General features: G+C 39.2%; 1 protein-coding gene across 5 annotated transcripts; it reads left to right on the top strand.

Moving 5' to 3' along the window:
* Positions 1-17,114: 17,114 nt before the first annotated feature.
* On the top strand, positions 17,115-42,632 carry LOC133804281 (uncharacterized). 5 transcript variants are annotated; one of them, XM_062242434.1, is made up of 21 exons: positions 17,116-17,332; positions 17,474-17,542; positions 17,670-17,705; positions 17,937-18,033; positions 18,160-18,387; positions 18,682-18,768; positions 18,863-18,952; positions 19,077-19,203; positions 19,717-19,817; positions 20,431-20,599; positions 20,736-20,857; positions 30,433-30,561; positions 30,685-30,783; positions 30,899-30,956; positions 31,036-31,111; positions 31,189-31,318; positions 31,793-31,950; positions 39,479-39,551; positions 39,668-39,862; positions 40,573-40,666; positions 41,537-42,632. In XM_062242434.1, the coding sequence occupies exons 4-21, from the start codon at positions 17,959-17,961 to the stop codon at positions 42,442-42,444; spliced, it is 2,919 nt and encodes a 972-aa protein (XP_062098418.1). In that variant the 5' UTR covers positions 17,116-17,332; positions 17,474-17,542; positions 17,670-17,705; positions 17,937-17,958; the 3' UTR covers positions 42,445-42,632. The 5 variants fall into 5 exon arrangements, with proteins under 5 accessions (XP_062098421.1, XP_062098418.1, XP_062098419.1 ...); XM_062242435.1 differs by lacking the exon at positions 17,474-17,542; XM_062242433.1 differs by having other exon boundaries at positions 17,474-17,705.
* The last annotated feature ends 29,457 nt before the right edge of the window (positions 42,633-72,089 follow it).

Here is a 72,089-nt window from a genome sequence, read left to right as displayed (position 1 = left end):
GCAAGTTGCTGAGCTGCTTCGAGGGCCACATTACCCTCTCTATGGCATCAATCAAACTCTTGCTGTCAGGCCTCCAAGTTTCTGCGTTGCTTCTCGAGCTTTGCTTCCTGTTTAGCAACTCTTTTAGCTATAGTTGCTTGATTGGCATGAATATTCACCAATATATCCTGCATAACTCCCACGACCTCACGCATTTGCTCGACCTCTTATTAAGCACCTTCTCCTAGGTCTACCCTCAACTCCTCTAATGGAATGACATTTTAGGGGATAGATTGTTGGTGTTGTTGATTCTTCTTAGGAGGCATGATACAATTGGATAGTATCAAACAATAATTGGTTCTTGAGTTCACCTCTCAATGAAAAGCATAAAAATGTTGACCACAAAAATGGCCAACAACTATTTGAATAAACAACGACAATAATTTAAGAACTATAAATCCCAAGAACAGAAATTATAAAATGAAACAAATGAGTTTTACTTAGTTTGACCCCAGATATTGGTAATAACCTACGTCCATAATATAGTTTTATTAAATAATCTCTAAAACCTAAGATCAGATGAAATAGAATCAATTGAGTTTCTTAAGCTAGAATACTGTTTACAATTTGGCAGAGATTTTGTGTATAAAAGTGTGTATGAAACATAAACTGTGCACTAAGTCCTTTATTTATAGGCGCACTAGTGCTACAATCTTAATAATGGGCCCTAAAAGTGTGCCAGGTCTTTGTATTTAGAAAATATGCTCTTAAATAACATAAAATAAATGTCAAACAACTAAATTCAAAATATGCTCCAATACTACACATTAAGCTTTTGCCACGACCAACATCATACATCAATTAGGGTGAGGTTCTTGACCAGCTTCATTTGAGTACTTTGGCTTGACTTTTTATAAAACCTCACTCCATTTAATGTATCAACCAGATCATTCACTATCTTTGCTTTTCCTTGACACACGTCTTTAATTTCTGTCACATCATGCTGAAAATTGGGGATAATAATTAGTAGTGGTGATATACTCATGTTGACCAATTCGGGGGTCAACATTTTGGTGCTTTCATTGTGGTTTGATTGCTTATCTCTTTGATTAATACCAACAACTTTTTTATTTTTTTTCTTTTCTGATCGTAGGGGATTCTAACCGTGAGCACCGATTGGCGTCGCTCGGAGGAGATGGTCGCCAAGCATGCTGAAGAAATCAAGGCGGTTGAGGGAAGGCTCGCCGAGCAACACAAGGTGGTCAAGGCCAAGCATGCTAAGGAGTTGTGAGCAGCTAAGGCTAAGATCGCCAAGCTCGAGGAGGAACTAAAGAAGGAGGAGGACTCTGTGGTCAAAATTACTGCCTCCAAGGAGAGGTATAAGGAGGCCTCGCTGATAAACTACCGAGAAGCCAACAAACTTCAAGCGAAGTTGGAAATCAGCCGCAAAGAGATTGTCGACCTCGAGGAGACCAACGCCCGCAACCTGGAGAAGTATGAGGGAGCAGCATTCCAATGCTTTTATATGTTCTAGAACAGCAACCCCAAGGCGGACTTTACCTATCTACCAGACCCTATAAGGGAGGCTGAGCTGGCGAAGTGTGTCGCTCGCCTGGAAGAGGAGGAGAGGGCTCAGGGATCCCCTGAGATATCTTTGGAAACAGGCATTGAGGGCGTTAATGAAGATGTTGGGGCCACAGTTGACCGGCAACCACAAGAGCCTCAGTAGGATCCTCCTGCTACCTCATAAATTTTTACCTGTACTTATTTTAATTTGTAACTTGGGACACACGAACCTTGGTTCAAGATGTCAAGACAATTTACTTTTTTGTTGCACGGGCAGCTTTTTCTTTTAATTAACAATTTCATCCGAGTAGAAACTGCTCACGGTGAAAAGGATTTTACTTTTGACATTATAATATTTGCACTTTATTATAACATATGTTCGCATGACTGAACTTATCATAGCACTCTGTTTTGATTTAACAAAATTTCAACAAAATTTTGAAAAATACTCTAAGTACCGTAGCATGCTTTCCCTTATTTTGCTCGTGTGTGTACATGTACTTATTGATATGCTTTGCTTACTTGGTACCTTATATGCCCCCCCCCCCCCCAAGTGATTGAGGAGCTTAAGGTCCTCGGTCACTTGCCTTGACCAAGACCCGTTCGAACATTACTGCTCGGAATAAATACTTATAGAAATGACAATAGAGCAAAACAACACACGTAATGAGCAAATACTTGTAATAAATACAATAATTGGCAAGAATAACTGGCTACGCATAGTTCCTTTTAATTCTCGTAATAAATGGACAATCGTGTCTATACGAGTGATCAAAAATTTGATCTTACACTTATAAGCGACCATTCATATGATTGACTAACCCTTGTTCATAAACTTGTAAAAAGTGAAATTAAAACAAGCCAATTCTTTAAAAAGAATTGTTTATTGATAATACTTGCGCAGGTGCTCTCCATTCCAATAATAAGGAACGAGATCTCCATTTAAGTGAGCAAGTTTATAACTGCTTGGATTTAGGACTTCTTCGATTTGTTATGGCCCTTCCCAGTTAGGTCCAAGCACTCCAGCAACTTGATCGCGGGTGTTGAGGAAAACTCTTCTAAGTACCAAATCTCCCACATTAAATTTTCTTTCGTGTACTTTAGAGTTGAAATACCGAGCGACCTTTTGCTAGTAAGCTGCTACTCGGAGTTGAGATTGCTCGTGCCTTTCATCGACCAAATCCAGAGAATCCATCAATAACTGACTATTAACGTCTTGATCGTATACCAACCTTCGGTGCGATGGCGGATCTAATTCAATAGGCAACATAGCTTCATACCCATAGGCCAAGGAAAATGGAGTATGGCCTGTTGCTGTTCGGTGGTATGTTCTATACAACCAAAGGACTTCAAGTAACTGTTCTGGCCATGCCCTCTTCACTTCTTCAAGCCTTTTCTTCAGAGTATCCTTCAATGTCTTGTTGACAGCTTCAACCTGTCTATTTGCCTGTGGATGAGCTACTGAAGAAAAACTCTTGATAATCCCATGCCTTTCGCAAAAATCGGTGAACAGATCACTATTGAACTATGTGCCATTATCTGAAACAATCTTCCTTGGCAACCCATAGCGACACACGATGTTCTTGACCACAAAATCGAGAACTTTCTTTGTCGTTATTGTTGCAAGTGGCTCAGCTTCAACCCACTTTGTGAAGTAGTCAACAACAATTACAGCATACTTGACATTGCCTTTTCCCATGGGCAAAGACCCAATCAAGTCTATTCCCCACACTGCGAATGGCCATGGGCTTTGCATCTGTTTTAGCTCATTAGGGGATGCTCGTGGTATCTTGGAAAATTTTTGGCACTTGTCGCACTTTCGAACAAAATCCACAGAGTCTTCATTCATTGTTGGCCAGAAGTATCCTTGCCTTAGGATCTTTTTGGATAAACTCTACCCCCCAGCATGATCTCCGCAGAAACCTTCATGGACTTCTCACATTAATTCTTTAGCCTTTTCTTTTGAAACACACCTTAGGAGGGGCATTGAGTACCCTCTTCTGTATAACACTCCGTCGACCAGGACGAACCGAGCCGATTGCCTTCGGAGGGCTCTGGCTTTATTTCTGTCCGACGGTAATACTCCACGTTCCAAGTATTCAATGAAAGGTGTCATCCATGTGTCTACTGCTTGGATTACCAGGGAGGTTTCTTCTGTTTGGATGCTTGGTGCGGAAAAACATTCAACAGACACTATATTTAAGGTGTCAGCATCCTTTGCACTTGCTAATTTGGCCAAAGCATCAGCGTTTGAGTTGTAGTCGCGAGGTACTTGCTGGAGAGTATATTTTTCAAATTGTGCCAACAAATCCTTTGCTTTGTTTAAATAAGCAACCATCTTTAGACCCCTAGCTTGATATTCTCTGGTAATTTGATTTACCACTAACTGGGAGTCACTATAGATTTCAAGCGACTTTATGTTCATGTCCTTGGCTAATCTTTTTTTTTTAACAAGAGAAGAACTTTTATTCAAAAACCAAGCAAGATACAAAGCAAAGAAAGAAGCAACAGCTTTTACACAACCAAACCGCAGCCTGCAACAGCAGCAATTGCACTCAAAAAACAACTACCAACCCTCTACAACATTGAGCAAATACCTGTCCCTTTTGCTAAGTTTATGAGGACCCAGACCCAAAACTCTACATTTAACAACCTTCCTAATTTCCAAGCTAATACTTCTAGCCGTACTACAAACAGATTCAAAGACACATTTGTTCCGATTTTCCCAAATAAAATACATAGTTGCAGATAATACAGCATTTATAATTTGGTTCTTCAGATCACTAACAGCTTTCAAACACCATTACTGAAGCTCCAAGAAGGAATTCGGCCACTGAAAAAAGCCTAGCCAGCTGCTAATTTCCCCAAATATTTTCCTGGAGAAAATACATTTCATGAATAGGTGGCTGTGAGTTTCATTTTCAGTGTCACAAACAGGGCATAGAGCAGTTGGGATAGGCATGAAACGACTCAAATGATCTCTGGTGAGCAGATGAGAGTTAAAAACCTGCCAATAGATAAATCTATGCTTGGGCACTAGGAGTTTATTCCACACAGTTTCAGCATACACAACTTTTTGAGCAACAACAAGAGAGGTATAAAATTGTTTAACTCGAAATTTACCTCCCTTTTCAGCTTGCCTCAAAGAAGCTTCATCAGTAACTTGTCTAAGCCTCAGCAGCTTCTTAAAATACCAGCTCATTTCTTGCTTGATAGGAATACTCCAAATGTTTTTCTCCTTAAGATAGATGGAGTTGATCCATCTTACCCAAAGGCAGTCTTGTTTGCTAGATATCGCCCATAAAAACTTCGCCATCAAAGCCATGTTCCATTTCTTGCCTTCGCGAAAACCAATACCACCCAACTTTTTTGGGAGGCAAACCTTCTCCCAAGAAGGGAGATGAAGCTTACTCCTATTCCCTTTAGAACCCCAGAGGAAGTCACGACAGCTTTTATCTATGGCAGCTGTAATTTTATAAGGAAGAATGAATATACTCATCCAGAAGTTTCTGATACCAAGCAAAACCGAGTGAATTAGTTGAGCATGACCAACAAAAGACATATTCCTACTCACCCAACAATTGAGATTCTTGTTCAGCTTGTCCAAGATCACCCCACAATCTGAAGCTTTCCATTTAGTAGGACGAAGATGAACCCCCAAGTATTTCAAAGGAAAAGAGCCTTCTTCCATTTGCATCAAGTCAAGAATCTTAACTTTAATGTCTTCTTTAACTCCTCCAAAGAAGATATGAGATTTCGTTTTGTTCGCAGAAAGACCTGTAGAATCACAGAACTTCTTGAAAGCTTCTTGAATACCTCTCACTGAACTGACGTTGCCTTTACAAAAGATTATCAAGTCATCTGCAAAGCATAGGTTAGTTAACCTAAGTTGTTTACACATAGGATGAAATCCAAACCCTTTTTTACCAGAACATTGGGCCAATAATCTGGTTAGATACTCCATTATCAGCACAAACAGGAGGGGAGACATGGGGTCTCCTTGACGAAGACCTTTTTCCCCTTTGAAAGTACCCTGAATTCTCCCATTCATGAGGAGATTGGAGCTCGTTCCTTTCAAACAGACCAGAATCCAATCAATAAATCTCGAGGGGAAACAAAGATGCTTAAGCAGCTCCTCCACAAAGTGCCAATCAACTGTATCATAGGCTTTGCTAAGATCGATCTTCATTATACATCTCGCTGAAATATTCTTCCTAGTATACCCTTTGAGGAGATCTTGGAAGATCATAATATTATGAGCAAGAAGTCTATTCTTTATGAAAGCCCCTTGGTTGCCATGAACAAGAAAGGGAAGCACTTCCGAAAGCCTTGTACAGAGCATCTTCGAGATACACTTATAAAGTGTATTACAACAAGCTATAGGCCTGTAATCACTAGCAGTTTTCGGGTCTGTAACCTTAGGAATGAGGGAAATCACCGTTTCATTCAGCGACTTCGGCAAAAACCCATCATGGAAAAACTCTATCACAGAATGAGAGATTTCATCTCCAATGTTTTCCCATAACCCTTTGAAAAAACCTGATTCGAAGCCATCCAACCCAGGACTTTTAGAAGAGTGAATGCTAAAAAGCGCCTTCTTCACATCACTCTTACTAAAAGGCCTTAATAAACTGACTTGCTGCTCCAAAGTCAGTCTATTACCCTGGTTCAAACAATCTATGTCAATCTCCTTGGTAGCCAAACTTCTCCTCCCCATAAAGTTCTCAAAATGGGTGAGAAAGTGCTCAACTACTTTCGAATAATCATCTTCTATTTTGTCACCAATAATGAAAGTTGTGATTCTGTTTTCCATTCTTCTTTTCCTCATAACAGCATGGAAGTACCTCGAGTTTTCATCACTGAAATTTACCCAATTAACTTTACTCTGCTGCTTGAGAAAGCTAGAGTACCGGTTCAGCATATCAGAAAATTTCTGCTGAACTTGAATAACAGTTTGATGCAGAGTAGAGTCAGAGGGATTAGAAGCCAAGGCCTCCTGAGCTTTACTGAATTCCTCCTTTGCCAACTTGTAATCCAAGACTACATCACCAACCTCTTCCCTGTTAAATCTTTTTAGAACATGTTTAACTCTAAAGAGTTTCTGCACAATCTTATTTAGGCCTCCTCCCGAACCTGAATTAGAGTTCCAGCTATTCAAAACAGTCTCTTTGTAACCTCGATAATGCAACCAGTGATTACAATATCTAAAGGGTTTGAATCCCACCTTGTTCAACTCCTGGCTCTTAATCACACAGTAGCTATGGTCTGAAACACAGTCCCATTTGAAGCAAGCTTCAGTTTTAGGGAAAGTGTCCAGCCAATTGTCATTAGTGAATACTCGATCTAGCTTGGAAAAAATCCGGTCTCCTACATCATGCTTGTTGGACCAAGTAAAGTGCGCTCCAGAGCACTTGAATTCTTCCACTTGGCCTAAAGCCAGCCAGTCTTGAGCATCAACAATATCTTTTGCTAAGATTTGTCTCCCACCATTCCTGTCCTGGAAGCTAAACATTGCATTAAAATCCCCGAAAATAATCCAAGGATTATTCAGTTGACCAATACTAGCCAACTTGTCCCATAACTTTTTTCTCTCCCCCATAGAGTTACTACCATAAACCACCGTGGCAAAGAAAATCTCCTGCTGGCCACACACTTTTATCTTGCAGTGAACAAGTTGAGGATCCTCGAGCAAAATTTCGACCTTCACAAACTTAGCTTGCCAAATAACCAAAATCCTACCAGAGGTGATAGAACTAGAAAAGTATTCCCAATTAGGGAAATTATTCTCAAAGACATCTTGTATCTTCTCATGTTTCACCTTAGTCTCAAAAAGAGCTCCAAAACCAACCTTATTCTCCTTACAAACATCTAGAATAGCTTTTTGCTTTTCTTTTTTATTCATACCCCTCACATTCCACCCTACCATATTACAAACTTCCATCAATTAATTGGGTTAGAATTGGTGACCAAAAGCCCATCCCCAGTTTCTTGTAAAACCGCATATCCATTACTCGTACTAGCCTTGATTGGAGCTACAACTGCCTTGTTAGGAGCTGCCACTGCCTGTCTTGGCCCTCGCCTTTTGGGAGTAATCCAATTGCCAGAGTTTTCATCACTGCCTATTTCATCTTGCTGAGAAGAGTTTGGAATACCCTGTTCTTCATTACTCTCCTTTGAATCAAAGCCCCTATCCGAGCTCTTTTTCCTCTCATCTGCAACAACACTTGTAGAATTATTCACTCTTTTTTCTGGTATAGCAGTCCCAGATGGCTGCTATTGTTCAATCTCTGTACCATTTTGCTTCTTTTCAAGTTTATCTCCTTTCTCAACATTGGTCTTCTTCTTCCAAACCACTCCTTTTTCCTTGTTACAATTAGCCACTATATGACCTAATTGAGCACACGCAGCACACTTAGAGGGGAGCCATTCATACTCAACCAATTGTTCGACTAATTGTTCCCGTTCATTGATGTAAGCTATAGTTTTTGGAGGGTGGTCCGAAATCTCCATATCCACCAAAACCCTTGCATATTTCACCATCGATCTACTCTAAGTCACCTTGTCCACCATTATCGGCTTGCCAATAGTACTCACCAGAGCACTGAGACTATTTTTTCCCCAATATTGCAATCCCAAACCATTCAACCTAATCCACACCGGAACAGATTTTACCATTCTCACAGAATCCATGTCTGTTGTCCAAGGACGAAGGACAACTGGTTTTTTGTCAAAATGAATGACTCCTGTTTCCAATATCAGGTCCCGAGTAACTTCATCCCTGAAATTAACTAAAGTGAAACTCGAGTGCATTCTCACAATTTTATCAACACCTAGGTTTGGGAGCACAGCTTAATACTCGGCATAATTTTGTCCTTGGCTAATCTTAATCCTGCGAGCATAGCTTCATACTCGGCTTCGTTATTAGACGCTGTGAAGTCGAATCTGATTGCGCAGTGGAATCGATGTCCTTCAGGTGTGACTAAAATCACACCTACTCCAACGTTGTGCTCGTTAGAAGAGCCATCTACGAACAACTTCCAAGAGGGAGTTTGGCTTTGAGGTTCAAGCACTTCTGTCGGCTCAATGTCGTGGAGCCCCGTAAATTCTGCAACAAAATCTGCTAGAGCTTGTCCCTTTACTACTGCTCGTGGCAAATAAGAAATATCGAACTGCCGAAGTTCAACTACCCATTTCAATAATCGACCAGTGGCTTCTGGTTTCTGCAGGACTTGCTGTAGTGGCTGGTCGATGAGTACTACGATGGGGTGAGCTTGGAAGTATGGTCGCAGCTTTGTGGAGGCTAAGATCAAGCAGTAGGCTAATTTCTCAATGGGCGGATATCGCAGTTCTACTCCTATTATCCTTTTGCTTATATAATACACAACTTCTTGCACATGTTCCTCCTCTCTTACTAGGATATCACTAGCAGCATATTCTGTGACCGCTAAATAGATGAACAAAGTTTCCTTTTCAACTGACTTAGATAAAATCGGTGGCTGCGACATATGAGATTTTAGAGCCTGGAAGGGTTGCTCGCATTCTTCCGTCCATTCGAATTTCTTATTTCCCCTAAGTAGATTAAAAAATGGGACGCACTTGTCCATAGATTTGGAAATAAATCTACTTAAGGCGGCAATCCTTCCGGTTGAACTTTGAACATATTTTATCTTTGTTGGCGAGTTCATCTCGATCAGGGCCTTGATCTTTTCAGGATTAGCTTCAATACCTCGTTAGTTCATTATAAATCCCAAAAATTTCCCTGATCTAACTCCGAAGGAACACTTAAGGGGATTCAGCTTCATCTTATATTTGTTTAAGACGTTGAAGCACTTTTGCAGGTCCCCGATGTGTTCTTCTGCCTTCTTTGACTTAACCAGCATGTCATCAACATAGACTTCCATGTTTACACCGATTAGCTCTTTGAACATGTGATTGACTAATTGCTGGTAAGTCGCATCAACGTTTTTCAAACTGAAAGGCATTACTTTGTAACAGTAAAGCCTTATATCGGTCTGAAAGCTAGTGTGATCCTCATCAGATGGGTGCATACTGATTTGATTGTACCTAGAGTATGCATCCATGAATGACAGGATCTCGTGCCCTAAAGTGGCATCTACCAGCTGGTCAATCCTTGGGAGTGGGAAACAATCCTTCGGGCAGGCTTTATTAAGGTCTGTGAAATCCACACATGTTCTCCACTTGCCATTTGGCTTGGGAACTAGTACGGGATTAGAGACCCATGATGGATAAAACGCTACCCTGATGAATCTATTCTCCTTCAGATTCTCGACTTCTTCTTTTAGTGCTTTCGATCTATCTTTGTCGAGCAACCTTCTTTTTTGTTGTACTGGTGGAAATTTTTTATTTATGTTCAAGACATGGTTGATAACTGCTGGGTCAATCCCAACCATATCTTTGTGCGACTAGGCAAAGACCTCCTAGTTCTTCTTCAAAAATTCCACCATTTTTTGTTTTGTTATTGTCTCTAAGTTTTTACTGACTTTCACAACCCTGATCGGATCTGACTCATCGAGTTGGACCTCCTCGAGGTCCTCGACTGGTCCTACATCTTCCTCAAAATCCCCAAAGTGAGGATCTAAATCCCTATCCTCACTTTGGGCAACACCCTATTTGGCGACGTGCTCACCTGATTGGGCTTGTATCTCATTGGCCAATTGCAACCCTTTTCCAGCTCCTTCCCTTGATCCACCCTTTTTCGCTTGAGTAATCGAGGAATTGTAGCATTCCCTCACTTCTCGTTGGTTTCCCAACACACATCCTATCCCTGCGTCAGTTGGAAACTTCATGGCGAGGTCCCAGACCGAGGTTATGGCTCGTAGGTCGACTAGAATATGCCTTCCAATAACAACATTATATGCAGAAGGACAATCAACTACTATAAAAGTAGCGAGTAATGTCTTGTTCGCAGGTGCAATTCCTGTTGTGATTGGAAGCCTAATCGACCCTGTTGGCGCGAGCCCTTCGCCAGAAAACCATAAATGGTTTGGTTGCATGGCTCCAAATCCTTCACTGACAACTTCATCCTTTCTAGCGAAGACTTGTATAGAATATTTACTGAGCTCCCTATGTCCACTAACACCCGCTTAACCATCATATTGGCAATTTGGACACCCACGACCAGAGGGTCCGAATGAGGGAACCAGATGTGCTGAGTGTCAAGCTTCGAGAAAGTTATCAGTTCTTCCTCTATTCGAGCTTTCTTGGGAGTTCGCTCCTCCACATTCAGCATTTCAATGTCTTGGTCATGGCGTAAGGTTCAGGTGTATCGCTCCCTTGCCCTCCCACTATCTCTTGCTAGGTGTGGTCCGCCACAGATGGTTAGCAACGTACCCGACACGGGAGCTAGCTGTAAAGGGGGCGAGCGTTGGCGTACAGGTGCATGCTCGTTGCCTCCTTGAGCCTCTCGCTGAGAACCTCCAATGGCTCGTACGTATCTCCTCGGGTGTCCTTGTCTAATAAGGAACTCAATTTCATCTTTCAGCTGGTTGCACTCATTGGTGTCATGACCATAGTCGTTGTGAAAATGACAAAACTTGGTTGTATCTCTCTTGGAGATATCTTTCCTTATTGGAGCTGGTCGCTTGTAAGGGACATTGGTGCTGGTTGCCTGGTACACCTTCGCCCTGCTTTCGACTAGGGCCGTGTAGTTGGTGAATCTTGGCTTGTATCTGTTACCCTTAGGGCGCTTATTCTCAGACGTCCATGGCTCGTTGTTTACCCTTTATCCACCATTTTTCCCATTGTTTTTGTCGTTGTCGTGGGTTTATCTGACCCATTGGTGGCTTTGGCGGGATCTTCCTTTGGCCCCTTGTCTCTTGCAGGTGACTTCCCTTCATTAGTAATCACCTCTTCGAGCTTGATGTACCGGTCTGCTCGATCCAGGAATTCTTGGGTACTCTTCACCCCATTCTTCCTTAAACTGTTCCAGAAGGGTGAGTGGCACCCCACTCCAGCAGTAAGTGCCATCATTTTCCTCTCATCGCCAACCGTCTTAGCTCCAGCTACCGCTCACATAAAATGCTGGACATATTCCTTTAAGGATTCTCCCTCATTTTGGCGTATCTCAACCAGCTGGTTGGCTTCATTCGGATGTACTCGACCAGCGTAGAATTTCCCATGGAACTCCTTTACGAACATCTCCCATGACACTATGCTAGCAGGAGGGAATTTGAAAAACCATTCCTAAGCAGTATTGGATAAGGTGGCTGGAAAGATTCTGCAGCGAGCATCATCTGACACCTTTTGGATGTCCATCTGTATCTTAAATTTATTCACATGAGATATTGGGTCCCCATATCCATCGAAGTTGGGCAATACTGGCATCTTAAATTTGCTTGGGGTTTCTGCCATTGCTATTATTTTTATGAATGGAGTGCATCTTCTCCGATCATACTTGATGTGGGATGTTTAGCTCCCCACTAGCTGTTGTACGGCCTGATTCAGCGCATCAATCTGAGCTTGTATTGCGTCTGGTATCACTGGGGCGACCGGTGCTGGAGGAGTGTACTCATCGTGCCTTTCTTGCCTATCCTTGAGCACATCCCTCAAGTCGTCATCTTTACGCCTTTGCTCGCTAGCGCCCAATCGGTCAAAGACGTTAGGTTGCCTAGGCTGCCCCCCAGCGTTTTGGCTCGCAGGCCTATTTTCTCTTGGTGGGGGGGTTCCTTTCTCCACCTTTCTTTCCTTGCCCTCGACCAGCATTTCCCCTGCCAGAATCAACTTCATTGTAATCATGACCGTCCCTAAAACGTGATTGGCTATGGCACGACCTGCTGGTCGCTCTATTCCCTCCTCTTGCTGGTACCTCTCGAGCGTCAAGGGGAGGCTTCCGTTGGTCGGTGGGTCCCCGGGCATTATTATGTCGTGGGGGGCCCCTAACCGCAGAGCCAGACTCGGCATGCCTTCTGTTAGCAGAAGGATGCTGTCCCCTGCTTGGAGGATTCGGTTCCTCAATAGTTTGGCATCTAGGGCTTCGGGGAGGCTGCCCCGCCCTATTCTGCCTTTGACACTGGGGATTATCTTGACCAGCACGAGGAGGTGGCTGCTACTCAGGATCTTGAAATGAAATATCCTGTTGAGCAGCAGGAGGTTGCTCCGGCCTTAGAGGACTTACCGGTTGAGGTGGATGACTTGAGTTTGGGCCTTGTTGTGGTGGTGCACTTGGTGGCTGATCCGGTTGAGAAGTTGGCACAAGTTGTCCCCGGGCCAACTGAATGGCTGCTTCCAGTGCAGCAGTGGCATCTCTCTATCGGCGGTCCATGTTGATGGTCAATTTCTCTCTGTTGCAACGCCATCGTCTCAGCCACATTCTCTTGATTAGCCCTTAGATTGGCTAACTCCTCCTGCAACACAATCAGTGTTGTCCTCAAGGTCTCAGAATCCATCTCCTCCTCTTCGAAACCCAACTATGGTTCATCTTCAGCCACATTTGGTGGAGGAGGCTGGGTGGATGCAGCATTAGAAGTTTGTCCCATCTTTCTGGATGTTTTCTCCATTTGACTTTATTGGAAGTGTTGAGTTCGGCTCTCAATGAAAGCGTTTTGACAGTTTCTTTAGCCTGTCACTGGTCGAAGTGCAGGCAGAGTTCAGGATAGCCTCAACCAGAGTTTTATCTGGCTGACCAGTAGGATCCTGGTCGGTGGGAGCTGGAGGAGTCTGGTCGGCCAGACCTGGAGGGGGAGTCATCTCCTTTGAAGGATTTGGTGCAGGAGGGTCCTCCATCCGAGCCCTTTTTGCGGATGGGTCACTGCAGCCTTCTCTGGGCTGGCGCCGGTTCGATTTCTTCCTGCTCGCAGGAGTTATGGTAGTGGGGTTGGTGTATAAATCGAATGCCTTCTCGGCAAGCATGTTTGTAGAAAAGAAGCGTATGACTAGTTAGGGCAAGTTGTCATAACAAAAAAGACAAGGAAATGGAGAGAAAAGGATTATAAGTAAAATACCTGAGCTACAACTACTGGTTGTTACATTATCTATTGTACTACTGCTACACTCACTCCCTGCCATGAAGAACCTGAATCTAAACTAGTCGCGTATTTAAAGTTGTCGTCCCTGTCAAACAAATGACAGGGAATGGGCAAACTGTCTAAGAGTGAGAAGTCAGTACCGTTCTCATCCGAGGACTCAAGTATAGGCTCGGGGTGTTCAGAAAGCTTCTGCTTGCCTTTTCCTTGTTGAGCAGGGGCAGCAACTGCTCGCGGAGTGATGGAGGGTTATCTGATGGTCACTCCTGCAGTCCTCCTCCTCGAGGGTTGTGACATCCTGGTGCTGCTCGGGAACTTCTCCCCCAATAGCACTTCCCGCTGCCGATTCCCTCACATCTTGGTGAGGTGCAAGAAGGCTGACCAATCTCTTTTTGATGTCTGTCATGCTGGCCAGGGCTGCTGCCCGTATCTCCAAGTCTGGAGTAGGGACTGGTCGATGCCGTGGACTTGAACGACACCGAAGTTCTAAAATCTGTATAGGAAAGCTAAAAGAAACCAAACGACTAGTAAGTAAATGACTTACCTCCTTCAGTGAAGGCCAGGTTATGGGCGACCAGGTCTGGTGTTAAAAAGTACTCCTGGAAGTACTTCCCCACATTGGACTTGTAGGTAGTGTCACTTAGGAAGGTGCGAGCAGATTCCTGGTGGTAGAAATGGAAGAACCCCGTGTTGTTGTGGTTGGGGTTGGATTTGAGATCAAACAAATAATTGATCTCATGTGGTGTAGGAATGGGCCACTTCTTGTGATTGTAAAGGATATAGAGAGCGGAAAGTACTCTATATCCGTTTGGGGTAATTTGAAAAGGAGCGACCTCGAAATAATTGGCCTCCCCCTGGAAAAATGGACGTAGAGGCAAGGTTTCCCCTGCCTTGATGTGATACCTCGACCAGGAGCTGAAGGCGCCCCCAGGCAGGTTTGCCCTCTGGTCGATCAAAGGCTTGATGAGGGTTATCCCAAGAAGATCGTACTTCTTGAGATAATTGGCTACCATCCTAGCTGTAATAATACTAGGAGGCGCCACGTACCATTCGACCTCTGGTCGGAGGACGTCGCGAGGTTGGGCTTTGGTTTGAATGTTTGTCGGGGACGTGTTTACAGGTTAAGGGGTGGTCGGAGGAGTTTCAGCCCGAGGAGCAGGCTGAGTAGTAGAAGGCTTGGTTGTATTCTTTTTTCTTTGAGCGATGGAATTCACGCGACCCATATTTGTTGGGTTGGTCGGTGGTCTGTTTGCGGGGTTGTGTTGAGAAAAGGGAATTTTCGAGAATTACAGCGATGGCTGTTCTTGATCTTCGAGCAGTAGCATGAGCAAGTCGTCGTCGATTGGCCTCTCACCTCCCCACGGGTCGTGCATGAAAATCTGCGAACAGAGAAGTGGAGATGAGAATCTACGACCAATATAATAAAGAAGTGGAAGCGTTGGGATAACGTTGCTCGTGTATAAAAGTTAGGCTTTTATAAGATCAGCAGCATTCTAATGTAAACACTAAATAATATGCAAACAGTTTGGAAAACGGATTAAAAAGCAGAAATGAAAAGTTTTTAAAGAAAACTTTTCAACTCTGAAAAAGGGAGGGAAAAACCCAGTTTTTTCCGAGTGCCTAAAAATCGAATTTTTACTTCAATTTTGCGCCCTAAATCAGTAATCTAGATTCCTAAGTCAATTCCTAAGCCTCGGTTAGTGTTTTTTCCTTATCCTATCATGTTAATACATACTAGCCCGATTATCCCAATCATTTTTTCAAGAACATTCGGGAACTCATAATCCAAAACAAGTCAGAAAACTCAAAAGATAACTATTGCATGGCATCTCAGAGACAAAGAAGTTCACGAAACTTACTTGAATAAAAAGTTGAAGTGGAGATACGAACGTTGATTCGAGTGGTTGGACAGACACTCCGCAGTTCTCCAAAGTTGTTTGAGTTTTCTGGGTATTTTAGCTTCGTTCTTCAGATTCGTGCTTTGTTCCTCAGTATACTTGAGGAAAAAAAGGAGAGTAAAAAGTGAAACTGAGGGGTTATTTATATTGGTCGAGGCATGGTTAATAAGGTAATGATGGGGGATGATTTTTCGAGGCATGGAAAAATGTGATAGCCATCAAATCGCCTTTTGGGAAACTGCAATGACATGATTGGTTACATTTTCCGAAAAGGCACTGGCGGCTCTGACAGGTCACACGAAGGGTTGATTGTTTAAGTTTACTTTATGCTGGTTGCAGTAAAATAAACTTGGGGACAAATGTTTACCCAAAAACGGACTACCTGATGATGTGGCAGGGTTGATCTACACGTGAGAAACATGTGGCAGTTTTGAGTGAGCATATCCTCCTCAACCCTCGATCAGGAGATCATTGGCTTATCAAGTATCATAATCATGGGCGACCAGCCCGGTCACATATATTCAGTTATTTCCTTCAAATATGCAATCTTGTAATTACATATTAATTATAATTTTTATTATTATTTAGATACGCATGTATTAAGTGTAATTAAGGCCCGTTGGCCGATGTAAACCTCTTTGAGCCTATAAATAAGAATCAAATGGCTCAAGAGAGGGGACTTTTTGCTTTTCCAACATTTTGGCTTGAGAACGCTTGAGTTGAAAGATTCTAAGAGAGAAAAAGAGTGTTGTTATCCATCACAATTGTATTTATCTAAGATACAGTGAAACTCGTGAACCCTAGTTCATTGATCACTATTCTTGGAATACTACATCAATAAGAACACTAAGTGGACGTAGGTTGTTACCATTCTATTGGGGCCGGACCATTATAAATTGTTTGTGTCATTTATTTTTTTTTTCTAGAGTTCTTCTCATTTTCAACCTATTTTATATCGTTTATTTGACTCCGTGTCATTGACCAATTCGGGGGTCAACAATTCCTTAAAAGCCTTAACAAGAGATTTTAAAAAAATGATAACTTATTATAATATAAAATTTTATTTTTATTTATAACTATTTTTTTTCACATTGGAGAATGAGGTTTAAATTTGGGACTCTCTTTGGAAGGAGAGGTATAGCATCACTAGACTATGACTACTATTTATAAATAGTTGAAATATATAACTATATAAAGATTATTCTATATGGTAGGTAACCATTTGATATCCTGTGTTTTTGTAAAGTATCGTTTTGGTACCCTGTGTTTATAATAATGCTCATTTAGCACCATGTATTTTGAAATCGTACATATTTGATACCTTATACTCAAATTTAATTGATACAATTTTATCAATTTAATCAAACTGTTTTCAATTTTATGAGTTCTAAATTCAAATATAATTATTTAAGTACATATAACTAGTGATAATTCGATTATTTTGATAAAATTTTATTTATTAAATCTAAATTTAAAATGTCAAATATGTATGATTTTAAAAAATAATAATAAAATGATATTTTGAAAAAACACATAATTCCGAATGAGTGAAGTGCCTAGCGAGAATTACTTAAAGTTGGTTTTGCTATATTATAATGCCACGTGATCTCATTGCACGAGAGCCTTGTACATAAGTTTTTTTTTCCTCCACAAAAGTTTCATTTTTTTTTATTGGGACACGATCTAACATGGAAATTATCAACTAATCTTTCTTTTAGCGGTAACCGACCCATGTTCAGTAAACACAGACCGACCATTCTTTTTCTTATTCTCATATTATATATATTCCACTTTCGTAAGCAAAACGACACAAATATTCGATCGTTTCGACAAGTGAAATCTGTTCCTTCCTCCTCTCCAGGATTCTTTACGTCCCTCCTTCACTTTCTCTCATTCACAGGACTTCAGGTTTCAGTTATATTTTACTCTCTCTCTCTCTCTCTATATATATATATATATATATTTATATTTTAAATTTAATAATTTTTACAAAAGTCCAAGATTACAATTGATGAATTCTCGTTTTGATATCTGATCTTTCAATGACAGTAATTTGGTTGGTTGGTCGGTTGTTTATGGCGTACGGGAATTGAATTTTGCTTGCGAGAAGTCATTTTGGTCTAATTTTATTTCTAATTATCAACAATTTAAAATTTGAATTATCTGTAATGTATTTGTGTAAATTATTGTGGAATTTCACTTCAGTTATCTTGATATTGTTTGGTTTTGTGTGGTGGGTATTAAGGTTGGAGAAGAAGACTTGGGTCAACGTTTCTTACAGGTTTAATCAAGCTTCTTGCTAGAATAATATGGTTAATTTATCTATATTGGCAGTTGAAACACAATCACTTGTGTATGAATTTTCTCTTTTCGAAGCATGACATAATTAGTTGCATATGATTTTTAACTTCGCTCATAGAGTTCACTTAAAACAGAAAAAGTGATTTTTTTTTTGTCAGTGTTAGTGCAATGTGAAGCTGCATAGCCTTATTATAAATCTTCTTGTTCGTAGATTTTGCCTTAAGAAGTCTGTGATGAGTCGGGGAAGCATCTACAGAAGACGCATTAAAGTTTTCACTGTGGCTTTTATAATATACTTTGATTACAAGGTAAATTGTCATGCCCTTTTAATAAGACAATGCTGCACTACCCCTTTTCTCCCTTATATTTTTACTTAGTTTTTTTTTGTTTATTTATTTATTATTATTATTTCAATTTTTATTTGGTGCAAAAAGGCCTTACAACGAAGAGAGAAGTGGACCAGAAAATCTAAGAGAGCTGCTTTGTGGGGCAGAGCTCATGAGCGGAATGCTAAACGTGTCCTTAATTTGATAGTAGAGTTGGAAGGTTTGTGGGTGAAGCTTGGACAGTATTTATCTACACGTGCTGATGTGCTTCCTGGGGCTTACATTGCTCTTCTCAAGCAGTTGCAAGACTCTCTTCCGCCACGTCCTATCGAAGAGGTTATCTTTCTGATGCCCAAGCTTTGCATATCAATGCAGTGTAGAGATATTTATTTGATGCTTCTGATTAGGCTGATTACTCTGCTGTCAAAAGTTTCATCTAATTACTCTACTCCGTTCATTGATCAACAAATGATTATTATTTTTGGCTTCCATTATTCTGTGCTAATATTTGGGCATGTTAGTATTTGGCTTATTCCTCTGGACTTTTTGCATTGATGTCATTATGAGAGTACGTTTTTTTTATCCCCTTATCCTCAGTAAAAATCAAATAATTTAGTTTTGTTTGGACAGGTTTGTAGGACCATAGAGAAAGAGTTGGGGAAACCAATGGATGATTTATTCTCAGATTTTGTGAAAGTTCCTTTGGCAACTGCATCGGTAAGATTCTCACATTGTAATAGCAGACAGAAAGATACAATCATGTAGTTCAGCACATCAACATCTTAGTGTTCTTTAATTCACTTTTATATAGATAGCACAAGTGCATCGTGCAACTTTGCTCGATGGCGAGGAGGTCGTTGTTAAAGTGCAACATGAGGGCATCAAAGCAATTATATTAGAGGTTTGCAAGTTTGGATATAATGCTGTTGGGATGAGAAATGTGATTTTAGGCTGTTATTTGTTGTTGAATGAATGTGACTTTTGGTGATCATATGTCGTTGGGTGTTGGGCTTGCTATTGTACAGGACTTAAAGAATGCCAAGGCAATAGTTGACTGGATAGCATGGGCAGAACCTCAGTACGACTTTAATCCTATGATTGATGAATGGTGCAAAGAAGCTCCCAAAGAACTTGACTTCAATCTTGAAGCTGGTATGCTCATTCCTGTTTGCCTCAGTACATTTTATTTGTCCTTTTGTTCAGTTAAAATATTTTCTCCATGCTGCTCCACGTGTGAACACATAATAATTTTAGGAGTTGGCTGTTGGGACATGGCATTATAAGCTTGTTTGAGTTGGATTAACTTTGATTATAGCCATTAGTCTATTCTCTGATCAAACTTCTTGTTCATTTCACAGTTCAGAATTAGCTATTAGTAACTGCATATAAGCACTATTTTTTTACTTATGTCCAGTTTTCAATTTCTTCTCTATTACAACTTTAAATAGGCTAAATTTAACTTCCACTCCCCCTTTGGCTTGATAACATTGATTTTTTTTTTTTTAAAAAAAGCTTGAAATCTAGGCAGATCCATTGTGGTTTTGCTTTTGCTTTAATCATTTTAATCTTGTACACAAATTGCTTAACTTGTATGCAATTCCATCCTCCTTGGCTTCTTGGGGACTTTGCAGCATTAATCTGTTTACACTTTCCTTTGTTTTGTAGAAAATACTAAAACCGTGTCTAAAAATCTTTGTGGCAAAACAAAATGTGACGATAGCATGATTGCAGATGAAGTGAATGTTTTAATTCCAGAGGTTATTCAGGTACTAACTGCCATATCTTCTAATGCTAGAGTTTTTGCACTCCGAGCTTGAGCCTGGAACTTAAAACAGTATTGCTTACTTTTGTGTTTTTTCTCGTGTATAATTGAAGCATCAGTCTTTTATCATATCAAATGTGGTAGATTATCATGGTGGTAAAGAGGCTTATTTTCTTTTTATTTTTTGGGGCTTGGAATATTGTGTTGTATAAAAGAAATCTAAGATACATGGGCATTTAAATTTTGTAATTGTTTTCAATGTCAATTAATTAACGCAAGTTAATTTTTCATATGGGATTTGACAAGTGGAAAAAACTTTGGGGTTTAACAAACTTATGAAATTTCGATTCCTGCAGTTATTAACTAAATCCAGGTCATTTACAGTATTGAAATTGGATCAAACAAATGGTAAAAAAATAAGGGTTAGTTGACACTGCAACTTATGCAAAGCTTAAATATCAATATGCCTAGTTTTTGGTTAGAGGGGTATTTTATCCTTAGATGTAACTTTTACCTAGTTTTATATTTGGATGGGTTATACTTTTTCTTTCTGGAATATAATGATTGCAAGTTCGTTAAATGCAATCTGTTTAAAATCATGTTGCTTCCATTGGCAGTCAACAGAAAAAGTCCTAATTTTAGAGTATATGGATGGCATTCGTATAAACGACTCTGAATCGCTGGAAGCTTTTGGGATTAACAAACAAAAGATCGTTGAAGAAATCACCCGTGCTTATGCCCATCAAATCTATGTTGATGGATTTTTTAATGGCGACCCTCATCCTGGTAATTGTCTCCCTGTCCTCTTTATCCTCTATCGGTTAATATTTTTTTTTTCTTTCCGGATTGATCCAATCACATATTTTAAGTTTTTAAAATAACGCTGACACTATAAATTGGTTTTGTGGGTTCTTTTGCACAGGAAATTTTCTTGTGAGCAAGGAACCTCCACATCGTCCAATTTTGCTTGATTTTGGGCTTACAAAAAAGCTGTCTAATTCTTTCAAACAAGCACTGGCAAAGATGTTTTTGGCATCTGCAGAGGTATAATTAAAATTTAAATATTTATTGCAACAATGCTGGTGTTTATTTGACATTCATAGACATGATGGATGAATTATTGTTTGTTGACATTGTGTACATAATTGGGAACCTTGCATAGACTATCTTGTGTATGTGCTGAAAACTTAAACAACAAAAAACATTCATTTTCTCTAAAATCTATGAAGAAAATAATTATCTTATTTTATTATGAGAAGAATAGTAAACATTTATAGGGCTCTTGAGTTTCTTACTAGGTTAAACAACAATTTTGATGAAGTAAGAGGTTGTTTGGTCAATCGTTCCCTATTTCCTGACACTGAAGAAGCATTCTCGGAGGTTCGCTGTGAAGAAGCAGGACGTCATGTTATGCTCCATGCTCCTGAATTGCAACCCATAGAAAGCTTTGCTCTTATCTCAAAATCAGGCCCACCTCCACAGGGCAGACACAATCAAGATCCTAGGCCTAATTGCAAGGGTGACAGACCTTGGTGTGATCATTGCCAACGTCACGGCCTCACACGATGGATAATCGATTCAGGAGCAACTGATCACATGACATGTTTACTGCATTTGTTTGACTCTTATTATCCATGTTCCACTACATCTAGTGTCAAAATTGCAGATGACACTCACTCACCTATTGCATTAATTGACACCATTAAATTGTCTGCTGATTTACTTTTTAAATTAGTACTTTATGTTCCTTCCTTAAAATGCAATTTAATTTATCATTGTCTTGCTAAATTTGTGTCCAATTCTTGTCAATTTCAAGATCTATCATCGGGGAGGATGATTGGCGTGCTAGGAATCGTGATGGACTTTATTTCTTTGACAGTTTCAAACTCTGTTTCTGATTCTGATTCTAAAACAATTATGTTATGCCATTGTCGACTTGGGCATCGAAGTTTTTTATATTTAAAGCATTTGTTTCCATCGTTTTTATCAATAAAAATGTTGTTGATTTTCAATGTGATATTTGTTAAATTGCCAAACACACATGCTTTTTTTCCTCCAAAAATGTACACCTTCCAACACATTCTCTCATTCATAGTGACATATGGGGACTCTCAAAGGTCACTACTTCTCATGTTGGTTTATTACATTTATTGATGATCACACGTATCACCTGGGTATATTTGCTTCAGCATAATTCTGACACAAGTCAGGTTTTTCAAAACTCCCACCATATGATCAAAACAGAGTACCAAACATCTATTAGAATACTTCGTACAGACAATGGTACCGAATATTTTAATACCTCCATAGTCCCTATTTTCTACAGAATGGGATTGTTCATCAAAGCTCGTATGTACATACTTTGCAACAAAATGGTGTTGCCGAGAAGAAAAATCGTCATCTCTTAGAAGTAGCCCGTGCTCTCATGTTCACTGTGCATGTTCCAAAATATCTTTGGATGTTGTCCTCACTGCTACTTATCTCTTTAATTGCCTTCCCAGTCGACCCCTTTAGTTCAAGACACCATATTTTGTTCTTCAATCTCTATATCCTCACATTTCCACAAATACTTTGCTAGTCAAAGTCTTTGGTTGTACCACTTTTGTGCATATTCACTTCCCGCATCGGAGTAAACTTGATCCTAGAGCCATTAAGACGATCTTTCTGGGTTATTATCCTACCCAAAAAGACTATCGGTGTTATTGTTCCCTCACCAAAAAATCATACATCTCCAGTGATGTCACATTTTTTGAAAATGCCCCTTATTTTACTCCCACCTCGCTTTAGGGGGAGTACAACCATCACAAGCAAGAAGCTTAGTGGTCGTGGGGATTAGAATTACCCCTAGCCACTCCATTCTCTTCTAAGCCAAAAATCACTTCGTTCTCTTCTCTAGAGCTAGAAAACTCTCCATCCTCTCCTGAGACAGAAGTCAACCAATCCTTCGAACATCCACCTTCTAAAGAAATCATCAAAACAGAAAAAACATCCTCAAGACCAAAACATGCAGAAAGAGATACAGGTGTATTCCAGGAGGATCCTCATCACAGTCAAGAGTCAAATCCGGTGATAGAACCACCTCCCTCAAAAGATCCAAGTATTCTTCTCTCAAACACTCGGTCAAATCTAGATATTCCTATTGCTTTGAGGAAAGGAACTATAGATCTTGCACTCAATTCCCCATTTCAAATTTCATTTCTTATGAAAAATTGTCAACTCCATTTAAAGCTTTTACCTCGAGTCTATCTATGAAAACTGGAGAAAAAAGATTGTATTTTATTTCTGTGTGTTTGATAGGCCTATCATTAGGCAAGTCTATCATAGGTGAAATAAATAAGTTTATTGGGGGTATTTTTTAATTAGTTGATTTTAATTACTTATGTATGTTATTGTATTCTTTGGGAGTTAAAGTTGTAATTACAATTGCTAAGGTGGCTTTAATAAGTCTCAGCTGGGGGAAATTATATATATAGAAGGTCATAGAGTCTGTGAAGGGAGGCAGAAGTAAGAGAAGTTGGCTCTAGTGGAGTGTTTCCAAACCCCTCAAAAGTTTGGAGTAGGAGAGTTCCAGACCTCTTGAAAGTCTGAGTTTTATAATTTTTTTCTATCATCTCAATAAAAGTTAAGAGGAATTTTTAGTAAAGGAGTGCTTGGGTCTAAAAGGTTGATCCTATTCTAAGGAAAACCTATTACTAGGACTAAGGGATATGGAGTGACCATGGGAAATGGAGATGCAATGAAATGTGAGGGCATAGGTAAGAATTTAAATCTTAATTTCCAAGGGGTAGATGTCTGGGACAACTTGTTACCCTTACAATTGGGAAGTGCTGATATTATTTTGGGGCTGGAATGGTTAACCACCCTCGGAATGACCCAAAGAGATTGGAAACTTTAGACTATGGAGTTCAAAGTGGGTTCCAAACAAGTAAAAATACAGGGGGATACTTCACTCGACCGGTCATTGGTTTCACTCAAGGCTGATAAAAACCCTCAAGACCGAGAAACAAGGGGTTTTGATAGAACTGAACTAGATCAAACAATTTGACGAACCAGAGGATGGACACATTCTAGAATTTTTGGAGGTCTTATCAAAACATCAACAACTTTTCACTCAACCAACGGGACTGCCACCACAACGAGCCCATGAGCATGCAATTACACTACAGCCGGGGATTCCTCCAATCAGCGTAAGGCCTTATCGTTACCCTCATTTTCAGAATACTTAGATGGAAAAATTGATCAAAGAGATGCTTTTGGCTGGCATTATACAACCCAGAAGTAGCCCCTTTTCTAGTCTAGTACTTTTGGTTAGAAAAAAGGATGGGTCGTGGCGATTCTGCGTAGATTACCGAGCACTAAATCGAGCTACAATCCCGGATAAGTACCCTATACCCGTTATTGATGAATTATTTGATGAACTAACTGGTGCACTAATTTTTTCTAAATTGGATCTTAAATCAGGATATCACCAAATACAGATGCGAAAAGAAGACATCCCTAAGACCGCGTTTCGTACACATGATGGCCACTACGAGTTCCGGGTTATGCCTTTTGGGTTAACCAACGCCCTGGTCACATTCCAATTTCTTATGAACGATGTCTTTCGACCCTACTTACGGCAATTTGTTCTAGTATTCTTTGATGACATTCTGATTTATAGTAAATCCCGAGAACAACACAAACAACATCTTGATATAGTGCTTTCCACTCTCCACATTCATCAATTATATGTCAACTTGAAGAAGTGTGCTTTTGGGAAGGAGAAAATATCACATCTCGGTCATATTATCACCCAACAAGGAGTGGCTGCCAATCTTGAAAAGACACAAGCTATGATAGACTGGCCATTACCGAAAAACATTAAGGGCCTATGAGGATTTCTCGGACTGACGGGGTATTACCGAAAATTCGTGGCCAACTATGCCCGAATAGCACAACCCCTAATAGACCAGCTCAAGAAGGACCAATTTGCATGAGGGCCAGCAGCTACGGAATCGTTTAGAGCACTCCAACGAGCTATGACAGAGGTACCGATCCTTACATTACCTGATTTCAGCAAATCATTTGTGATCGAAACTGATGCATCAGGCCATGGCTTAGGGGCTGTCTTATTGCAAGACCAGAAACCAGTGGCTTACTACAGGCAAGTACTTGGGGTTCAGGCCAAAAAAACAAAATCCATTTATGAGAAGGAACTAATGGCTATAGTTTTTACTATCTCCAAATAGAGGCCATACTTATTAGGGAGAAGTTTCACAGTAAGGACAGACCAACAAAGCCTGAAATTTCTGCTAGAACAGAGTAAATAAAAAATGGGTATTTAAACTAATGGGGATCAATTTTAAGATTGAGTACAAGCCAGGGGCCTCCAACAAAATAGCAGATGCCCTTTCTAGACAAACTGATGTCGCGGAGTGCAATGCACTAACTACAATAGAATGGCCTCTTTGGCAAGAGTTATTGATGGAATTGGACCAAGATCAAGTGCTGAAACAACTCAAAATGGATATCCAATCAGGCAGGAAGCATCACCATGGATTTGTAGTGCACCAAGGTCATCTCCACTACAAAGGCCGACTGGTAATACCTCGGAAATCCAAAGTCATTCCAAAAATTCTGGAGGAATTTCACAATACTCCTTTTAGTGGCCATTCGGGTGAGCTCAAAACATATAAACGGCTAGCAGCAGAGGTTTTTTGGGAAGGACAGCAAGCAGATGTTCACAACTATGTCCGCAGTTGCACTGTTTGCCAGCAAAATAAATTGCTTACAACTTCTCCAGCAGGACTCCTTCAACCCATTTCGATTCCAGCTCAAGTCTGGGATGAAATCACTATGGATTTCATTGAGGGCCTCCTTCAACCATTGTCTGTACGGAGTATTTTGATAGAGGTTTGAAACTGTGTTTGGATCATATGATGAAAGTTTTGAAAAACTTGACACGTTTCAGACTTGTGCTTAAGCAGATAAACCCAAGTAATACGTGTGTGATCATCAATAAACGTAATAAACCAACACTTACAATGAGCAGTAGTGATCTTGGAGGGTCCCCATATATCAGTATGAACAAGAGAGAGAAATGACTTGATGGTGTATACATCCTTTCAGGAAGGAAACACGTGTGTTTGGCAAATTGACATATATCACATTGAAATTTAGCAACATTTTAATTGATAAACAGAGATGGATACAGATGTTTTAAATATAAAAAATCTGGGATGCCTAATTCGACAATGCCATAACATAATAGTGTTAAAATTGGAATCAGAAATAGTGTGTGAAACATGAGTAGAAAAAAATCTTTAAACTTTGTTAAGTGGATGCTGTCTGTCGAAGAAATAAAGTCCGTCACGAATCCTAGCACTGCCAATCATCCTCCCCGATGATAGATCTTGAAATTGGCAAGAATTTGACACAAATTTAGCAAGACAACGGTTATCGTTAGTCAATTTGTGAACAAAAATTAAATTGGATTTCAAAGAACATAAAGTACTGATTTAAGAAGTAAATCAGTAGACAATTTAATGGTGCCAATTCCTGCAATAGGGGATCTGTCATGTGATCTGTTGCACCGGAATCGATTATCCATGGAGTTTGGGCAGCGGAAGAGAAATTACCAGGGTGTGCCATTGAAGCACTATGAGATTCAGATCCAGATTTGGGTGCCATGGAAGATAGACTCAGAAGAGTATACAACTGTTCGAGTTGTTCGTTACTGAAGGAAGGGGCAGCAGTAATTTTGGTTTAAGTCTGAACTTGGTTGGCCATTTTGTCATTTTGGCAACGAGGAGTCCAGTTTTGTGGTTTTCCGTGGATTTCCCAACTAGTAGATCGAGTGTGACCATGACGTTGGCAATGATCACACCTAGGTCTATCGCCCTTACGATTAGGTTGAGGATTAGGATTGGATTTGCCAGATGGTGGTGGACCAGTTTTGGAAAGAAGAGTCGAACTTTCAATAGATTGTAGTTCTGGGTTAGTGAGCATGACACGACGACGTGCTTCTTCACGTTTGACCTCAGAGAAAGCTTCTTCAGTATCAGGAAATGGGGAGCGACTAACTAGGCGACTTCTTACTCCATCCAAATTGCTGTTCAACCCAGTAAGAAACTCAAAGACGCGTTCTTTCTCTAATTGTTGTCGCTGGATTGTGGTGCAGTCAACACATAGTGGTGTGGTATCCAGATACAGATCAAGTTCCTGCCATAAGTCTTGTAAATCTGAAAAATATTGGGTAACAGTTTGATTACCTTGCTTAATCTCTTTGAGTTTGGTGCAGATCTAAAATATTTGAGAAGCATTACCAAGGTTAGAATACATTTTTCGGGCAGGATCCTACACTTCCTTAGCAGTCCTAAAGAATAAATATATGCGACTAATTTTATGATTCATCGAATTAATTAGCCACGCAAGAACTATAGACTTTTCAGTTTGCCATACCTTGTATGTAGGGTCAGTGGAAGATGGTGCCGGGAGATCACCGATGATGTACCCAAGTTCCCCACGTCCAAAAATGACGAGTTTGACTGATTGGGCCCACTGAAGGTAATTTTTTTCATCAAGTTTATGGGTTGTAAAATAAAGAGTTATTGTCATGGCTATATAGAGAACCTATAGAACCACTGAACTGAGTTTGTGATGGAGGAATAGATCCTCTGGTTTGAGAAGAATCTTCGACTGGTAACATTATTAGAGACAACGACTAAACAATTTCTGGAAAAAATGGGCTTGGGCCTGGAACAGTTGGGCTTTAGTCTAAATGAGGTGAGACAGAGACATTGAGGAAACTATGGGAGGCTTGGGCCTGGAATAGTTGGGCTTTAGTCCAAAGGAGGTGAGACCGAGACATTGAGGAAACGAAGGGACGGAGCTTCGTTTGGACAGATTGCAGGTTTGGGCAGGTGTTGAACGACTTCGCTGGAGTGCCTGGAACATCGCCAGACTGCTTCGTCGGAGTGCCTGGAATGTCGCCGAACTGCTTCGTCGGAGTGCCTGGAGCGTCGCCGTACGCGTTCGGGACGTGCGACTGGATGGAGGGACAACTTGAGGGTGCTGGAGAGAGACGATCTCACCTGGAGCACGTTTGAACGTTCGGAGAGTCGAGGAACGACCGCCGGAAAGAATGGAAAAAAAAAGAGAGTGGTCGAGAGAGGGAATCGAGAGCCTTAGTTCTCTGATACCATATGAAAACTGGAGAAAAGAGATTGTATTTTATTTCTGTGTGTTCTTTTACCGCCTAAAACAGTGTGAACATATAGGAAAAATATACAAGTAACGAAAACGTTACAACTCCTATAAACCAGGCAAAGAAATGGCAACATTAAGGCAGAAATGATTGAGTTCGTAACTGTCAACACTATCTGTTGTTGTGATTCCCTAGAATATCAATGCACTTAGTACTTTGCAATGGAAAACAACAGTTCTCGAAGATATAAGAGCGCTTAATCAGAATGGAACATGGAGTTTAGCGGAGTTGCCACCAAACAAAAAGATAATAGGGTGCAAATGGATGTTCACCGTCAAATATAATGCAAATGGATCCATTAAGAGGTACAGAGCTCGATTAGTTGCTAAGGGTCTTACTCAAACTTACAGAATTGCTACATTGAAATGTTCGCCCCCGGTTGCAAAACTCAATATTATAGAGTTTTACTCTCGCTAGCAGTCAATCTAGATTGGGAGTTGCATTAACTTGATGTAAAAAATGCATTCTTGAATGGTGAACTAGAAGAAGTGTACATGAGTCGGCCTCTAGGCTTTGAAGAATCTCTCAATACAACCAAAGTTTGCAAGCTAAACAAATCACTTTATGGCCTAAAACAATCACCTCGAGCATGGTTCAATTTGTTTCTGAAAGTTGTCAAGGGGCTTGGATACATACAAGGTCAAACTAATCACTCTCTTTATTAAACACTCAGAAAGGGGGAAAATATCAATGCTGATTGTGTATGATGATGACATAATTGTCACTGGGAACAACACTGAAGTGATAAATTCAATCAAAGAGATGTTGGCAAGAGAATTTAAAGTCAAGGATCTCGGTGCGCTCAAGTACTTTTTGGGAATGGAATTTGCTAGAAGCAAAAGAGGTATGTCTGTGTCCCAAAGAAAATGCACTCTAGACCTTCTAAAGGAGACAGGAATGCTTGGAAGTAGGTCCAGCAAGACTCCAATCGAGCTTGGAGACAAGAAGAAAATGTTTGAAGGGAGTCCAGTTGACAAAAGAAGGTACCAAGAGCTATTAAGAAAGCTCATCCACCTCTCACAAACTAGACCTGACATTGCCTTTGTAGTAAGTCTAGTCGGTCAATATATGCATGATCAGTGTCAAGGACATCTCAATGCAGTATGTAGAATATCAATCTAGGTCTATCATGTAAATATTTGTACAACTGATTTTTAGGGATTATGATCCCATTTGTGATTTGTTATTCTCACAGTTGGATGATTCTAGAAGCTATGAGATATTTTAGGAGTTTTGAGAAGATAGTAAATTTACATGATAAGACAATTTTTTAGGACTGCAGTTTCAGTAAAAAGACTCCATCCATAATCGACTAGCATATGAATATAAATTTTATTCTCAAAACCTAAGTCTTTTTCATATTTATAAAAACAACTATTTTTATAATCAATTATAAACTATATATAAGAAGTTTTTACTTACTAAAAAATACCATGACATACCAAGAATATATGAACGTACCTAGAAACATAGAAAAATATACCAATAAACTCTGTCAACTCAGTATAGATAGTAACAATATAGATCTATTAATAAATGAACTAAAAGAAATTCTAGATAATCAGTTTAATAATTTATCACATAACATAATAAATACTCTTAACGAACATTATATCTAGTTATTAAACGAGGAATATAATATTAGTTATAATTTATATCTGGTCAAATAATTTTACTATTTATTAGAAAGTATTAAAAGTGATATTTTCAAAAATAAAAATAAGACAGTCATAAATATTACTGATTATTAGTTGTCACTAATTTTCAAGCTTACAATTTTTAATTATATATTAAAAATTATATACCATAGTCAAGCCTACAATTTTTGAACATATTTATTTTCAAGCTTACAATTCAGTCAAGCCTACAATTTTTGAACGTATTTATTATAACACCATTGTCTATAATTTTTGAACATATTTATTTTCCAGTTTACAATTCAGATTGTCACCGATTTTCAATTTTCAAGCTTACAATTTTTAAAAAGAAAGAATGAAAAAAAAATTCCAATGCTGAACTACTATGGCGCTGATACCATCTAAAAGCTATGAAGAAAATAATTCTCTTATTTTATTATGATATGAGAAAAATAGTATTCATTTATAGGACTGTACAGAATAAATGAGATAAATACTAATTCAACTAAATCATGTAAACAAAGAAAGTACATAAAACTATACGTATACCACAGCTATAATCAAATCATTTTGATTTTATTCTGATTTGATTTCCTTAACATATCTGTCTACATTTTCTATTTATTAGAATTTAAATTCAGATTTTAATAGCTGCAAATGAATGATTTCTTTATTGCTGTTTTCTTTTCTGGGGTTGCCTCAAGCTGTTCTTCTTGAATGTGATGCATTTGTTTCAGGGTGATCATGTGGCCCTTTTGTCTGCTTTTGCGGAAATGGGGCTTAAGTTGCGCCTAGACTTGCCAGAGCAAGCAATGGAGCTGATAACTGTTTTCTTTCGTGCAACAACATCAGCAAATGAGTCTCTTGTAAGGATGCGCTATGCTTTGTGATTATGCTATTTTGATTTGTCTGATATTTCTTTTCCTTTGTTTTTTGCCCTTTCTTCCTCTGTTTGTTTGGTAACTCCTTTCATTTATTATCTAAAATAGGAAAGCATGAAATCTTTAGCTGAACAAAGAAACAAAAACATGAAGGTTTTACAGGAAAAGGCAAATCTTAATGAAAAAGAAGTTAAACGTTTTAATCCTGTAAGTTAATTTCTGCCTTGTCTCATCCATAAGTTTCCCTTTGATTTGGTCATTAATTTTTTCTTCTTCTTATTATTATTATCCCGCTATATCTAGTGATGGCATCTATTTTCAGATTGATGCTTTTCCTGGTGATATTGTAATATATTCACGGGTTCTTAATCTTCTTAGAGGTGTGTAATTGATAAATCTTTATTAGTAACATTAATGTTAAGATACTGTCTAACGCTTTTATTCTGAAATGGATTATAGGGCTTTCTGCCATAATGGATGTGCGCATAATATATCTTGATATTATGAGGCCATTTGCTGAATATGCTTTGCAAGGGTAAGATTGTTATAAATCTTGTTTTGTTATTATCATTTCTGGTTTGTTTCTGATTGAACTAACATGAACTCTGTCAGAAACATTAATAAGGAAGCAAAGGTCAATGACCAGTGGATCTACGACACACCTATCCATTCTGATTTGGAGGCAAAGTTGAGGCAACTCTTAGTGGAGCTAGGGAGTAGTGATAAAATTCTTGGAATCCAGGTGTGAACCATGATTGAAAAATAGTTTTTATTTCTTATCTAAGTGTGGAAAATCAGCAATGATATTATGTGTTTAATCAATTGTAAATAGGTTGATTTGGTCAATGATACCAAATAGGAAAGATGGGATTATTTTCCCAATCTTTGTAGTTTGTTGTTTTTGTATAGTTTCTCTTTCTTGTATTATTTGTCTCTCTATATAAGTGGAACAAGATACACATTTAGTGAGTGAGTCAACACAAAAATAACATTCTTCATTTTCCTAATATGACATGATATCAGAGTCAAGTTCCAATCTAGGACCTATGCGTTATGCGTCCACCATGCTTTTGATTGATTCTGTCCGTCTCTCGCTGTCACTCACACTAAATTCTAATTTTTATTTTTTCTTAATGATTTTATAAAGGTATGTGCTATTTCACTCAATGACACACTGAATTCTAGTTTTAATATTATTCTTAATGGTTTTCTGAAGATATGTGCTTACAAAGATGGAAAAGTTGTCATTGACACTGCTGCTGGACTGCTTGGTAAATATGATCCTCGTCCAGTTCAACCAGATAGTCTTTTTCCAGTTTTTTCTGTAACAAAGGGTATCACTGCTGGAATGTTGCATTGGCTAGTTGACAATGGGTGGGTACATTTTCATTTTTTCAAATTTAATGATTTTTTTATTATACAATTTTATTACCCTTTTGTTTGTTTCACTACCACTTTACACCCCACTTGTTTACCAAAATACTACCCTATATTTGACAAAATAGTACAAAAACCGCCCTTGAACATAATGCAGAGTAGTATTTTGTTATTTATTAAATGAGAGAGATGTAAAGTGGTACTGAAGCAAACAAAAATGTGGTAAAGTAATATAATTTTTTTCCCTTATGGTGTTAAAACATATTGTCTTGCCTATGCATTTGTTCAATGACTGGCCCTGATTTTCTGTATTGGGTTTGATTGATTTGATGGTTGGATTCCGTTATGTGAGGTGAAAACAATAATACTCTATTTTTCATTGAAAAGGCATGCACGTATATATAAACATCGAGGAATCTGTCTTAGGAAACTATATAATAAGGAAACTAGAATTAGAGTAATTAGACAGCTAAATACAACTAATACACAACTAACACTCCCCTTCAAGTTGCAGCATAGATATTGATCATGCCCAACTTGTTACAAAGATAATCAACCCGAACCCCATTTAAAGCTTTCGTGAAGATGTTCTCTAGTTGTTTTTCAATCTTCACATATCCTGTAGAAATCACGTATTTTTGAATTTTCTCACGATCAAAATGACAATTTCAATGTGCTTAGTTTGCTCATGAAACACATGGTTACAAACAATATATAGAGCAGCTTGGTTATCGTACCACAATTTTGCTAGTACTAAAGTTTTAAGTCCTACTTCAGTCAAGAGCTGATATGTCCACATTATCTAGCACACAGATTGTGCCATAGCCCAATATTCTGACTCTGCACTGGATCGTGCACAATATGTTGCTTCTTGCTCGTCCATGAGACCAAAGATACAATAACCTAAAGTAGATCTTTTATCCATTTTGGAACCTGTCCAATCTGCAACTGAAAAACATTCAATACGAGTGTGCCAAAACTTACTACATTATGGACAGAGCTTTTCCAGCAAAGGAAGAGATGGATGACCCAATCTACAATGAGCCTCGAAAGGAAAAGTGACACCTGAGCAAGTAAAAGAAGTTGGTAACGATGTGTCAAGAATGTAGAGGCTTACAAACTTGTGTCCTTTACCAATAATCTTCTTTGACATAAGATTCTGAAATAAGCAATGATGAGGAAAAAATGAGATGCAACAGTAAATATTACAAGTTGGCTGACAGAGAGCAAATTTAAGGATAAATTAAGTCAATGTATGACATACAATAGAGGAAGTAGAGGGGTGGGAGTGATGGTGCCAGACTCGTGATCACAAGATGGTGGCCCATCAGCTAAGGTAATGGTAGAAGTGGAAGCGTTTGACTGAAAAGTAGAAAAGAGACTATAATTACCTATCATATGATCAGTGGCACCAAAATCAATGCCCATTTGGAGGATGAGGAAAGAAGACAAGCGTGGGTTTACCTGAATCAACTACAGCAGTGATAGAAGGACATGAAGACTTGAGTGAATCTTGATACAGTGTGAACTTGCCATATTCATCGGCAAAGATAAGGATCGATTTGTTAGAGGTATCATCAGTGAATGCAACATGGCTAAGTGTTTTTACTGATTTTTGTACTAAAGCTTCCTACACTCAGCTTTGTATGGCTTGGCTTACGACAGTTGTTGCACAGAATGCCTCCAGAATCCGTCGTTCGAATTTCAAATCCTTCCTACACTCAAACTTTGTATGGCCTGGCTTACGACAGTTGTTGCACAGAATGCCTCCAGAATCCGTCGTTCGAATTTCAAATCCTTCCTACGCTCAAACTTCGTATGGCATGGCTTACGACAGTTGTTGCACACAATGCCTCCAGAATCTGGCGTTTGAGTTTCAAATCCTTGTGAGCCCTCTCCTTTGTTTCCACTGCGATTAGTTGATTTCCCAGGTGCATGATTATTATTTCGACTTACCGAAGCACCACTAAGCAGAACGGGTGGAGTACCTTATGTGTGGAGAACGCGACTTAATACGTCTTGTATAGATGAGATCTCAAAACCTCAGAGAACTTGTGACTTAGCAGACAATCAGGAGAGAGGCTAGCTAGGAAACTCCTGATAGCTATCGTCTCTCATTGGCTTTGTTGAATCTTCACATCAGGATTAAAGGGTAGCAACATACTAAGCTCCTCATACGTCTTCTTTAATGCCATAAAATAGTTTATAAGGGACTGCGAACCTCTACATGTCGGAGATATTCCCTTTTACAAGAATATCTATCAAATATTGAGAGATTTGATTGCTTTACAAGAATATCTCTAAACTAGGAATTTATCTAAATAATCTGATTTTTTTCCCACATCATCCAAATTTCGTGTACCTCAAACACTTATTCCCATCCCTATTTGTCAATATAAACCCTCAGTCTCTCCGGTGTGATATTTGTCAATTTTCTAAACACTCTCATCACTCTTTTGCCGCAAGACCTCATTACCTTCTCATCCCTTCTCACTCATTCATGGGGATATTTGGGGACCATCCAAAATTCAAAATACGAGTGGGGCACGTTGATTCTTGTTACTAGTTGACGATCATAGCCGCTTAAGTTGGACATTCCTCACGAAAGAAAAGTCTGAAACAAATTAGATTTTCCAAAACTTCCACAAAATGATTCGACCCCAATTTCCAACAAACATTCAAGTATTAAAAACCGACAATGCTCGTGACTTCTTCAATTCTGTCCTTGGATCATATTTACAATGACATGGGATTGTTCATCAAAGTTCCTGCGTCGGCACACCTCAACAAAATGGTGTGGCCGAATGCAAACATTGCAATTTACTTTAGGTTTGCTTTTTTCATATCATGTTCCAAAAATATTCTGGGGTGATGCTGTCCTCACAGCCACCTATCTCATAAATAGAATGCCATCACAAGTCCTAAAGTTCAATACTCCGCTGCAAATCCTTCTCGAATCATATCCTCACTCACATCTTGTGTCTCAAATTCCCCTTTGTGTCTTTGGTTGCGTTGCATTTGTCCATGTTCATTCCTCACACCGAAGCAAACTCGATGACCGCGCCACCAAATGTATCCTTCTCGGCTACTCATCCAATAAAAAAGGCTACAAATGCTACTGTCCAATTTCCAAAAAGTTGTTCCACTCCATGGATGTCACTTTCTTTGAAGGCCAGCCTTATTACACCAATTCTACAATTTTGGGGGAGAACCATAGTCAGGAATTGCAAAATTGGGACGTTGTTTCTCTCATTGGCAATACAGTTAATTCTCCTCCGAATACTTCTCACAACACTATTTTTCCAAGAACATCACCAACTCCTTCCATTGCCCATACTCCAAACTATTCAGTTGAATCACATGAGCCAAGATATTCTCATCCAATCTCTTCAAGTCTTATCCACATTCTAAGCAAAGAGGTCCAATCGCATCATTTAGCCGAATCAAATGAGCCAAGAACTCATCCATTTTCTTCAAGTCCTAACCCCATCCCAAGCAAAGAGATCCAGGTTTACTCAAGGAGAAAGAAACAACTAGCAAGCATTGAACAAGCCACTGCACAAACTCAGCAAGATCAAGAATATAATTTGATCTCATTCATCCTTGAAAAAACACAGGTTGACGTTATACTTGAACCTATTATGGGAGAAAATGTGTTAGATGATCTAAACATCCCCATTGCTGACAGAAAGGAGGTACGCTCTTGCACTCCACATCCCATTCACAATTATCTGAGTTACTCAAGCCTATCTCCTACATAGAGCCTTTATCACCTCCTTGGACCAAGTTCAGATTCCCACATTGGTCCAGGAAGCCCTACAGATTCCTGATTGGAAGGCTACCACGATGGAAGAGCTTAGAGCACTTGAAAAGAATGAAACATGGATCCTCACAGATCTTCCTCTTGGCAAACGCACAGTTGGCTGCAAATGGATCTTCTCAGTCAAGCATAAGGCGGACGGAAGCATTGAAAGATTCAAGGCCCGCTTAGTGGCCACAGGATTCACTCAATCCTATGACATTGATTACAAGAGATGTTAGCTCCTGTTGCTAAGTTGAACACCATCCGAGTTCTCTTGTCGATTGCAGTAAACAAAGAATGGTCTTTATTCCAACTTGATGTAAATAACGCATTTCTTAACAGAGATCGTGTGGAAGAAGTATACATGGATATCCCTCCAGGATTTGAGGGCAGATTCACAAAGGGAAAGGTGTGCAAACTCGACATCCCTGTATGGCCTCAAGCAATCCCATCGAGTCTGGTTTGACAGATTTACAAAAGTTCTAAAGGGAGATGGCTACACTCAGTGCCAGTCAGATCTCACTCTGTTTGTAAAACATTCAGCAGGGGGACAACTGATAGTGTTAATTTTTATGTCGATGATATTGTGGTTACAGGAAATTTCATGGAGGGAAAGGAAATTTGACTATTGATGCATTAAATAGGGTACCATAACAAAAATACCCTACCCACTATATACATGTCCATTTGATCCTAATATTTTCCTTAGTTCCAAAAATACCCTTGTCATTTGTTTCCTACTTTCTCTCTCAACTCTCTCGGACTCTCTCTATTCTCTCCCTCACTCTCTCGGTCCCGAAACCAAAATCCTCAAAATCTCTCTCCTTTCGCATTCACTGTCAAATTTGTGGGCATTGTCTTCCACGACCATGACCGCACATTAGTGGCAATAAATCTCGGCCGGAGTGGGCGGGTAGGCGAGAAAACCCAAGAAATCGACGAAACAACCCTGAAATAGTAAAATGTGAGGGATTTACTTGTTTATTCTGCAATAAATTGTCTGGGCCTGGTTTATTTGTTAATTTTTTGTTCATAGGATAGATTGGGACTGGGGAAGGAAGAAATTTAGGTTTTTTTCGAGATTTTTTTTCACCTCGATAGGCCTCGATAGTATATGTTAGGTTCTGGGTTTGATTGTGCCTCAATAGGCCTCGACAGACCTCGATAGAATTAGGCATACTCTGATTTTTTGCATCTGCCTCGATAGACATCGATAGAGTTAGATATACTCTGATTTTGCATTGCCTTGATAGACCTCGATAGAGTTAGATATATTATGATTTTGCATTGCCTCGATACACCTCGATAGCCCATGCAAAACCATAAAATACCTAATTCTATTTTGGCCTATTGAGGCAATGCAAAATCATAATATATCTAACTCTATCGAGGCCTATCGAGACAGATGCAAAAACTCAGAGTATGCCTAATTCTATCGAGGCACAATCAAACCCAGAACCTAACATATACTATCAAGGCCTATCGAGGTGAATAAAAATCTCGAAAAAAACCCTGATTTCTTCATTTCCCAGCCCCGATCTATCCTATTAACAAATAAACCAGGCCTAGACAATTTATTGCAAAATAAACAAGTAAATCGCCCACAATTTTCTATTTCGGGGTTGTTTCGTCGATCTCTTGGGTTTTCTTGCCTACTCCGGTCGAGATTTCTTGTCACTGATGTGCGGTTGTGGAAGACAATGCCCGCAGATTCGACAGTGAATGCGAAAGGAGGGAGAGATTTTGGTTTCGGGACCGAGAGAGTGAGGGAGAGAAAGTGGGAAACAAATGACAATGGTATTTTTGGAACTAAGAAAAATACTAGGATCAAATGGACATGTATATAGTGGGTAGGGTATTTTTGTTATGGTACCCTATTTAATACATCAATAGTCAAATTTCTCGGAGGAAATTACTCATCTCAAGCAGCTCCTCTCCAGTGAAATTGAGATAAAAGATCTAGGACAATTAAGATAAATCCTAGGGATGGAAGTAGCAAGATCCAGACTGGGCATCTCAATCGCCCAGCAAAAATATGTCCTCGGCCTCTTACCTGAAACAGGGATGATTGGATGCAAGCCAGTTGACACACCGATGGATCCTAATACCAAACTTGGAGCACAGACAGATGGAATAAAAGTTGATCGAGGAAGGTACCAACGTCTCGTGGGAAAATTAATCTACCTAACTCACACTCAGCCTAATATAATCTTTGCTACAAGTGTTGTTAGTCAATTTCTCAACTATCCCATAGAGGAACACATGGATGATGTTTATCGGATTTTTAGGTACCTCAAAGAAACATCAGGACAAGGGCTAATGTTCAGAAAAACTTTTCACAAGAATCTTAAAATCTACATAGATGCAGATTGGGCAGGTTCTCTTATTGACCGAAGATCCACTTTCGAATATTGCTCCTATATTTGGGAAAATCTCGTATCTTGGCGCAACAAGAAGCAACAGGTAGTAGCTCTCAAGCAGTACTGAAGCAAAATTTTGTGCCTTGGCACATGGAATTTGTGAAGGAATGTGGTTGAAACGCTTACTTGGTAAACTCAGAATTCGACTTGAAGGCCCTATAAATGTTTTCTATGATAATCAATCAGCCATAGCAATTGCAAAGAATCCAGTCCATCATGATAGAACCAAACATGTCGAAATTGATTGTCATTTCATCAATGAGATGATTGAAGGCAAGATCATCACGTTGAAGCATGTTCCCTCAAGACAACAAGCGGAGAAGGTCGAGAACAACCGGAGAAGACCACATCAAATGACGTGTCGTCACGTGCCCCCGCATGGGGAAGAAGGCCGAAAGTGAGCCCCACGCGCAGGGGTGCTGGAGGATGGACTCCGAGAAACTGCAGATTGGCGGCTGGGCAACCTCCTTGTGTGGCTGTGATAACCAAAAACCACTCTAAATTGGATTTTTTGAAATGGAATCCAAAAAGATACTAAACCCTAGGTTGTGTTTATGCAAAAGATCCAAAACAAAACCGTAATTATATAACCCTAAGGTTCTTGATACCATGTTATGTGAGGTAAAAATAATTGTATTCTCTTAATTATTTATTGAAAAGTGATGCACATAAATATACACAACTAGGAATCTATCTTAGGAAACTATACAATAAAGAAACTAGAATTAAGCTAATTAGGTAGCTAAATACAACTAATATACAGCTTACAGATTCAATCATTTCTTACATCCCTATATTCTTCCTTTTTTTTGGTGGTTTTTATTTTATTTTATAATATTTTTTCCCTGTCACTTTGTCCTAGTTTGTTTTGACGCTGTTATGAAAGATATATGTGAACCAAAAGACATGGATTTAGGAATTCTTTTATGTTGTACAAAGATTTTGATAAGATAAATGGAGATTGGAATTCTCATTTAGGTTGTACTATAAGTTATTATCAAAACACCAGCAAAACCAAGAATGTCATCCTAGATGATTATGGTTAACCATTAAAGAATTCTGAATTTCTTTCTCCATATATATATTTAGATGGTTAACCATTAAAGAATTCTGAATTTCTTTCTCCATACATATATTTAGATGGTAAGCTGAAATTTTCAGCTGTACTACTGTAACTATGCATCCTGTGCTTTCTTGTTTTTTTCAGATGTTGATATAGATATAGAATCTGTGCACTTTTACTGTCCATAAAAAAGATTTTCATATGTATGTGAATCCGAATTATAATCTTTCAATTCTGCAGTAAATTGAAGCTTGAGGAAAATGTAGCAAATATCTGGCCAGAATTTCAACGGAATGGAAAAGATCTCATAAAGGTTTATTAAATGTTTTGTTTAAGCTCTAGATATACTTCTTCCATATGCATTCAAGTTCTTTGTTCCTTGTATATTTTATCTGTGATTGTTTTTAATTGGTTTTTTTTTTCAATTAGGTGCATCATGTGCTTAATCACACATCTGGTCTGCACAATGCCATGGCAGATGTTACCAAAGAAAACCTCCTGCTGTTTTCTGACTGGAATGAATGTCTTAATTGCATTGCTATGGCAGCCCCTGAAACTGAACCTGGCCAGGAGCAGTTGTACCACTATCTATCTTTTGGCTGGTTATGTGGTGGAATTATTGAGGTAAAATTGATTGCTTTTTTCAGATCATTTGATTTGACTTCAGTTTATTAGAAGTATATCTTATTGTGAACTTGAAAAAGAAATCAATTTATCAATGACCTAATTTAGGAAATTATGACGCTTTGGTTTGAATTTACTTCTACTTAAGTGGGCATAATATATACTTATTTAGAGTTCATAATATGTATTCTGATGTAGTTTATTATGCTTGTTCTGTTTTAAATTTAATGCTTATGACCAATAAAAGCAGAAGACCATTCCAGGATACTTATAGAGTAGCTACCATCTTTTTTATCAAGATTCACACCTGCACGTATATTTCCATTTTAATGGTTCTTCTCTCTTAATTTGGAAACACCGTTTCTATAGACTGAGACTCATCCATCAATGAAAGAGCTGGTTAGAATGGGTACACATTTTATTACTCATATATCCAAATCTAAAATCTTTGAGGCAATCTTAAAATAATCTCTATTTAGGAGTTTCACTAATCATTCTTTGTCAGAGTCTGGTTGGTAGTCGTGATTCCTGCTTTCTTCACTTAGATTACCTTGTAGTTACTAAAGGAAGATTATGTAGTGAACTCTAAGGTTCTTAAGCACAAATTAATCTTTTTTGCAAATCTAAGTAGAAGAATGCTTGAATCACGAGCTACTTATCTGTTCTCATTCCCACTTTTCAAGTTCTAATTATGAATTCATGGTGAACAGCATGCATCTGGGAGAAAACTTCAGGAGATTCTTGAAGAAGCCATCATTCAACCCCTTCAGATAGAAGGAGAACTATACATTGGAATTCCTCCAGGCAAGTGTGTTTTGAATGCACATTCTTTACATGATAATGGCCACACATTCTTATTTTCTTCATTTATCTGCAAATTACTTTTTGTTACTTGTTCTTACAAAATTTACTTCGTTGGTAAGAAAATTGTAATGGTACATAATAACTAAGCCAGGCTCTTATTTCAACCAAAATGTTAGAATACTTTCACGACAACAGAGGACGAGGTTTAAAATTTAAACTTCTGCATTTACAAATTTCAATTGTCACCATGCGATGGTCCTTTTATATGTTATGAACTTGGAATTAAAATTTCAGGGAAGTTCTACAATACACCTATTTTGGGTGTATTGGTACATCCCCTCTTGTTTTTGGTACCCGGATGATTTTCGACGTAATTTTTTTATGATCACGTACATTGTAGTTATTTAGAGCATCCTGCAAATTTTCATGAAATTTTGAATAATTTAGTGTTGAAAACAGGTTCAAATAGTTTGTTGCACGGGTGACTATTTTTTTTATGCGCGTGAAAAGTAGCCTATTTGAACTTTGTTTTCTGCACTGTAAATTATTCCGAATTTTTTTGAAAATTTGCAGGATGCCTTAAATAACTACAATGTATACAATCATAAAAAAATTGCGCAAAAAATATCCAAATACCAAAAATAGGAAGGGGTGCACCGTACACCCCAAAGTGGGGGTTACACCAAAGAAGCACCCAATATTTCATTCATTGGGCTTGTAACTTTAATATTTGTCCACATGATTGCCTAATGTTTGATCATGCATAGTAAATGAGTGTTGGAAGTATAAATTTTGCCAACCTCCTAACAGAACTTTTGGAGATATGGTTTTTGGCAATTACCTTACCCATGCAACGTTGCTCCTCCACAGGGGTGGAATCTCGCCTTGCAGCACTTACCGTAGATTTAAATGATTTAAACAATCTTTCTGGGTTTAGCAGCCGTACAGACTTGCCATCGACTTTTCAACCAGGCAACATTGCTCAACTTGCCACCACAGTGCCTGCCATATTCAACATGCTTCATACTCGACGAGCTATCATACCTGCTGCTAATGGACATTGCTCAGCACGTGCGCTTGCACGGTATTATGCAGCCTTAGTTGACGATGGTGTGCTTCCACCTCCACATTCCTCTTCCTCTATGCCACCACTGGGTAGCCACCAACACATCCCTAAATTCCCCCCTCTGAAGTCATTCAAAAAACATAAAGCTAGAAGAAAGGAGCCAGCTGCTACTTCAAAGACCAAACACAGCGACAACATACAAAACCCAAATTGTAGCAAAGACTCCGATGGTGGTAACCATAGTAGATATCCTAGTAGTGATAGTAACACCGGGCTTATTGGTGAAACTAGCAGTAGCAACAGAAACGACACTAATACGACTGACAGCAGTGGAATAAAGAGTCCTCGAAGTAACAGTAAGATTTTTAGTAACCCCAGAATTCATGATGCATTCATGGGTGTTGGTGAGTATGCGAATTTGGCTAGGCCAGATGGGAAGTTTGGACTGGGTTTTAAGAGGTACAATGCAAAGGATGGTTCGGTTATTGGGTTTGGGCACTCTGGAATGGGTGGATCAACTGGATATTGTGATGTGAAGAATAGGTTTGCTATTGCTGTGACCTTGAACAAAATGTCATTTGGTGGTGTGACTGCCAGAATCATTCATTTTGTTTGCTCAGAGTTGAATATCCCCACGCCAGAGGATTATTCAAATTTAACAGAGATTGGAGCCGATACACAACTAAATTTAGGTAGGCCTTTGATTAACTGAGAAACTGGACTAGTCTTTCTAATCATCATTTTTTCCCTCGTATCTCAAAAGAAAATGATATAATAATTACTTGGCCTGTTCGCTTTACAGCTTATGTATACAAGCACATACAAATACACACATGTATTATTTTATATTCACACACAAGTGAACAATATTCATGTCAATTGAGAAATCATATCCTTATTCACTCTTGGCTGGAAAAACACTTGCCTAGATTCACTTTTTCTATTTTTGGTACTTCCTTTTGGTTTGCTATTATTTTCGTCTCTGGAGGATACCTTGACTTGTCCTCTTGTAATTTTTTATTTTGGTGATATATTATTTAAAAAGTGTTATAATTATTCTGTTTATATGTTTTTGTTTGGGTATGTTTTGTTGGGACAGAGGTAAAGTAGCTATAAAAAGAACCAGCAAGTATAGTTATTATTTTAGGATAGAAATTAGAAAGTGAAACCTTTCAGCCGTGGCATTGATGTTGTCTGATGCAGTATGCAAAGGGAAATTTGAGGATGTATGCTTCCTCATTGCCCTTGAAAATAAGATATGCCCTTTCAAAAAAAAAATTACAAAATATGCCACATTTAAAAATTTTAGACTAAAAAGCCCTTTTTATTCTAAGAGCTCTCTCCACGGCCATAAAAAAACACTATCGAAGCAACATTTTTATGTTTTAATAATTGAAAATGTAATCCAAAATTTAAACCAAATAATATATTCACTTAAGAAATTAATTCATGGATTTCAAATACTAATGTACTAGCTTTTTTCTTTGAATTTCGAATTCTGAAAATTGCATAGTTTTGATTAAAATTGATGCTTCAATGTTGATGCCATGAAAACTTGATTTTTTAGGTAAAAAAACGATTCCTACGATGGTGCTATAAAAATTTGAATTTTTAAGCAAAAAATGATGGTAAATCAATGTTTAACGATGGTTTAGCAATGATTCCATGAAAACTTAATTTTTGAGGGAAAAATGATGCAAAATGATAGTTTTGTGATGAAAACTTTATAAAATTTTGGTGAGACATAACTTTTCACATTGAATATTAAATTTGGAGTGTGTAAAGCAACAAATTTTGATTATTTAAGTCTCAATTTTCGTTGTGGCCTTAAATAGATAGACCTCAAAATTTGTTGTTCTACAAAAGGTTCTACATATTCTAAACATGTAGATCTTAAACAAAATACTGATATTCAAACCAACAATAGAGTGAAAAGTTATGCCTTACCAAAGTTCTTATCGCAAAGCATTACAAAACCATCGTTTTTAGCATCATTTTTTCCTCAAACATCAAGTTTTCATTGGACTATTGCTAGAGCATTGTTAACCAACGATTTACCATCATTTTTTCCTTTAATAATCAAGTTTTCCTGACACCATTGTTAAAATATCATTAAGCATGGTTTTTTTTGCCTAAAAAAAATCAAGTTTTCATAGCATCATCATTATAGCATCATTAAGCATCTTTTTTTTACCTAAAAAAATATAATATAACCTCGATAAATTAATAACCTCAATTATATTATATTTGTGTTTGGTCTCGACTCAGGGCCAATGTGATAAATTAATAATTTGCTAAATTTATAAGATAATAAATTTTTAGAAAAACACATAGGTCGTGCTTGATATATAAATTAAGAAGCTCACTATTCATTAAAATAGTTTCAATTTCTTTTTGTATGCATCGAGTTATTTTTAATTATGCAAGTATACGCAGTCGATCAAGAAATAAATAGTAAGTAAGATCATCTCCACAGGGATTAGAAAATGTCAATTTAAATGAAAAAATAATACTAATTAACAAAATTAAAATCAATATTTTGAATTTAAAAAGAAGAACTAATAACTAAAAATGAGCAATTGAGTACTAAAATTTAACTTAAAAGAAATGATAAAAAAGATGATAGAATATTCAATAGATATTATTTGCGTTGCATGCAAAGACCCAAAAATATCAACACAAAATATTGCGGAAAAAATAAAGATTTTCATTTTACAAAGTCTCAAAAATCCATATAAAAAAAGCTTTTAAAACAGAAGTATGCGCATACTTAAAATGATGCAACAACATTGTTCAAACATTTTAAAGTAGACCAAAAGTAATGAATGTCATGCAAGACGTCTTTTTCAAAAGTCGATAGTCCCCAAAGGTCAGGCCACATGTTCATCTAGCAAGGAGACCCCAACGCACACTGCACCATTTTTCCCTTACACTTACCTACAACATGAACAACTAGGTAAGCGATTACGCTTAGTAAATCAATCTTACAACATACAAGCTTAATAGAAACAAAAGTTCAATGACCAAGTCATTAGCCTAGCATTAGACAACATACCAGAATTAGGGCTACGGATAAATTCAGGCCATAAGCAAACAATTACAAAAAGCCTAAGCGACCTGACAATATCTGTAATGCCCTACTAAACCAGGACTGTTACACTGTGTGTTTAAAATTGTGATAACTCGTTAAGCAAGTCATTTGGATTGAAGCGTGTAGTTAGGGTTCATTAAAATTTGGTATAAAATATTTTGGTCAAACAATTGTTACTTTTCATTAAGAGCTTTGGTATATACATGAGATCCCAAAAATAAGAGTTTAGAACTGATACATGTGAAAACAAGAAAGGTACATAACAGCCGACCTAAGCAGTAAAACCACTAAATCCTAGATCTCCAAAAGAAGTCTCGAACGTGGTGGTTGAGCAGGCTGCCTATGTACACGCCGCCCTCGAAGCTCTCCAACTCATTGTTGGTCCAACTTCCCATTGCCCTTACTTGGACCACGCAACACCCGTGAGCCAAGGCCCAACAAGAAAACTCAATCAAGCATAACAAACAATCAACCTGATACAAATATAAATAGCATTCCTAGTAATCATAAACATGCTAAGCAATATTCAATCTATTTATGCGACCATAGGGCCACCCAAGTGTGCACCACACTTGTTTCATTCAGACAGATATAGAAGCAGGCTAGCGTAACTCGCGCTCCAATCCCTTCTCAAGCGGGCATAGGGTCGTACTAGTGCGTACCGCACTTCCAAATATGAATAAACATAAAATGCATACATAACTCAGCTATGTAAGGCACACTTATTCACACTCAAACAAACAGTTCAAGACAGAGTTACAACTAATTCAATCACAGGGGCTCAAGCAAGAATTTCAACAAGGGTGCAGTTTTCTTACCTCGAGTTCCGTGCGATAGACGACACAAGCTCAAGTACGATCCTAATCTCGAGACTTGCGGTAATCTAGTCACAACAAAAACATACTCTTATTAGGGATTAATTCCAAATCCTGAGCCTCACCTCAGACCTTATACTTTAGATTACTATTCCCTAGTTGTCGGGACGTTAGAAACATCCCCCGAGCCCCCAAGTGGGCCACCAAAAGGGTTCCCGAAGTCCCCGAGCCCTAGTCCTAAAAACTGCAAAACCACCTTTCAGGGCACGTGGCATGGTCGCGCCCCTTGAAAGTTTGGGCTTTCTGTGGTACTGGCACAGTTGCACCCTAGCCCAGCGAGGACGTGCCACTAACTCCGAAACCCAAAATTAAAACGAAATTCCTAAGGTTTGGGGACCCTAGCGCAGTCGTGCCACAACCTAGCGCGGTTGCGCTAGGTTGCCAAAAACCTAAAATTACCCTCATACTCAATGTTCTTCCCCAAACCGAGCCCCTGCGACTCCCCTGCATACTAGACCTAGAAAATCGACCAACACATGTATTTCTAGAAGGTTTATGACAACAAAATGTCCCATACACTCCTAACAACCTAATACCAATATTAATATACCACAAAAACTTACTCAAACTCATCAAAAAAAAAAAAAAAAAACCAACAAGAAGACAAATGGGAGCCAAAAGTTTAGAAACTTACCCAAATCCAAAAATTCAAGCCTGAAAATGTGAAATCTATGTTCAGTCCAAGCATAGCTTAGCCACCAAAACATGCCTCTTCAATACTAACAGCCTCAAATCACCTAGAACCCCAAAACCACACAATTCAAATAAAAAATTCATTAACTTCAAGAACATGGTGAGCACCTAAAGAAACCTGAGAAATTCTCACCTCAGCTGTGCCAAAATTCAAAAAATCTAAGTAAATCCTTAGCTGATTGTTGCTCCAAATCTCTTCACCTTCCCACCTTGCAGTTGAATCCTTCAACGTTAGCTTCCAATTCCACAAACTCTCCTCCACTTCAAGGGTCCTTTCCTTAGAAAACAAGAGAAACTAAACTAAAAGGAAGATATATATATATAGAGAGAGAGAGAGAGAGAGAGAGAGAGAGAGAGAGAGAGAGAGAGAGAGAGAGAGAGAGAGAGAGAAGAGGTTGCAACTTCCTTGGGTCTAAACCAATGGTCAATTGACCATTTTACCCTTTGCCCCACTAAACCTCAATGCTTAGTCCCAAGGGCAAATTGGTCATTTTTCCACTAATCCCACTAAATCTCAATTTACACCCCTAATTTCCCAATTAAATTACTAAGCCTTCAAATATGAATATTTCCTCTAATAACGTTCAACTAATTCCCAACCTACGCAAAATTACCAAAATACCCCTTGGCTCACCCCGAGCTGGGTATAAGTCCCCGTTGTGACTTTTTCGCCAAATCGCTCTAAAGGATCAACTTAAGCCAGTTATCACAAATACGTCCACATAATAACATGGTCTCAAGCAGATAACACTTATATTTACAGTTATACCCTCAACGAGTCAAAATTACGAAAATGCCCTTTTATTTTTTTACCAAAACGGGCCCACAATCACATTTAAAACACATAAGCATGCATAAATAGTCATATTATAATACAACTCATATATTTCACATAATCACACATATCTTCAATTAAATTCACATATAAATCAATTTATGCCCTCCCGACACACTAATCAAGGCACTAAGCCTTATTAGCAAATCTGAGACGTTTCAACTATCCCATCCTAATGAAAATTTCATCCTCGAAATGTACTTGAACAACTCGGGATACTGATCCCGCATATCCGACTCTAGCTCCCAGGTCGCTTCCTCGACCTTATTGTTTCTCCATAGAACTTTGATTAGAGGAATCGTCTTGTTCCTCAAAACCTTGTCTTTTCTATCTAGGATCTGAACTGGCCATTCCTCATAAGACAAATCTGTCTGAATCTCCAGCTCCTCATAACCCAACACATGGGTCGTGTTCGACGCGTACTTTCGAAGCATTGAGATGTGAAACACATCATGGACTCCTTATAATGACGGGGGCAAAGCCAATCTATAGGCTACCTGCCCAATCCTTTCTAGGATCTCGAAAGGTTCTACAAATCTAGGGCTCAGCTTGCCCTTACTTCCAAACCCTTTTACTCCTCGTAGTGGTGAAACTCGAAGAAAAATGTGGTCCCTTACCTAGAACTCCACGTTCCTACGCTTACGGTCAGCGTAACTTTTTTGTCTACTCTGTGAGGCAAGCATTCAAGCTCTGATCTTCTCAATAGCCTCACCAGTTCTCTAAACCATCTCAGGTCCCAAGTACTTCCTCTCTCCCATCTCATCCCAATGAATGGGTGATTTGCATTTCCTGCCATACAACATCTCATATGGAGCTACTCCTATTGTTGATTGAAAGTTATTATTGTATGAAAATTCAATCAACGGAAGATACTTACTCTAGGATCCCTCAATATCTAATACACATGCCCTAAGCATGTCCTCCAGTATCTGAATCGCCCTCTCAGATTGTCCAATGGTGTGAGGATGATAAGTTGTAATGAACTTCAGTTGGGTCCCCATAGCCTTCTGTAGACTTCCCCAAAACTTAGAGGTGAAAATGGGATCCCAGTTTGACACTATAGATTTCAGAACTTTATGGAGATGCACAATCTCCCTCACGTACAGTTTCGCATACTGGGGTAAAGTTTGTTCTCACTGGCAGAAAATGAGCTGACTTGGGATATCTGTCTACAATCACCCATACCGAGTCATGTTGCCCGACTGCCCTAGGCAAACCTCCTACAAAATCCATAGTGACGTCTTCCCACTTCCACTTGGGAATACCTAAAGGCTGTAACAACCCCGCTGGTCGCTGGTGTTTAGCCTTCACCTGCTGACATGTTAAACACTTCGCTACATAATGAATCACACCTCTCTTCATCCCAGGCCACCAATACAAGGTCTTTGGGTCCTGATACATCTTCGTGGTGCTCGGATGTAAGGAATATGGTGTGGTATGAGATTCATCAAGGATCTCTTGTCTGATACCCACGTCCATCGAAACACAAATCTGACCCTTGTATCTCAGCAAACTCGTCTTGAAATGGAATAATCCTTAGCTACTTTAGCTAGGACATCCCCTTTAAGCTTTATCAAATGAGAATCACTCATCTGAACTTCCTTTATTCTCTCCAAAAGAGTGGACTGCAAGGTAATATTGGCTAATCGGTCCACCACTAACTCTATCCTCGCTCTAGTCATGTCTTTTTCCAATTCCTTCGATATCTGCTTTGAACTGAACAACTATCCTGGGCCTCTCCGACTCAAAGCGTTTGCCACTACGTTGGCTTTCCTTGGGTGATAAAGAATCTCACATTTATAATATTTTTCTAACTCCAACCAACATTTCTGTCTCATGTTTAAGTCCTTCTGAGTGAAGAAATACTTCAAAGTCTTATGATCGGTGTATATCTCACACTTTTCTCCGTACAAATAGTGCCGCCACACTTTTAGTGAAAATACCACCGCTGCTAACTCCAAATCTTGAGTAGGGTATCACTGTTCATATTCCTTCAACTGTCGTGATGCATAGGCAATCACCTTCCCAGACTGCATCAGCACACAACCTAACCCAAGTCTCAATGCATCACAATACACCACAAACTTACCCCCATACCCCCATCTGAAGGAAGGCTCAATACCGGGGCAGTAATCAATGGTCACTTCAAGCTTAGCTTAGCCACCAAAACATGCCTCTTCAATACTAACATTCTCAAATCACCTAGAAATCCCAAACCACAAATTTCAAATAAAAAATTCATAAACTTCAAGAACATGGTGAGCACATAAAGAAACCTGAGAATTTCTCAGCTCAGTTGTGCCAAAATCTGAAATATCTAAATGAATCCTTAGCTGATTGTTTCTTCAAATCTCTTCACCTTCCCACCTTGCAGCTGAATCCATCAAGGTTAGTTTCCAATTCCACAAACTCTCCTCCACTTCAAGGGTTTTTCCTTAGAAAACAAGAGAAACTAAACCAAAGGGGGGAGAGAGAGAGAGAGAGAGAGAGAGAGAGTGAGAGAGAGAGAGAGAAGAGGCTGCAACTACCTTGGGTCTAAACCAATGGTCAATTGACCATTTACCCTTTGCCCCACTAAACCTCAAAGCTTAATCCCAAGGGCAAATTGGTCATTTTGCCACTAATCCCACTAAACCTCAATTTAAACCCCTAATTTCCAATTAAATTACTAACCCTTCAAATATGGAAATTTCCTCCAATAATGCTCCACTAATTCCCAACCTACGCAAAATTACCAAAATACCCCTTGGTTCACCCCGAGCCGGGTATAAGTCTCCGTTGTGACTTTTCCGCCAAATCGCTCTAAAGGATCAACTTAAGCCAATTATCTCAAATATATCCACATAATAATGTGGTCTAAAGCATATAACACATATATTTACAATTATACCCTCAACGAGTCAAAATTACGAAAATGCCTTTTTTTTTATACCAAAATGGGCCCACAATCACATTTAATACACATAAGCATGCATAAATAGTCATATTATAATACAACGCATATATTTCACATAATCACACATATATTCAATTAAATTCACATATAAATCCATTTATGCCCTCTCGACACGCTAATCAAGGCACTAAGCCTTATTAGTGAATTTGGGACATTACAATATCAATACTAACCCAGATAACAGAAACATAATAGCCACAACTGTGCAGAAAACCAATCTAGAGAACAGATATAGAATATAATTCTAACCCTAGAAGCCAACTTGGGAGTTGCCAAAAGGCGTTCCCAATAATATACATATAAAATCAGTAGTGGAGACCCGAGTCTTAGCAATAGTATCCCAACCATAAATCCCTATCGAGGGTAACGAGAGTGGGTTACCAAAGGCATTAGCACTATCACAGATGCAAATGAAATCACATTGGCTCATCAATACTCCTAGGTTTACCGGCATACTTATCTCTTTGCCAAATGTCACAGGCTTGAACCAGACCGAATAATGGCCAAATGTTACGGACTTGAACCAAAACGAATAATAATTGTCACAAAAATATGGCCTGAGCTTTCTGGAAGCCAAAATGAGATAGAATGCCAGCTTCTCTATCAGTGGGTACCGTGATTCAGCTCTGAGAAGCCACTTGTTTACGTAATATATGGGTTTCTGCACCCAATTTTCTTCTCGAACTAACACGACACTGAATGCATTCTCTGTCACGACCAAGTAAAGAAACAGACCCTCTCCAGACGTCGGCTTTGATAGTACGGTGGGTTCAACAAGATGCATTTTCAGATCGTGAAATGCCTGTTCGCATTCTTCGATCCACTCAAATTTCTTATTTCCCCTGAGCAAGTTGTAGAATGGTAGACACTTGTCAGTGGATTTTGAAATGAAGCGGTTTAGGGCTACCACCCTTCCAGTTAAGCTTTGAACTTCCTTACGCGACCTGGCGAAAGCATTTCTAGGAACGACCTGATTTTTTCCGGATTTGCCTCTATCCCCCTTGTGTTGACTATGAACCCTAGAAACATTCCAGATGCCACCCCGAAAGTGCATTTATGGGGATTCAGCTTCATGTCGTACTTTCTCAAGATGCCAAAACATTCTTCCAGGTTGGATACATGGTTATTGGAAGTCTTTGACTTGACGAGCATATCATCGACATACACCTCCATGTTTCTCCCGCTCTGGTTAGTGATCATCTTGTTGACCAACCATTAGTATGTTGCCCCGATGTTTTTCAGTACGAATGGCAAAACTTTGTAGCAATATATGTTATGCTCAGTCATGAAACTGGTATGCTCTTGGTCTGCAGGGCTCATTGCGATCTGGTTATATCCAGAATACGCGTCCATGAAAGACATGAGCTCGTGACCTACCGTGGTGTCTACCAACTGATCGATTCTTGGTAATGGGAAACAGTCCTTGGGACAAGCCTTGTTGAGGTCGAAGAAATCGATATATGTACTTCCCGTTTGGCTTCAGGACCAGCACAGGGTTAGCAACCCAGATCGGGTATTTTGCTTCCCTGATAAACCCGCATTTTAGTAGGCGAGCTACTTCATCTTCTAATGTTTCAACTCGTACTGTCCCCAAAAGCCTCCATTTTTGGGACTTTGCAGGCATGCTCTTGTCCAAGTTTAAGGTATGCATTATTATACTTGGACCGATTCCCACCATATCCTTGTGCGACCAGGCGAAAACATCCAAGTTCTTCCGTAAGAACTCAACCAACTCCTTCTTCCTTTTGACTTCAAGATTTTTCCCAATTTTTACATCCCTTGAAGTTTCTTTCAGGTCGATGTTTACTTCCTCAAGCTCTTCTATGGCTTTAAGCTCAGACATGTCTTCGCCTACTCAAATATCAATGTCATCACGTTGGGCGGCCTCACCATCTTCTTCTTGAGGTTCTTCTGTCCCATGAGTGACTTCCATTACCTAGGATCCTCACCTCCCTCATTTATGACCATCGCCTGCTACCCGGGTTATGATTTTCCCTTCATAGAAATGTTATAGTATTCTCTTGCAGCGAGCTGGTCTCCTCTTACTGTGCATATCCTCGAGGTTATGGGGAATTTCATTGCCAGGTGTCAGATCGAAGTGACAGCTTCAAATGCCATCAGTGCAGGTTGGCCCAAAATCGCGTTATATGTGGTCGGACAATCGATTACCACGAACTCGAGTATTTTGGAGACAGTTTGTGACTCTTCTCCTAATGTCACCACTAGTCCGATTGTCCCTATGGCCGCTGCTCTTTCACCCAAAAACCTGTACAGAGTCATTGAGGTCGCCTTCAAATCGGATACAGACAATCCCATCTTTTCCAGGGTGGACCTAAAAAGTAAATTTATGGAACTTCTGCTATCCAACAGTATTCTCCGTACCCTCGGTTAGTGAGCTGCACGGTTACCACCAGCAGATCATTGTGTGGGAATTGGACGTGGCTAGCATCCTCATCCACAAAAATGATTGGTTTTTTTTTTTCCAACTGCTGTTGCTTCGATAACCACTGCTCTGGGACACACTCCACATTGTTATGAGCCTTTAACTCATTGATATACCTCTTTTGGGCCCTGCTGCTCATATCCTCCAAATGAGGTCCTCTGACAATAGTGGTTATATCTCCTCCTACTATTGGGGGAGGGTAACCTGATTCGTCTGAGCTCCAGGTTGACCTATCGAAGCTTCTAGAACTGACTGAGGATTCTTCCTGGTAGGTTGATTGGGAACTACTTGATTTTGGGCGTATTGGGCTAATGGTCCAGCTCGAATGAGAGTCTCAATTTCACCCTTCAGCTGCCGAAAATCATCAGTGTTATGACCGATGTCATTGTGGAATCGGTAAAACTTTGAAGAATCTCTCTTCTCCCTCTGGTGCCTTAAAGGCTCTAGATTTTTCCATGAGAGGCGATTAGAATTAGCCAGGATGATACGCTATCGGGTGTCTGTTAGGTCGGTATAGGTGGCGTAAATGGGCTTGAATTTCTTCACAGACTTGTTCTTATTCGTCCCGTTTTGGTCGCCCTCGCCATTCCCCTTCCTCTTGTTATTTTCCCCTTGGTTATTCTGGGTAACGAGTTGAGGCATAGTTTCAATATCCGTCACCACTCCGATGGGTTGGATAGGGGCATGGCTGGTTCCTACGACAAAAGCTCATGCCTCCTTCAGGTTTATCCACTCCTAAGGTCGGGTTAGAAATTTGTCTATGCTTTTAACTCCTTTTCTTTGGAGTTCTTGCCACAGGTCGCCTCCCACCAGGATTCCCGTTCTCATTACCATGAGCTTGGAACTGTGATCAACGTCCCTAGCTTGCGCAACAACATTGGAAAATCTGCTCAGGTATGTTTTTAGTGTCTCACTAGGTTGCTGCTTTACACTGGCTAATGAATTGACTTCAACATGAGTTGCCTGTGAAGCTCAGAATGCTCTTTTAAACTCAGAGGAAAATTTCTTCCACGAGTTTATCGAATGCTTCTTGTATTGTTTAAACCACTGCCTGGAAGATCTGACCAGAGTTATAGGGAACAAGATACATCTTAGATCAAACCCGACATTGTGGGCCATCATCATGGTGTTAAACATCCCGAGGTGATAATACGGATCTGTGTTTCCATCAAACGTCGGCATGTGTGACATCCTAAATCCAATAGGATATGTTGCTGCTACAATGTTTGGAGCAAAAGGTTCGAGCTCCTCATCTGAGTTGCAATCGTCCTTTCCCTTCCCATATAAGAGTCTTTTCATTTGCTCTTCCATCAAAGCCAGTCTTTCAAGGGTTTGGTCCTTGGTCCCTAGGCTAACTGGGGGTTGTTAAATAGCTCCCATCCTATTATACATGTTTGATGGGTAGTTGTCCCTCCAAGCTCGAGCTTGGTTAGGTGGGACATTCCCATTGTTGCGTACAATGGATTGACATCCCTCTTACTGAGTATAGCTAACATCCTCATTCTAAGCTGGATACCTTCTTTGTGAGTTCAAATGATGGCACAAGTCAGGCTGTGGATTGTATCGAGGACTTTGTGGCAAACTCAAGTGATTTCTCAGGTCGCTCTCAGACCTGCCTCCACGCTGGCTTTCCATCCAATAACTTCCATTTGCAAAACTTACGACTCGTGGCTGAGATCGAGGACCTGGATTCTTAGCACGTGCCCGTGGGGCGTAAGTATTTATAGATGGGGGAGAATTTCTCCTACTGTTCCCACGAGCTGGAGCATCTAGTTGAGGGCGAGGTGGTGTTGGATGTCTTACAGGTGACAGAGGATGCCTTATTGGCGAGGCTATCCTCGTTCCATCAGGACGAACCAAATTAGCCCGGGGCTCGATTCTATTCCAACGTCCCAGTTCTCTTTGCCTAGGGCTCTAACTGTGGCACAGGGGGATTCCCTGGAGCATTTTTCCTTTGTGACCTTGTCCCAGCCCCTCCCTGTGGGTTGTTATGGGCATCTCTGGGAATCTATGAAGAAGGCACAGAGCTGGGGGTCGCAGTCTTGACCGACCGACTGACATGCTGATGATGACCAGTGGGTTGAGCACTTTGGTGGTTTCGCTCTGAAGGCATAGAACTCAGAGTGGCGGTTCTGACAGAATGACTCAGTTTAGATCGGTTATTCATGTGGGACTTATGAGACCCACTTTTCCTTTTTCTGACATTAATGTCAGTTGCAAAAGGGGGTAATCGAGCCAAGACCTCTTCAATTTTCCTGTTTTCCCTAGCAAGATGGCTCCTTAATTGGGTGTTTTCCATCTCAGCGGCAGTCAAGTATCTTGTATTAGGATTTGGTGGGAGTGATACTAAACTCCCAACGTCGCCATGACCCACCGGTTGTTTTCCAAGATGTTGTTGAACATCTGAGCCCCTTTCCTTGGGAACAACAGTATGATGGGCCTCCTGTCTACTAGGCTATTCCATCTCATTCTCATGCATTGATCGAGTGAGCACCATGTTGAAAGTTGACTGAAACTTGTAAAGCACTAATTTCCTCTCAATGAAAGGACCACACTGTTGATGCGGTTTTTCGCCAACAGTGTATTAAGAAATTAAATAGGTAGATTTGTGCTAGATTATAAATTGTAATGAAGTAATAAACACTCTCTCGAACACACACAACTTTTACGTGGGTCGGTGGTTAAAATCCACCTAGTCCACAAGTCAATATTATTAATATTCTCTCTCAATTTCTGCAGAGTTTTAGCAATACAAAAATGACCCTCCCCTTCCCTGGCCAATATTCCTAGTATTTATAGGGGAATTCCATGGACAAGTTTGGGTAACCGCGTGATTAAATAAGGTATATAATTAATACAGATTATTCCCATTTACATTGGGATATGATTTGATAATAGAATAAAATATACTCCTGCTATCTCGGATAATAAATGATAGATATGTGATATAGCATGGGCATTAATGAGCGTATAAAGAGTCTCCGAATCTCTTAGGATCCTTTAGTATGCGTTCTGTCCAGGTTTCCACAAGCTAAATATCTTGCTCGAGCTCGTGTTCAACAACTATTTGAACCCTAGCTCGTATTAAATTCAGAGCGCCCAAAGTTGGATCTAGTCATTATAAGTCTCAAACTTAACTGTTATCCTGAGAGGCAGTCTGATAATAAATTGTGTATCGTGCTGTTAAACCCCCAAACTTGAGCTTTTCACATCATTGTTAACCAAATATTCTACTTGGATATTTTTCCACACATTCATCTGCCAGCTATACCCGAGTTGAGTAATTGAACTCGTGCTAATTTCAGGGTACAACAAAAATCAAAGGGGATTTTGAAATCTATAGGATGATAGAGTTTGGTGGATGAACCTAGTAGGAATTTTTTCTAGATTTAATATTTGGGTAGAGATCATAGGAAGATATGATTTGATTAGGTTTGAAATACATGTGAATAGAAAGATTTGAATAAATTAGGTTTTATTTGGAAATTCGATGGAGATGTGGTTGGTGAATTTGTGAGCATATAAATTGTAACGTCTCAATTTCCCTAATAAGGCTTAGTACCTTGATTAGGGGGCTAAGAGGGCAATAAGTGATTTAATTTCATTATTCTGTGATGATATGCATGATTATATGAATTATGTGAGTTATATTATAATATGACTATATTGACATGTTTAGGTGAATTAAGCATGCGTGGGGGCCCGTTTCTTATTAGAAGGACATTTTTGTAATTTGGCTCGTTGAGGGCATATTTGTATATATATGTGTGCATATTGATTAAGACCACATTATTATGTGGATATATTTGAGATATTCGACATGAGGCGATTCTAGGAGCAAGTTAGCAATTTAATCATAACGGGGTCAAATACCTGGCTCAGGGTGAGCCTATGGGTATTTTAGTAATTTAGTACATTACCAGGATTTATCGGGTAATGAGAAATTATTTAGTGATTATTTGAGGAAATTGGGGCGAATAGGAAATTATGAGGCGTTAACTATGATTAGCGAGAAATGTGGGAAAAGACGACCTTTCCCTTAGTGGGCTTTGATAGGGAAGCTTGGACCTAAGGGCATTATAGTCTTTTATGCCCTTAGATAGATTAGTCACTAGAACCTCAAAAGTAACTAGAAAACACTTTCCTCACTCATCCACTTCTCTCTCTCTCTCTCTCTCTTCTTCTCTTGGTGCCTTAGTGGGTTTTGATTTTTGGGAAGGGAGAAGCTTGGAAAATTGTTGATTGAAGCTGGGATTAGAATATCAAACAATTATGGGTCGTAATTCATAGCTGAGGTATGCTCTAAACCTTGTTTTGATTAAATTATGGTTTGGTTTTCTTGAGTGTTTTGAGTTTTGAACTCAAGGAATTAAATTTGAATTGTGATGAGGTTTTTGGTTAAGTTTTCAAGTATATTGTAACTTCCCGTGTTTTGAACACTATTAGTAGTCGGTTGAAGCTGGTGAAGAATTATGTGACATATTATTTTGATAAATAATATTATGTGAAATTATATGATTTTGTGAATTTTATAGTCATTGTGCTAATTTGGTAAATGGTTTAGGTCTATGCAAAGAAAATTGGTCTTGGACCGAGGGGCAAATCCTAATAACGGAAAAATCTCGGATTAGGTAAAATGAGGAATACTATGACATAAAAATATTTGGCAACTGGGATTGTATAGTCGAGCCAATAAAATTAAGAAAAATTGATTGCTGGTTTAATTTCAATGTATTGGGCTTAAGAATATAAATTCTTGCTCAAGCCTCTAAGGGCATTTTGATCAATTTGAGTAAATTACCAAAATTATGTGTTATGTGACAAAATTTTATTTTTGGTCACCTTTATTTTATTTAATTTAGCTTGGAGATATTTGAAAACTATAGGGTAAAAATTTGATTAAATTTAGAGAGTGAAATTACCAAAGGGCCCTTTAGTGCATTAGAAGTGAGTTAAAAGGATAAAGGGCATTTTAGTCATTTCCAAAGGTGGAGAGAGGGTGTGATGGGCGGCTAGGCTATGCCCTAGTGTACTCAAATGTCTAAGACACCTACCCTAGGAAGAGTAAGAGACTTACCCACCCATTGGCTAAACCCCCAATCATTTCCCTCTTACACATCCAATCATTATATTTTTTTAATATTTTCTTTTCCTCAAGAAAATAGCTCTCTCCATTCTTTCTCCCCATAATTGGAGCCCTAGTCCTTCCTCACTCTCCATTGCTGTCATTTTCTCTCCAAGAGCAAGAACACTTTCTCCCCATTGAAGAAGGAAGAAACTCAAGAGATATCTAGGCAAGTGTAAGTTTCAAACCTAGTACATTTCTTTTCTTCTTTTTTTCTTTCAAACCTGGAATCCTAAGGGGTTTTACTATGCATTCATGTGATTCTAATACATGCATGGCATGGATCTTGTGTTCTAGGTCTAAAGGGAAGTTGTTCTAAGAAGATCTCAAGATTTGAGGTTTTTTTTAATTTATTTTTTATGTTTTTGTGAGAACAAAGGTAAGGATTTTAGAGTTTTGGTAATTTTTCCACTCATCTCCATCTTCTACCCTAACACTCTTTTAAAAATCCTCATGCGGAACCTTTGGGGCTCGGTTTGAGTGTATAGAATCCAAGGAGGAAGTTTGAAAAGCTAAGGAATCTCATCTCCAAGCTAGAACTACAAAGGTAGAGTTTTTGATTGGTTTTTGAGTTGTTTTTTTTTATTGATGTTATATCTAGTTGTATAGGATAATTAGTTGGTTTTTGAAGTTTATTTTATGCTTGAGGGTTATCTTGGTTGATTTGTTGATTTGCATGCATGCATGTGGCTAGGGTTTTGCTAGAATGTGTAAAAATGCATGCTGCCAAGTTTTCATGGTCTGACTTTCAACGGGTCAGATGGTTGCATAGTTCTACATGAGTACTTGAGTTTAGGCTTTGGAAAATTGAAAAAAGGTGTTTTCAAACCTAAGTTATGAACTTTTTGGCATCTTGATGCAATTTGGAAAATTTCTGGGCAGCATGCACTACCCAGATTGTTTTGAAAATTGAACACGTTTTAGAGCCAAAAGCCATGAAATTCAGTAAATTGTTAGTTTAAATATGTATAAGGATCACAGAAATGTTTTAGAGGAAAATGCAAAATGGTTAAAGAGTAATGGTTTTTCAAAGTTTTCTCTAATAATATGAAAATGAAATTTTTGGGTAGCAAACACTGCTCAGATTGTCTTACATTTTTGAATGGGTTACCCTATCCTAAAATTATGAAATTTTGAGAGAAACTAAATTATATATGAGTAAGGATTCTAGTAAAATTTCAGAAAGAACTGGGCTACGGTGTAAGAGACATAATTTTTCAAAGAACCCTAAAAATCTGAGAAAAAACTCTTGGGCAGCAGGCACTGCCCAGATTTCTTTAAATGGTTTAATGGGTTTTACCATCCCAAAAATTATAAAACATGGTGAGAAATTTTTTAAGATATGTATCAAGGCCTTGGTAAAATTTTAGAATAAAATATGTAACCTTAACAAAAAATGAGTTTTTGGGAGGTTAGTTCTCCTAATCTAAATTGAATTTTGACATGATCTTTCGCCTAGTTCCCGTCATTAGAATGCATAATACGTGGATGATATTTTAAAGGGTTGTGGTTAGAGAACCTAACATAGAATATGAGCTTAAAAGAGGGATTTTTATCATGTTAAAATGAATAGTGAAAAAAAAGTCATGTTCAGAATTGGAAATGAAGTTGTTTTAAAAAATAGCTAAAGTTTTGGATATCTAACAAATCCCAAATTAGCTTAAGGTTATTAAGAATTCATTTTTATCATTTTCTAAACACGAGGTTCAATTGCCCTTTCTTTTCGAAAATGATGTAATAGAGATCCTAGGTTATGGATTAAAGACGGTAAGGGAGTTAGGTTTTATAAAACCATAAATAATTTTTTTTTTATCGTTAATGGATAATAAATTGTAAAAGGTTGAAACACAGTATTTTTGGATAAAGAATGGAAAATGGTAAACTCCGTACTTGAGTAAAATGTTGGTAGTTTTCTAAGATTAAGAGGTGTTTAAAACTCCTTTTATCAGTAACCAAAATACACGTAATACGATTGAGAGAGTAATCTAGAGATAGAATATTAAAATGCACAGCACGGAGAGCATGTTGCGGTAAGGACGATTTTTCTCAGGAAAATCGTAAATTGATTAAAGCAGAATCTAGTCTTATACACTGTAAAGTGTATAAGAGAAATTTTTAGTATAGAGTCTCTGAGAGAAATTTATTGAATGTAGCTATCATAGAATATTAGCTATACGAGTATGCTATAGTTTAATTCGAGTACACTGTATTAATTATAGTAACCACAAAGGGAAAAGCGTATAGCAGAGTTAAAATATCTAGCTGGGAACTAAGGACTCCAAGTAAGTTATCCTTTCTCTTTCTTGGTTAAAACATGAATATACTAGTGTGTGCTTGTAGTAGTAGATTACACTAGTTTTGTTTGGGTCATTAAGACTAGGGTATGCTTAATGCCTACTCTTGCAATGCTTTGGCATTCTCCGGATAAATGGTAAGTAGGTTCGAGTTGAAGCCATAACCTTAGCATAATATAGTCTAGGTTGGAGCCAAGACAATGGTAATATAGTCTGGGTTGGAGCCAGGACAATGGTAATATTGTATGGGTTGGAGCCAGAACATAGTAAGTATATAGTTCGGGTTGGATCCAGGGCATGGTAAGTATATAGTCCAGGTTGAAGCCAGGACAATGGTAATATAGTCCAGGTTGGAGCCAGAACATGGTAAGTATATAGTCTGAGTTGGAGCCAGGACAATGGTATTATAGTCTGGGTTGTATTCAGGACATGGTAAGTATATAGTCCGGGTTGAAGCCAGGACAATGATAATATAGTCTGGGTTGTAGCCAAGACAAATATGGTGGAGCCGAGTTGTGGCTCGTATCCCATGTTGATAATTTAATTTCTTAGTGATGATGTGTGCTAAATATAATTGAATATTCTGAGAATCTTCTGAGTGCAGGTTATTGTGATATAAGTGAACTTGGTTGTTTGAAGCAACTAGAGTATTTATTTTGGATATGGTTATATATCTTGAATGTCTGGGATTTTCTGAATGCAGGTGATTTTGATATGTATGAACATTGGTTGTTGGGCACAACCAATGTACTTGATTTTCTGTTAGGAATATTATTGAGAATTGTATGATATAGTTTGAATTCATCCAATACCCTATGACCGGTAGTGGTAACTACCTTAGGGCAACCCGTTACTGGGTTTAGTATATTTGTGTGCAAGGCTATTCTTACAAAGCGTTTTCGCTTACCTGTTGTAGGTAAGTGCAAAAGCAAAGTGAAGCAGTGAGCGCCAGAGTCTGCTTGTGGATATGTACATGTGGCCCGACCTGGGGAGGTTTTGATAGAACACCATTTTAAAAAAGAAACGTTGGGAGCTTGTTATTTATTTTATGACATTTGTTTTGCTTTAACTCTGTAAAAGAGTAGTTGTAATTCTGTTTGCTAAAACTAAAAGTGTGCACACACGATCTTTTAAAAGTTTTTTTATATGGATTTTTCGGTACAACAAGTTAAAAGTAAAAAGTTTTAAATTTTCGCATGTTTTGGTCTTGTATGTTTTGAGGGTTGTTACATATATGTACTGCTCTGAGTGTAGTGAAGATGTTTTGGGACTGAATTATGGGTTTGGTATCACTTTGGGGTGAATTGGCTCAGGGAATAAAAGCTTGAAAAATTGGATTCGTGGGGTCGCGTCGCGATCCTATTCTTCGGGCACCGTGACCCTCATGAACTTAGAGACCAAGGGAGTGCCCTAAACTGCCTTGGCATCGCGACGTTAGGCAAGGTGCGCCATGGCGCATGTCTAGTGTAACCGAGGGCTAGGCTCTCTGACTTGTGGAGAGTCATGATGCTTATTGAGGGGTGCCGCGACTCAAATGGGGCCAAATTAGGTTTCGGGTGACGAGAACCCAAACCTAAGGGCTCGGGAAGGATTCTACTACCCGGTTTAGTAGAATTTGAGGTCTTAGAGACTAGGACTTGGTCTAGAAGTCTTTATTTATTTGATATTGATGGATATCTCTTACTATGGTTGTGACTAGAGTACCGCTAGGGCTCGGGACAGGATCATGCTCGGGGGTCGTTGTTAATTAACTCGTGCTTGGACCAGAGGTAAGAAAACTACACCCAATACATGATGTATGTGATTAGGGCTTGGCCCAGTTGTTAAACATAGATTTGATTAGGGCTTGGGACCCTGTGAATGAGCATGATTATGATTGTGCTTGTGATTGCTTGATTAAGCATGCTTGTATACTCTGTATGTGGATAATTGTTATATGCTGTATGCATGTTTGTATTATCTGATTGAAAAGCATTGAATTATAAGTCAATGGCGGCAATAGTGTGCTAAGCACTGGTCGATATGGTTAGGCCTAATCAAGAGCGTGACATACGCTTGACTGACCCAATGGTCTGGAAAATTAAAGCGCTAGGTACACTGGGCAGCTCCAAGGCTTGTTATACAAAGGATAGGGCAACGGGCCCCAGGGTGACTTATTAGTCATTTATTTAGGGCAGTGGGCCCCCTATGTGATAGTATAGTCACTTATCTGCATAAAATGTATGCATGAGTAGGGTTATTACTGCTAGACATGCTTATTATGATTCTATGATATATTATTGATTGCTTATGAGCATGTTTAAGTTTTCTTGATGAGCCTTGGCTCACGGGTGCTATGTGGTGCAAGTAAGGGGAAAGGGAAGCTGGACCAGCCATGAGTTGGAGAGCTTCGGTGGTGACGTTTACATATGCGGCTACTCAACCACGACGACTGAGGTTTCTCAGAGGAACTAGGGTCAAACCTTAATTTGCCGCCTAGGTCGACTATTTGTAATTTTTGAGTTGTAATTACCCTTTTTGGAACTATAAACAACTTTCTAAATGTTTATTTTGGGATCCCAAGTACGCACTTAATGTTTTAATGAAGTGATTATTCCTTTTGACCAAATTTTTTAACCCTAAGTCGTTAATCACATTTAGTCGCACGTTTATGGCCAAATGACTCGATTAGCGAGCCTAGCACTATTTAAAACACAGGGTGTAACAATCTTGGCTATCTAGGGCGTTACATAAATAGAAAATGAGGGCCTAGGCCAAAATACACATAGAGAGAAAGGAAGAGAGGGGAAAAAATTAGGAGAAGAGAAAGAAAGGAGGATCAAGGTTTACAAGTAAGTATTCCCCATTAATTTTTTAGTATTCACTTCATCTTTGTGGATTTCTAAGAGATGTGATATTGGTGCTTAGGGTTTTCAAATACTTCAAAGGAGGATGATTCATTAGGGTTTCGGTCACCACATGGAAATGTAACTATTTGGGGTTTTGTTATTTTTAGATCTATGCTAGAATAAAAGTAGTATTGTAAGGAAGGTTTCTAATTTTGAACTAGGGCTTTTGGGTTTTGCTTTAAGGGTTGACTTTAATTATTTTGATGGGTATTCAAAGAAGTTATTTGATTTTTATAAGGTTTTGGACGTAAAGTTTCCCACATCATTTTCTCACAAAATCACTCATGCAAAGGTAAGGAAGTTGAATTTGTTTTTAAGTTTATGTTGCGTATGTGTATGCCAATGTTTTTCAGGTAAGTAGTAGGGAATATGAGATATATGGCAGTAGATGCCCCAAAAACAATGACCAAGGTGGTCTTTTGAGGACAATTATTCCTCCCAACTTCTATCCCATTTATGTGTGGTTATGTATTCATGAGTTATGATGGTAGTTCCATGTTATGGTTGTTGGTTATGATGTGATGTGTTATCTATTTGCTATGTTTACGATGATAATTGTAGGTACAAGTATTTGAGCAGATGAGTTTACCATGTATAAACATTTGGCATTGGTTTCCCCAGAATTTAACCAATGTGGTCCCAGGGGGATAATTTTCCTCACCCAGCTTCTATTCCATAATACTTGTTGCCTTTAATGTTTATGTATGAATGCTAAGTTTGACATATGTTATGTCCGAGAATGCATTTTATGACCTTGTGGTGTTTATGCTATGACTAGTTTGATGTTATGACATGCCAAGTTGATGATAGTCTATGATGAGTTTAAATGTTGTGTTTTTGATAGATGTGCATGTTAAGACATCAAAGTGTATGCTAGCAAAGTGCTATAAGAATAGTTGCGATGGATGACTTCGATATGATCCTAGGGATGGATTGGTTATCGAGGTATGGGGCGACGATTGACTGCAAGCGTAGGATGGTGACTTTTGATCCAGAAGAGGAGGTACCCTTTGTATTTGTAGGGACAATTAGTGGACCGCGAATACCTATGATTTTAGCACTGAAGGCTAGAGACCTGATGTAGGAAGGTTGCATAGGATTCCTAGCGAATGTTGTGGATACCTCTAGGGTTGTGTCGATTGGACTGGGGGAGACTAGAGTGGTATGTGAGTTTCCAGATTTATTTCTAGCAGATCTGCCAGGGTTTCCGCCGCAGCAGAAGATTGAGTTTGTTATAGAGTTGGCACCAGGGGCAGAGCCAGTATCTAGGACACCTTACAGAATGGCTCCAGCTGAACTGAAGGAGTTGAAGATTCAGTTGCAGGAGTTACTGGATTTGGGGTTCATCAGACCAAGTTTCTCCCCATGGGGTGCTCCAGTGTGGTTTGTCAAGAAGAAGGATGGATCTCTTAGGACGTGTATTAACTACAGGGAGCTGAACAAGTTGACCATTAAGAACAAGTATCCACTGCCTAGGATCGACGATTTATTTGACCAGTTACAGGGAAGAACAGTGTTTTCCAAGATTGATCTCTAGTTAAGGATTAAAGAAGAGGACATACCAAAGATCACTTTCCGAACGAGGTATGGACATTATGAATTCCAGGTCATGTCCTTCGGATTAACCAATGCCCTAACAACTTTTATGGATATGATGAATAGGGCTTTCAAGGACTATTTGGATAAGTTTGTGATTGTGTTTATCGACGACATTCTAGTGTACTCTCAGTCAGAGACAGAGCATGAGTAGCACCTACGCTTGGTATTACAGCAGTTAAGGGAGCATAGGTTATATGCTAAGTTCAACAAGTGCGAGTTCTGGTTATCGCAAGTTACATTTCTGGGCCATATCATCAGTAAGGAGGGGATTCTGGTTGACCTAAGTAAGATTGAGGTAGTGAGAGATTGGCCTAGACCGAGCAACGTTCCTGAAGTGAGGAGTTTTATGGGATTGGCAGGATATTATCGGTGGTTTGTTGAGGGGTTCTCCAGGATAGCTACGCCATTGACAGGACTGACAAAGAAGAAGACAAAGTATGTTTGGACAGACAGATGTGAGAACAGTTTCAAGGAGTTGAAGCGAGGACTGATCACTGCACCAGTGTTAAGTTTGCCGACAGATAATGAGAAGTTTGTGGTTTATTGTGATGCTTCCAGATAGGGTTTAGGGTGTGTGCTAATGCAAGCTGGTAAGGTGATAGCCTATGCATCGAGACAACTAAAGGGGTATGAGTAGAGATATCCCACGCATGATCTGGAGTTCGCAGCAGTGGTATTCACACTTAAGATTTGGAGACATTATCTATATGGTGAGAAGTACGAGATATACACCGACCATAAGAGTTTGAAGTACTTCTTTACTCAGAAGGATCTGAATATGGGCCAGAGATGGTGGCTGGAGTTGGTTAAGGATTATGATTGTGACATCCTATACCATCCTGGGAAGGCTAATGTGGTGGCTGATGCATTGAGTCGGAAAGGCCCAGGACAGTTGTTCAGTTCGAGAAAAATATCTGATAAGTTGGCAGAGGAGATGACTAGAGTGGGTATAGAGTTCGTGGTTGGTCAGTTAGCCAACATCACTCTTCAGTCTACACTCCTTGAGCGAATAAAGGAGGTGCAGGGGAAGGATTCCCAGTTGAGAGGTCACATGGAGAATGTCTTAGTCGGAGCGGCTAAGGACTTCTCTATCTCGGAGATGGGGTTACTGAAGTACAAGGGTCAGATCTATGTTCTGATGGATTCTGATATCCGGCGGGAGATCTTAGATGAATCGCATACCACTCCTTATTCCTTACATCCAGGTACGATGAAGATGTACCAGGATCCGAGAGCTTTGTATTGATGGTCGGGCATGAAGAGGGATGTGGTGGATTATGTGGCCAAGTGCTTAACTTGTCAGCAGGTCAAGGCTGAACATCAGAGGCCATCAGGTTTGTTGCAGTCTCTAGGGATTCCAGAGTGGAAGTGGGAAGATATCACCATGGACTTCGTGGTTGGTTTGCCGAAGACCGTAGGACAGCATGACTCGGTGTGGGTGATTGTGGATAGGTATACCAAGTTCGCCCACTTTTTACCTGTCAGGACGACTTATACTGTGGAGCAGTATGCCGAGTTATATGTGAAGGAAATTGTTTGACTCCATGGGGCTCTAAGGTCGATGGTATCCGACAGGGACCCCACCTTCACCTCCAAGTTTTGGGAGAGTCTGCAGAAGGCTATGGGCACGCAGTTATGGTTTAGTATCGCTTATCATCCTCAGACAGATGGACAGTCTGAGAGGACAATTCAAATATTGGAGGACATGCTACGAGCCTGTGTGCTAGATTTTGGAGGATCTTGGAGTAAATATCTCCCTTTGATTGAGTTCTCGTACAATAACAGTTATTAGGCGACTATCGGAGTGGCTCCGTATGAGATGCTTTATGGGAGGAAGTGCAGGTCACCTATCCATTGGGATGAGATGGGTGAGAGGAGATATCTGGGTCTTGAGATGGTTTAAAGGACCAATGAGGCGATTGACAAGATTAAAGCTTGAATGCTCGCCTCCCAGAGTCGCCAGAAGAGTTACATGGACTTGAGACGTAGAAGCGTAGAGTTTCAGGTCGGTGACCATGGTCTTCTTAGGGTTTCACCTTTGAGGGGAGTGAAACGGTTTGGTATTTGGGGCAAGCTGAGCCCTAGGTTTGTTGGCCCCTTCGAGATTCTGGGGCGGGTTGGAAATGTAGCTTACAGACTGGCGATGCCTCCAGCCTTATCAGGGGTTCATAATGTTTTTCATGTATCCATGCTCCGGAAGTATGTATCAGATTAGAGGCATGTCCTAAGTTATGAGAATTTGGAGCTGGACCAGGATTTGTCTTATGAGGAAAAGCCGGTTCAGATTCTTGACTGGAAGGATAAAGTCTTGCGGAGCAAGACCATCTCCTTGGTGAAAGTGCTATGGAGGAACAGTAAAGTTGAGGAGGCAACATGCAAACTTGAATCAGAGATGCGGGAACAGTATCTCAAGTTGTTCAGGTAATTTCGAGGACGAAATTTCTGTAAGGAGGGGATAGTTGTAGCGTCCTAATTTGCTAATTAGGCTTAGGGCCTCGATTAGTGTGACTGGAGGGAAATTAGTGATTTAATATTATAATATGTGAATTTGTATGAATATGTGATTAGAGATGCATGTTTAGGTGAATTAAATATGCATGTGGGCCCCATTAGGTTGTTAGGGGCATGTTTGTAATTTTATCCCGTTAAGGGCATAAATGTGATAATTGTAATAATTTTGATATATTTGTGATATATCTGCGTTGCACGATGTGAGACAGTCCTAGGGAGTTGTTAGCTAGAAAGTCACAACTGGGTCGAAAACCCGACTCGGCGCGAGTCGAGGGGTATTTCGGGTATTAGACGTTTTATGGGGTTATCGGGTTATGGAAATAAATATTTGGAGATATATTTGAAGATAGAATGTTTAGGAGGGAATATTGGGGAAATTTACCATTTTTCCCTTGGGGACGTTTTTGGTACCCCGCGCCTTGAGGTAACCTTAGAGACTAAGTTAAATAAAACAAAACATAAGAACCATTGAGAATTCTCTAAACCGACCCTTTCTCTCTCTATTTCTCGGTTTCCTTTTCTCTCTTGGAAGCTTACTGAGTTTTGGTGGAAACTAACCAAAGATTAAGGATTTTGAGCTTGGATTTTGGGAGCTAGAAGCTTGGAGCTTAAGGACCTAATTCAGGGATTCATTTATGCTCAAGGTAAGCTTTTAAATGTGTTGAGTTATGTTGAATTGCTGCTGGTATTTTAGAGTGTTGCATGTAAGCTAAGTTGGGAATTGCTCTTGATTATTTGGGTGGGTTTTGGGGTTAGTTTCTGTTGGGTTTTGCTACTGGGATTGCTCTGGAAATGTTGTGATGATTGAGTGGGATTGTTAGGTTGATTTTGGGGTAAATTGGTTGGGTTTTCGTGGTAAAAATGGAAGATTTTTCTGGGTTCTAAGGGTCGGCCCGCGACATTGTTCTTGTTGAACCGCGACCCTCTAGAGCATTTTGGTGGCCAATAAGTAGGGTGGGCCACGGCATGCCCTTGCTTGGGCCGCGGTGCGCCAGACCTGTTTTGGGGTTGGAGGTCTTTGGTTGGGGGCGGGCCGCGACATGGCTTCATGGGGCCGCGGCGCTTAGTGCATTTTTGGGCTTTAAAGAAGTTTTAGGCTTGGGAATCCAAAAGTAAAGGTTCGAGATGGATTTTATCACCCGGATTGATAGAATTCAAGGTCCCGGAGACTAGAATTATGACCCAAAGTTATTTAATGGATTAGAACTTGATGGATGGATATTGTTGGTGCATTGTGACTAGTGTTTCAGCGAGGCTCGGACTAGGGGACTGTGCTTAGGACATCGGTGCTTGGAAAGCTCGGGACACAGGTAAGAAAACTGCTGTACCCATAGAGCTTGTGTTGCAGGGCACGACCCAATATGATTGTGTTGCAAGGCGTAGCCTCTTTGATTAAACTTATACATGTTTAAGTATCTGCTTAATTATGTTATGTGTGCATATATGTGAATGAACGACAAGAGCCGGGAACAGCGAAGGCCGAGAACGGCAAGGGACTGGGAGCAGCGTTTAGCACGTTGAGTGCGAGTTGTCAGGGCGAGACCCTAAAGGATACCTGGGATATCCTCACAGTGAGGACCGCGAACCCAGTGCCTGGTAAAGCGCCTGGGACGACATGGCCGTACATGTTTAGCTTGATGATGGCTTGATTATATGTTGAATGTGAAATGTGCTTATGTTATCTGCTTGTGAGGGTTTTCTTGCTGGGCCTCGACTCACGGGTGCTCTGTGGTGCAAGTAAGGGCAAGGGGAAAGTCGACCAACTAAGAGTACGGAGAGCGTGAAGCGGTGCGTACATGTTTGGCCTGCCTGGCTGCCACGACCAGGGGTATTTGATTTGGGAGATGATTGTACTAAACCTAGATTTTGTCGTTTAGCTGACTCTGGTTATATTTTTGAGTTGTAAATATTTCTAAACAGTATTTTGGGATCCCAAATGTTAAATGCTTTAAGATTTTCAATAAATGGAATTATTTTCAAAGTATAAGACTCTGTTTATGGTTTTACTACACTTTTCTCTTAAAACCTCGATTAGCAAGTTAATTGCACGTTTTAAACTCACTTAGTAACAACTCTAAGGAAGTAGGGTGTTACAAATTGCTCACCTAGCTGAACAATATAAATATTATGTAGATGAGATGAGTGCTATGGTAGAGAAAGATGAAACTGTGACCGAGGCAGAAGGTGCGATTTAAGCTCAGCCAAGATATACAAGATAAAGTTATTAGGTCCATTCCTATCACTTCTGAAAGAGACTATGCCGGAAGTAGAGATCCAGATTACCCAGTACTCACAGGCAGGATGCTTAGGGATGAGTGGTGAAAGTTAGAACGAATCATCTTTTTCTGCTTAAGAATTTTGGTAGTTTAATAAGGAGTTAGTGAGCATTTTAAGACTCGCTTTGATTATGCCAGAGTCATGTTTTATGTTAAAGGCATATTAGTTGTTTATGAATATTTTTTAATATTGCTAGCAAAGTTTCAAGTTTTACATAGTTGATCGAGAATTTGAATGTTAAGAAATTATCCTAGTAAGTTTTTATGCAATCGTTTGAATTTTCTTGTTTATATAGTATTTTTGGCAAGCAAGTTTTGAGAATTTAATGTTATCGAGGACGATGATATGTAATTAGTTGAGAATTTTATGTTGTGAGTAAAGTTTTCAAAAACAATTATATGCAATGATTGAATGTTCAAAGGTAAATTCATGTTTTAATTGAGAAGATATTTTTAGTCATTTTTTGCATGAAGGCTATATGTATGTGAATGTTTAATCTTATGTTTGGATAGTAGTAGCATGAAGTGCCTAGACCGATTAGAATGGTGACTGACCCAGTGAAGCTTCGGGCAATGTCTGAGATGATAAAGACTGGCTCATGGGGAGGACAACTTGTTGACCCATAGCTACAAAGACTGGATCATGAGGTGAAGAAGGATGTGAGGTCGAGATTCCATATTTCAGATGATGTGGTACTAGGGTTGAAGGGTAGAATCTGCATCCCAGATGATGACAAAATCAAGAGCTAGATTTTCTATGAGGCTCATAATGACCCTTTACGTCGTGCACCCAGGTAGTACCAAAATGTACCACTACTTACTGCTTAACTTGCCAGGAAACGAAGGTAGAACATTAGTGACTAGATAGGTTATTACAATCTTTGGAGATCCCATAATGGAAGTGGGAAATGATTACAATACATGAATGACCCCATGCAGGTGCTCAATTACGATCAGATAAGCGTTGATCCTCAACTGCATTACAAAGGAAAGTCAGTGGAAATTCTAGACTGGAAGGACAAAGTGTTGAGGAACAAGTCAGTGCCATTGGTTAAAGTTCAGTGGTTTAACCATGGCGTTGAAGAAGACACTTGGGAGACAGAAGCCAAAATGAAAGAGTATTATCCCCATTTATTTTAAGTTTTGGGTCGAAATTTCTATAAATTGTAGGTATTGTAACGCCCTAAGTTTCGGGCACCTACTAGTATCTAGAACAGGGAGGTGAGATATGTATGAATATTATTTTGAGTAATAATATATGCTTAAAAATAAAATTTCATGTTGTTATTGTTAGCCAAAGTGTAAAATGTGCGGTTTTGTGATAAACCGAGCATTTTGGTCTTGGACCGAAATGGAAACCCTAACCGGGTAAATTATCAGATAAAATATTATTGGAGAAGCATAATTATGGAAAAAAAATATCAATGGGCATAAAATTATTTAATTATTTTATTGTAAGGTCTAAAAAGTTTGATTTATGTGTGAAAAATCTTTAAAAATGCATTTTTGTGAAAAATGCTTATTTAGCCAAAAATTGAATTTTGGTTAATTAAATTTCATAAGTTATAAATATTGGAGCATGATCACTTAAATTAAATGGAAAGACACATTTAATTTAATTACCCTAGGTTAAGAATTCAATTTGGTGAAGTAAGAAAAAAATTACAACTTGGTAATTATTTTTGAAGTATATGATTAAGTGGGAGATTAGTAAGTTAATTAGGGTTAATTAAGAAAAATTTGAGATTAATTAAGGGCTAAGGGGTGGCAGCTAGGGGAGAACATTATGGCCATTTTACATATTCTTAGAGTTAGTATAAATAGGAAAAAGTCAACAAAGTCTTCATTTTTCACATAACTTTCTCTCTAAAACTCAAATTCTCTCATTTTATCTCTAGTTTGGGTGAGACCCTCCATGGGTGTTCTCTGAAATTTTTCACAAATTCTCCACACAACTCTTTGAATGTCTCATCTCTACTCATTTATAAACACTGTGTATCCTAAGATTCAGCACAAGTCTTTTCTAGCTCGTGTACATCTGGCAAGTAAAGAACTGTATTAGATGACTCATAAGTCCGTATTTCCTCCACAAATGGCAGCGTGGTACCCCAAGTCAATAGCACGAGTTGGGGAATGCAAAGTGACAAGCATGAGCTTGTAACATTTATAAGGCATAGCATCCGTGACACAAGCGAACAATGCATTCAGCTTGTGGTACGCTAGAGACCTAACATATCATTGGATCTTTATAAACCCAGATACGTTATATAGACGTGCATGGTCAGACATATCATGTTCGCAAATCCCGGACACGTAATATAATCATGCATGATCATGCATCGCATGTCTGATTATCTCTGAGGATCCATGATTAGTCATATCTAATGATATGACCATTCCTTAGGATAAATTGTAATATTTATAATTTAAGTGTGGTACAGGTCACACAAAGGGGTTAAGTCACGTGATGACCCCAAGGCCTATCCAGGGATTTTCTCTATAAATTCTAAGATCTTGGATAGGGAAAGGGGTTGGTTGGTTGTCTTCTATAATATAAAAATTTTGTCAAAATTTAGAGATGAAGACAGTAATAATATAGACTCGTGGACTAGAGAGATTTTAACCTCCGAACCACATAAAAAAATGACAAGTGTTGTTGAGAGTTCTTTTCTGGTATTCTTAAGTATTACTTTCTTATTGCGGTTTATCATTAAGCATTAATTCATCATAGCTATTTTCATAATTCACTGTTGGCTAAAAACCGCGTCAAC

The sequence above is a fragment of the Humulus lupulus genome, chromosome X (assembly GCF_963169125.1).
Source record: "Humulus lupulus chromosome X, drHumLupu1.1, whole genome shotgun sequence".
NCBI classification, from domain to species: domain Eukaryota; kingdom Viridiplantae; phylum Streptophyta; class Magnoliopsida; order Rosales; family Cannabaceae; genus Humulus; species Humulus lupulus.
The sequence above is the reverse complement of the archived record's forward strand: the minus strand, read 5'-3'. Positions and strand labels throughout refer to the sequence as shown.

Excerpts from the sequence above, each read along its gene's own strand:
- LOC133804281 (XM_062242433.1), top strand. The coding sequence starts at position 17,593 with ATGTATTTGTGTAAATTATTGTGGAATTTCACTTCAGTTATCTTGATA. Across the intron at positions 30,784-30,898 it reads AAGTTAAACGTTTTAATCCT|ATTGATGCTTTTCCTGGTGA; the intron begins GTAAGTTAATTT and ends ATCTATTTTCAG. Across the intron at positions 39,552-39,667 it reads ATGGAAAAGATCTCATAAAG|GTGCATCATGTGCTTAATCA; the intron begins GTTTATTAAATG and ends TTTTTCAATTAG.